We start from the raw sequence: 72089 nt of genomic DNA on the forward strand, positions 1-72089 counted from the left end.
ATCCAAAATATACAAAGAACTCATAAAACTCAACAACAAACAAACAAACAATCCAATAAAAAAATGGGAAGAGGACATGAACAGACACTTCTCCCAGGAAGAAATACAAATGGCCAACAGATATATGAAAAGATGCTCATCTTCGTTAGTTATTAGAGAAATGCAAATCAAAACTGCAATGAGATACCACCTCACACCTGTTAGATTAGCTATTATTAACAAGACAGGTAATAACAAATGTTGGAGAGGCTGTAGAGAAAAAGGAACCCTCATACACTGTTGGTGGGAATGTAAAGTAGTACAACCATTATGGAAGAAAGTATGGTGGTTCCTCAAAAAACTGAAAATAGAATTACCTTATGACCCAGCAATCCCTCTACTGAGTATATACCCCCAAAACTCAGAAACATTGATACGTAAAGACACATGCAGCCCCATGTTCATTGCAGCATTGTTCACAGTGGCCAGGACATGGAAACAACCAAAAAGCCCATCAATAGTTGACTGGATAAAGAAGATGTGGCACATATACACTATGGAATACTACTCAGCCATAAGAAATGATGACATCGTATCATTTACAGCAAAATGGTGGGATCTTGATAACATTATACGAAGTGAAATAAGTAAATCAGAAAAAACCAGGAACTGCATTATTCCATACGTAGGTGGGACATAAAAGTGCAACTAAGAGACATTGATAAGAGTGTGGTGGGTACGGGGGGAAGGGGGAGAGGGAGAGGGAAAGGGGGAGGGGGAGGGGCACAAAGAAAACTAGATAGAAGGTGACAGAGGACAATCTGACTTTGGGTGATGGGTATGCAACATAAGTGAATGACAAGATAACCTGGAGTTGTTATCTTTGAATATATGTATCCTGATTTATTGATGTCGCCCCATTAAAAATAAAATTATTAAAAAAAAAACAGATAGGTTTTTAAGGTGTGGTGAACACGTTCAATATAGGCCTGTCCTATTGGATTATAAAGGATACCTATAAGATTTTTAATATTCCAGTTTTGTAAAGCTATTTGGAATGACTTAGAAGTATAGTAAGAGTTGTTGTCTTTTTTAATTAATTCAGGGCATCCAGGAATGGAGATGGACTCTAAGAGGTGAGAAATAGCATGACATACTGCTTCCTTGGTAGCAGGAGTAGCGTGGATCATGCCTGAATGGGAATCCATACAATAAAGAAAAGAGTCCTTAACTATTTCTTCTGCTTGTTTACATTACATTGCTATAGTAGAGATAGTCCTTGTCCAGGGAAGGAGCCCTTTTGCTATACTGAAATCAAGTTGTTGACTATAACATTGTATAAGTCTATGATGATCTCCATGTTATTTATATAAACTTGATTTTAGTAATAAAAACTTAGAACCTAATTGAGACAATATCTAATCAAACCCAGAAATCCTTTAAGCTGCTTTGTTTTTGAAAGATGGAATTTCTCTGAATTTTCAGGGTGTATTAGTATCTAATTTTTAAATGGAGATATCTCTACTAAAGGTAGAGAATAAGAGCTTGTCCTAGAGCATCAAGTATCTTATCTATGAATTGGACTAGAGTGAAATTTCTGGAAATATCAGCACTATTCAAATCAGCTTTTAGTATCTAAGACAATAGGTGAGACTGTCCGTATAATCCTGGTATGTTACTGTCTAACTAAACTTGTAACCTTCCCTGGTAAAAGCAAAGAGGTAACTGTCCTTTTATAGACATGCTCAATCAGGCATTACACGACTTTATTATTATTGAAAAATATTGGCAATCCATAGGAATAGCTGGTAATAGATTATGTGGATTTGGAACCACAGGATGTCTGGTAATAACTATTTTATTTATAGTTCTGAGATTTTGTATAAATATATTCTATTGGAAAGCTAGAATTACAGGGCTTGTACATAGAATTGTAAATGCCTTTTTAAGTAATTTAGTATAATGGTCTTAATTCCAGCTAGTAGTGCATCAGATCTTAAATAACATGGGCAAATCTTGCCAATATCTGTACTGAGAAAGGCTCAAAGTTTTATTGGAATGTTCTGCAACAAACCTTCAGTCTCAATATTATTTGCCTTTCATGGAAATTTCTTTAAAATTATTATTTTCCCAATTGGTGCAGTATTTGATTTACTTTTAAATACATTTTATCCTTCTGAAAGATATGTGGGCAATCACTGGTTTTAAGAAAATTTTACCCTGTTAGGTTAACTGGGGCAAACTTGATTAACAAAATATTTATCGCCCCTTAATATTTCCTCATTGGAAAGGGACAGGTTTTGACTTAACAATCATTGGTTGATTACATATTCCTATCCTTCGTACATAAGCTTTACTCTGAAGTAGGATGCAACTTAGTTGGGTAGTGTTAAGAAAAAGTTAAGTAGCCCCAGTATTTACAAGGGTCTTAGCAATTTCCCTTTGTAATAGTAATTTTAATTTCTACTTAACTGTTAGTAAGGAAAAAGGGAAATGCCCTTCTGTGGTCCTTGGTACAACTATATGCTTAATACACACACACACACACACACACACACACACACACACACACACACACACACTGGTACCTTGAGATACAAATTTAATTCGTTCTGTAACCAAGCTCGTAAGTCAGTCAACTTGTATATCAAACTGCTGATACTGGACCCGTGCGCCAATGCGCCAACTAGCAGCAGCTTCCTGAATCACGACTCATATCTCAGAATTTCGCTCAGATCTTGAACAAAAATATAGACCAAGTTGCAGCTCACATCTTAAAAATTTGTATGTTGGTCTGTTCCTATAATTTTTTAAGGTGACCTGGTTTTTTACAGTAAAAGACTCTTACTTGGGTGCTCTACAATCCTGAGCCATATGTCCAAGGCTTCCTACAATTAAAACAGGATGACCCAGTCATCACTGTCGCAAAAGTTTGAGCTAAGTAGATTCTGCTATTTGGCTCCTAGAAACCAGTAAATATATTATTTGGAATAGGTCAGAATAGCCAGGATCAAATGTTTCAACAGTTAATTTTTAAATTTCTTTGTGAACCCACCAGGGTTCCAGATAAAATCAGGAAAATCTTTCATGTGGGTTAATTCTCTTCTAGTCTAACAAACATATACAACTGCTGGTTCCTCTCTACCTGAAACCAGCTTTTCTTCAAAGGGAGCTGCTAAAATTCCTGGATTGTTCTTGTCTGAATTCCTATTCTTATTTTCCCCTAAATCAGTAGGGAGTTGTAGTACAGGAGGCAAAGATAGAAGAGGAAGGAAGAAGGGAGGAAGAGGGGGAGGGGGAGTCTGGACAAGGAACCTCAGATAGCAGACAGTGGAGAAGCTGTAGAAGGAGAGGAATGGGACTTTAGCATTAAATTCAAAGGTTTTCATTACTTCAGAGACACTCTCTAAAAATTTTTTTTTTCCAAAGAATTTTTGGCTTCTCCCAGAAGCTTCTATTTCCAATCAATGTCTGCTTTCCATTCATTTAATATTAACTTTAGAGTTGGCATTTCCTAATTGAGTGCACAGAAAAAAATCACTTAGGAGGAATCATAAATTCCCCACTTTGGCCACTTCAAGCTGAAATTTTTCCATTTCAGCAGACACCTGCAAGTTAACCTGCAGGATTATTAATGGGGGGCTGGTGTCCTTGGGGCTTGTCTATCTTAAAGGAACAATTTTCTATGTTAATTTTAGGGTTTTTTTTTTATATCTGCAAAGTCTGGACAAATTTCTAGGGATATTGTGTAGTGGGTTAAAGTGTGCTGCTTGTGGGTTGAGCTCCAAGGGAATTTTACCTCCCAAGTCATCTCAAATCCTCTCACATGTCTCGTTTCTCTCCCCAACTGCCTAATACAGCTATGAGGACTCAGAGCACTAGGTAACCAGCCTTTATATGTGCATCCCTGGACGAGACAATTTTTTAATTATAGTTGAATTTGGAGGTCCCTATGGGGCGACCTACACATCATGAGGGATGCCCTCTCAACACTGCCACAGAGATTTTTAGTCACCTAAAAATACCTGAGATTTCGGGCTGGAGGGAGGAACTGCCCCTTTTCTTCGGAGCTGAACAAGTTCAGGGTCTCATTTACTCAGCAAAGGTTTTCTTTGTTCAGACTCACAGCTAAGTAGTTCTAATTGAAAAAGGCTAAAATTAAAAACCAGCCATCCATTTTATCTATCCCTCTGTTTCACAGACCTGAGTACAGTTTTACGCACAAACAAGACAATTAAAGTATAGAGACAGGAGCATAACACATAAATAAATCTGATTAATCTTACCAGCAGAGTTGCTGCTTGGCCCCCAACTCTGAATACAAAGAACACAGAGTACAGCAATCAGCATGGCAAGACTTCACAGAGTACAAAGCAAAGAAACAAGCTTAGGACCCAAAATTCCATTCTATTTAAATTTAAATGAACACTTCTTACATATTTCAATTTTAAAGCAACAATGCAGGAATGAAACTGTTTTATTTAGTTCAATATTAGAACCAGCATTTCCAACTTTTGCATGCAAGAACTTAATTCAGGCCTCAAAAGAGTCACATTTTTTGGCTAATTTTAGTTGTTACTATTTTATAGATTTATAATAAGGTGACCAATCATCCTCCTTTAGGAAGAACAGTCCTTCTCTTGTAAGTTTCGTTCTTCCTCAAAAGGTGTCCTTCTGCATGTCCTCCTTTTTGATATTGGAAAACTAATCTGGAAATGTTCATATTCAATCGATGCAGAGTTGATCCATTGTATGTTGTAAAGCCAGTAGCCACGGCCACCATCACAGCCACCTGGCCCATGCAGGTTTGCATTAGATTCGAACAGACGGTAATGAAACAATGGAGCCAAGAACTGGTGGGCCATTAGCTTTAATCCTAGCTTGCACCTGGCGGGCAAGTAAAAACATACACTTGGGCTCCAAAATCCACTCATTCAGTGCTCACAAAGCTACTGACTTATCTGAGTTTCCTAGAATCAAGGGTTTCTAGCTCACTAGCCTTATTCACCTCTGTTCTCCATCTCCTTCTCTCTGCACAAACTCTGCACAAACTAGCTTCTCCCTCTGCACTCCACCATCTTGGCTGCTTCTCCTGGCCTCCTCCACGTGGCCTTTCTCTGCTCCCCTACAGCATGGGCTCCTCCTAGAACGTAATCACTCCTCTCCCAGAACAACATGATCTCTCTTCCTTTTAAAACCTTTTGGCGTGAAAGCCCTCCCCCAACACACATTAACATAATCACACCCATCCCAAGCAGGAAGAGCAACTAATATCATCAGCTGGGAGACAGGCTTCCACGTGGGCAGCACCATCTTTAACAAAGTGAGCATAATATATTTTATTTGCCCAACACATGTGATGTGACATATTTGTATCTAAATGAGTACTTTTTTTACAATTATTATTAAAAATTAATAGGCATATAAGCATAATTACAATATAAAATATTACAAATGTTTTTATGCATTTGTCATATTATAGTGTATTATTGTTGCAATGAATAAAATGTTTCTTTTATTTATAATATTGTTTCTTCAATTTATTTTTGTCTTCCTTTTCATTGTAAAAAAGTTGGTCACCTTATTTATAAGCACAGGTCAACCAATTAGCCAGAATTCACCCTAGGGGAACTATCCTTAGGAATGGACAGGGTGTTACCCATTCTGTTACAATGTCAGACAAAAACTAAACAGAAATTGGAATCAGACAAACCAGTGAGGAACCCAAGATTTCAGTGTGCAACCAGACCAGAAATATGCCTGCCCAATCTCAGTTGGCGTTTCACGACAGGGGCACTGGAGGAACTAGCAGAACCTCCCTGAGTAAATACATACTTGGCAGCTGCTTGGGAAGTACTGTAGTCAGGTCTTCCAGGTTCCCCTAGTCTGGGACTAATTTCAAGGCAAAAAATAAGGAAGAAACAAAATGATAGTTTAGAGATTGTAGCGAAAACATTAAGGAAAATCAGAACAGTATCTGTGTCTCCTAACATTAATCCTTCTCAGAGACAAATTTCCATTAAAGAAGGAGTATAACTCTTTTCAGGTCCAGGGGGAAGAGGTGGAAGAGGATGGGGGGCAGCCAAAGTTCCTCAGGAGGCAAGGGCAGAGGAAGAGGTGTTTGTCTTCCTGATCAGCCTCCTCAGATTTCAGTGCTGTAACTGCTGGTTCAGGTTGACTATGCTGAGATTCCTCTTTTACTTTCTGCCATGTTGTGAGAAGAGCAACAGAAACTTTAATCCTTGTTCAAACCACCTTTTCAAAACTTTACCTACTTGCTCCTATAATTCAAAGTCTAAGGTTCCCTCATCGGGGCAGTGCTCTCATACAGCCAGTAAGAGTTGCTGTAATGTTTTAGGCTCTACAGTATACTGAGCAGCATGGCACAAGTGTTGTAAACTTCTAACGTAAATGTGCTGCTGCTTGGAGGAAACCTCTCTCTGACCTACGTGCATTGGTCCCTTCCTCAAGGCAAGTAGGGACTGTTCTTTATCAGAATTCCCCATAAGATACGGCCACCAAACTACTCTTCACGCACAGATTCCACACAATCATGTCAGGGTCACCACTTGTAGTACCCCAACCTGCTGGAAACTACCAGTGTCTTGTGAAAGAAACCTACTCAAGACACAAACTTATGTCAAGAGGAAGAGGGGGAGGCCTGCCAGGGGAGGCAAAGAAGACCTCCTGAATTTCCTTCTCCCTTAGCTTTTATTGATCAGATGCAGAACAAGGTAACAGGATTATAAGGGAGGGAGGCCAGGTGATAAGGGGAAAGAATGACTAATGGCCATTTTGCTGATTTGGAGAAAAGGCTAATTTGGGTAAGGACATTCTTTTTCTTTTGCTAATTAACAAGCACTAGGGAAGGGGCAATCTAGAACCTCTAGGCTAATTTTCTAAAGCCCATTCACATTCAGTCCTTTGTGTCTGCACAAAGGTCATTCACTCACACACCTTCTTGGTGTTTGCATCCAAGAGACATTCACTCAGGGCTCTTAACTAAAGTTCCCCAATCCAAGTCATAGAGGGTTCAAGGTTAGATGGGTAATTCCCTACACCAGTGGTCCCCAACCTTTTTTGGGCCACGGACCAGTTTAATGTCAGAAAATATTTTCATGGACCGCCCTTTAGGGTAGGACAGATAGATGTATCATGTGACTGAGACAAGCATCAAGAGTGAGTCTTAGACAGATGTAACAGAGGGAATCTGGTCATTTTTTAAAAATAAAACATCATTCAGACTTAAATATAAATGAAACGAAAATAATGTAAGTTATTTGTTCTTTCTCTGCGAACCGGTACCAAATGGCCCACAGACTGGTACTGGTCCACAGTCCAGGGGTTGGGGACCACTGCCCTACACAATTGTAAAGCCAGTAGCCACGGCCACCATCACAGCCACCTGGCCCATGCAGGTTCGCATTAGATTTGGACAAATGGTAATGAAACAATGGAGCCAAGAACTGGTGGGCCATTACCTTTAATCCTAGCTTGCACCCAGCAGGCAAGTAAAAAAACACACTGGGTTCCAAAATCCACTCATTCAGTGCTCACAAAGCTACTGACTTATCCAAATTTCCTAGAATCAAGGGTTTCTAGCTCACTAGCCTTATTCACCTCTGTTCCCCATATCCTTCTCTCTGCACAAACTGGCTTCTCTTTCAACACTCTGCCATCTTGGCTGCTTCTCCTGGCCTCCTCCACGTGACCTTTCTCTGCTCTCCTCTCTGCTCTCTCCTCTAATGCTAATCTCAGGAACCAAGAGAGAGCAAGCTCCCAGGTCTGCCCCACTTTATGGTGTAGATTCAAAACTTTTAATCCAATATACAACCAAGGAAATCTCTGATACAAAGTCACTTATCAGAGGCATAATGGGATTCCTCATGAGAGTACACCACCCTACAGCAAAACTGGTAGAAAAGGCTTAGTTTTAAAGCCTTAGACTATAAGGATCCTGCCTGCTTACAGCCTGTCCCCAACACACATTAATATAATCACGCTCATCCCAAGCAACTAGGGCAACCAATATCATCACCTGGGCAATGGGCCTCCACGTGGGCAGCGCCACCTTTAACAAAGTGAGCATAATATATTGATATTTCATCTGCCCAACAACAATCCAGCCCAAAGTTCCCAGATAATAGATCAATTACACTATGTAACTGGAAACTCAGCCTCACCAGGCCATGAGCCTTAATAACCTCAAGAAGGAAATTTCTTAAATCTCACACCATGCTAAGGATTTAAGACAATGAGTTCCTTTTCACTAATCTTTAATTCCTGGAAATGCCGATAATGGTCATGTGTATATGTAAAGCCAGCCGCCAGGGCTACCATCAGAGCAGCCCAGCCCATGCAGGTTCGCATTGGATTCGGACAGTCGGTAAGGAAACAACGGAGCCAAGAACTGATGGGCTGTCATCTTTAATTCTAGCTTGCACCCGGTGGGCAAGTAAAAACACACACCGGGCTCCAAAACCCACTCACATTCAGTGCTCACAAAGCCACTGATTTATCTGAGTGTTGGGCAGATAAAATGTATTATGCTCACTTTGTTAAAGAGGCCGTTGCCCAGGTGATATTAATGTGTGTTGGGGTGGGCTAAAGGCAGACAGAATCCTTGTAGCCTGGGGCTTGGTTTTGGGATTAAGCCTTTCCTACCCTTTTTGGTGTAAGGTGGTACAATCCTATCATGCCTCAGAGAAGTGACTTTGTATTAAGAGACTTCCCTATTATGTATATTGGATTAAGGGTTTGGATTTCTACACTATAAAATGGGAACGGAGCAGGAGTTTGCTGCTTGGTTCCTGAGGTTAGCATGAGAGAGCGGAGAGAGTAGAGCCAGCAGCTGAAGGAGGCCACGTGGAGGAGGCCAGGAGAAGCAGCCAAGATGGCGGAGTGCTGAGTGAGATGCCAGTTAGTGTAGAGTTTGTATCTGGGATAAGGATGCAGATGGGGAACTGAGGAGAGGAGAAGAAGGCTGGTGAGCTAGAAACCTTTGATTCTAGGAAACTCGGATAAGTCAGTGGCTTTGTGAGCACTGAGTGTGACTGGGTTTTGGAGCCCAGTGTGTATTTTTACTTGCCCGCCGGGTGCAAGGTAGGATTAAAGGCTATAGCCCATCAGTTTTTGGCTCTGCTGTTTCTTTACCGACTGTCCGAATCCAATACGAACCTGCATGGGCCGGGCTGCTGTAATAGTGGCCCTGGCCTTGACTGCTGGCTTTACATTTGGCGTAGTCGGCAGGATTCGATACAGATCAGCAAGGAGCCTTTGAGCAGTGGAGTAGAGGACTGGCTAGTGTTAGGGTTCCCCATGGCTGTCCTCTTGGGGATCGTAGGCTGGCTGACTTTTACAGCCATGTGTGAGGAAACTGAGAGCTCTGTGGAAGAGGCCGCCCGGGACCTGCAAACCGAGCAGCGGAAGGAGATGGAGCAAACGCAGGAGAAACCGATGCTGACCCTGGAGCTGGAGAAAATGCTGGAGGAGGCCGACCAGGTGTTCGAGATTCGCCTGGAAATGGAGCAAACGCAGGAGGATTCAGAGGTTCGTGAGTTGCAGCTTGCCCTGGATGTTGCAGAGAGCCAGCAGCGGCAGGAGGCTGGGGCTGAGGCTGAGGCTGAGGCTGAGGCTGAGGCTGAGGCTGAGGCTGAGGCTGAAGCTGAAGCTGAGGCCGGGTCCGGAGCTGCAAGGTCTGTGGAGCAGAAGGCGGCGGCAGACGGAGGCTCGAGCCCGGCAGCCGGAGCTGGTGTTTTCAGTCCCTCTTTGGAGGATGAGGAGAATCGGACTGGAGTTGCAATCCGCAGTCTCCAGAAGGTGAAAGCGCAGCTGGAAGGAGCACCTACTTCGGCCCTGGTAGGTCTGCGATTTTGGGAAATATGGCTGGACATGCTTTCCAGAGCAGAGATGGAAATGCTGACTGCCATTGCCACGTGCCCCTCTTTGGGACAGTGTAAGACCTGCCAGGACGGCAGGGATGAAGGGGGTGGCTGATGCCCCATGTGTGTGGACTGATTTCCTGGACTACGACCGGAGTGGGCATTGGCTCCTTTGTTGGATGGACTTTCGGATTACGGATTTTGGACAATGTAAAATACCCTGATGGGGGTGGGGGATGGCTTTGCTGGAAGCACTCCCCTACCCCGGGAAGCTTTTCCCGTGGCTAGAAAGAAGCCAAGGACATTTTGCGCTTTGGGCTAAGTGCTCAGAGACTGGTGAAGTGTACCTTTGTAATTGTTGAAACTGTATGATGTTTGCTGTTGTGATTTGTGTAATGTTCTAATTTCCTTGCACAGGGATGCCGGTGGTATAAATTGTGGGTAGTAAAGTGAGCATAGGGGTGGATTGTTGGGCAGATAAAATGTATTATGCTCACTTTGTTAAAGAGGCCGTTGCCCAGGTGATATTAATGTGTGTTGGGGTGGGCTAAAGGCAGGCAGAATCCTTGTAGCCTGGGGCTTGGTTTTGGGATTAAGCCTTTCCTACCCTTTTTGGTGTAAGGTGGTACAATCCTATCATGCCTCAGAGAAGTGACTTTGTATTAAGAGACTTCCCTATTATGTATATTGGATTAAGGGTTTGGATTTCTACACTATAAAATGGGAACGGAGCAGGAGTTTGCTGCTTGGTTCCTGAGGTTAGCATGAGAGAGCGGAGAGAGTAGAGCCAGCAGCTAAAGGAGGCCACGTGGAGGAGGCCAGGAGAAGCAGCCAAGATGGCGGAGTGCTGAGTGAAATGCCAGTTTGTGTAGAGTTTGTATCTGGGATGAGGATGCAGATGGGGAACTGAGGAGAAGAAGGCTGGTGAGCTAGAAACCTTTGATTCTAGGAAACTCGGATAAGTCAGTGGCTTTGTGAGCACTGAGTGTGACTGGGTTTTGGAGCCCAGTGTGTATTTTTACTTGCCCGCCGGGTGCAAGGTAGGATTAAAGGCTATGGCCCATCAGTTTTTGGCTCTGCTGTTTTTTTACCGACTGTCCGAATCCAATACGAACCTGCATGGGCCGGGCTGCTGTAATAGTGGCCCTGGCCTTGACTGCTGGCTTTACACCGAGTTTCCTAGAATCAAAGGTTTCTAGCTCACCAGACTTATTCACCACTGTTCCCTATCTCCTTCCTTCACCAGCGTCAAACTGCACAAACTGGCCTCTCACTCAACACTCCTCCATCTTGGCTGCTTCTCCTGGCCACATGGCCTCTTTCTGCTCTCCTCTCTGCTCTCTCCTCTAATGATAATCTCAGGAACCAAGAGTCCAAACTCCTGTTCTGCCCCCACTTTATATTGTAGCTTCACAACCTCTAATCCAATATACAAAATAAGGAAGTCTCTAATACAAAGTCACTTCTCTGAGGCATGATTGGATTGTACCACCCCACATCAAAACGGGCGGGAAAGGCTTAATCCCAAAACCAAGCCCCAGGCTACAAGGATTCTCAACACACATTAATATCACCTGGGCAACAGCCTCACATGGGCAACGCCATCTTTAACAAAGTGAGCATAATACATTTTATCTGCCCAACAGTATATCTCTCTAGCCCTGGAAGGGGAGAATCTGAGATAGCCAAGTGACTACAGGAAGTGATGCCAATGGTGAAGGCCACCTGCCACCAGCTTCTAGATGGCATTTGGTCCTAGTGTTATAAAGTACTGCACCCCAGATCCTGAAAGGCACTGTACTTCACTTCATCGAGTCCACGTAGAGACACCCAGTCCAGATACATTTTGAAGAGTTTTATTAAAGGAGGAACTTTTAATATGAAGGCCGCATGTGGCTGACATGGGGCATCGGCAGGCCCAAATCGTGCAGTCCCAAAAATAGTTCAGGGGCTGCTTATATACCCTTGATCACACGCGGGTGGGGGAGAACATGACTTCACGGTACAAGCTAGCAATATTTGTTTAAGGGATACACAGAAACATTAAGACTTTCAAGGAAACACAATCAAAGATATTTACAAATCTTTCAGGGTTCCTCTTCCCTCACTAGCCTAGAGGTATTTTACTCTCAAGATTCCAGGAATGGGAGGAACTACAATCAATGCAAGGAGGTATGTAAATTCTGCCTCCTATTGAAAGAGAGTAAGTTTCTCAGTTAACCTTAATCCTTTCAGAGAACTTAAAACCAAATGACCCTAGTCGTCCTTGTAAGTCAGGAGACTTACATTCCTTTTCCTCCATTTTCCAAGGAAAGGACAGGAAAGCCTGACCTTTTCTTCCCAAAATATCAATGTTAATTTGCAGCATTTTGGTACCTTACAACACTAGCTGCTGGCAGGGGGCAACAAGGTCAATCCTAGGACCTGTGGCAAAGAAATGGCATGCAGCCCCCTGGGTGATCAGAGCTTTCTCAGCACCCCAGGGCAGTGGTCGACAAACTCATTTGTCAACAGCCAAATATCCACAGTACAATGATTGAAATTTCTTTTGAGAGCCAAATTTTTTAAACTTAAACTATATAGGTAGGTATATTGTTATTAACTTAATTAGGGTACTCCTAAGCTGGCCTTTGCTAATCATTAGGTATTTTGTGGAAGAGCCACATGTGGATCGCAAGCCATGGTTTGCCAACCACTGCCCCAGGGAATAGGGAATCAAACCTGAACAAGTCAGTGGCCTCAGGGGGGATGGTGACCCAATGGGAAGCATGTAAAGTGTTAGGTGAGTGTGGCGGAAGTCCCTGAAGAGAAGTCAGCCTCTTGAGGCACCATTCTGTGGGCAACCCAGCCTTAGAACAGTGCCTAACACACAGTGAATGTTTACTCAATGCCAGTGCTCTCCAGTTTCCTGACCTGCCCCTCTAGGCACTATATTCTTGACTTCCCTATCAGTTGGGTCCTTATAGTTCAAGTACTTCTTAGAAATACTTGGGTAGAAATCTTGAACTCAGAACTCTGTAGTGAAAGAAATAGTTTAAAGATTAGCAATTAAAAATAAAAGATTGACTCTCCATTTATATAACAGTCTCAAAATAACAAAAGTATACAACCAGAGAACAGATTAGTGGTTTCCAGGGGTTAGAGATGGAGGAGGTATATATAGCAAGGTGGTAGAGACCCTTGAGACTGAAACTGATCTGCATCTTAATTGTGGTGGTGGTTACAGAAATCTACTACCAGTGTAACATGAAAAAACTGCATCAGAATCACACACACACACACACACACACACACACACACACACACACACACGCGCCTGCATATAAGATTGGTAAAACCCGAATAAGCTCTGTGGATTGTACTAACGTTCATTTCCAGGTTTTGCTATCTAGTTCTACCAGAGGTTACCATTGGGCAAAACTGAATAAAGACTATGTTGGACTTCCTTGTACTTTGTTTTGCAACTTTCTATATGTAAAGCCAGTGGCCAGGGCCACCATCATAGCAGCCGCCTCGCCCATGCAGGTTCCCATTGGATTCGAACAGTCGATAAAGAAACAAAGGAGCCAAAAACTGGTGGGCCATCATCTTTAATCCTAGCTTGCACCCGGCGGGCAAGTAAAAACACACACTGGGCTCCAAAACCCACTCACATTCAGTGCTCACAAAGCTACTGACTTATCCGAGTTTCCTAGAATCAAAGGTTTCTAGCTCACCAGACTTATTCACCTCTGTTACCCATCTCCTTCCTTCTCCCTGCACAAACTCTGCTTTAACTGGCCTCTCACTCAACACTCCACCATCTTAGCTACTTCTCCTGGTCTCTTCCACGTGGCCTTTCTCTGCTCTCTGCTGTCTCCTCTAATGATAATCTCAGGAACCAAGAGAGCAAGCTTCCGTTCTGCCCCCATTTTATAGTGTAGAAATCAAAACCTTTAATCCAATATACAAAATAAGAAAGTGTCCAATATAAAGTCGCTTATCTGAGGCATAATGGGATTGTACCACCCCACATCAAAAAGGGTGGGAAAGGCTTAGTCCCAAAACCAAACCCCAGGCTACAAGGATCCTGCCTGCCCACAGCCTGCCTCCAACACACATTAACATCACCTGGGTGATGGGCACCATCTTTAACAAAGTGAACATAATATATTTTATCTGCCCAACACTATACATCTACAATTACTTTATAATAAAAAATTTCAAGTGACTGAATCTACATGAATGAATTATACATGAAATTTGCTAAACAGTGAAGATAAGCAGAAATAGATATATACACAAACTCCTAACAATAAGCACTGTTTCACTCTGATTGGGATTGGGACAACCTTTACTCAGAGCCATCCCTTTGCAAAACACTCTGCATATTGTGGTCACTAAGAAGAGTACCTTCCAGAATTGTGCAATATTCAGCCTGTGCAGTAATTCACAGTAATCCTGCCTTTAGCTGACTACCGCAAAGGGGTGCATGTCAGTCCGTGAGTCTTTGTTTTTATCATTCTGGTTTCAAATCCATTTCTATGTCTCAAACTGCTCCACCTTTCAAGCTAGGGTAGATGAAAATAATCACTTTTTTTTTCTTTATAGACTGTCATTGCAGTCTGCTTAAATTTGAATCTCAGCTTCACATTTCTTTTTTTTTTTTTTATAAAGACAGAGAGAGAATCAGAGAGAGGGATAGACAGGTACAGACAGACAGGAATGGAGTGAGGAGAAGCATTAATCATCAATTTTTCGTTGCAACACCTTAGTTGTTCATTGATTGCTTTCTCATATGTGCCTTGACTGTGGGCCTTCAGCAGACTGAGTAACCCCTTGCTCGAGCCAACGATCTTGGGTCCAAGCTGGTGAGCTTTTGCTCAAACCAGATGAGCCCGTGCTCAAGGTGGCGACCTCGGGGTCTTGAACCTGGGTCCTCAGCATCCCAGTCCGACGCTCTATCTACTGCGTCACCGCCTGGTCAGGCAAAAATAATCACATTTTTGTATCAGCACTGATATTCTGATTGCAGAGAATTCTCAATTTTGTACTTGCACAAGCTTCAGACATAAAAACAGATATTGTCTTCATTTATTCAATAACTTTCAGTTATTGAAAGTAGTACTTAATATAAGCTACAATGATTAACTTCTGTATTATTATTCCAATCACGGTGCACCATCATTTGCATAGATATCCATGCAAATCATTAGTTTAAGGTACTTCATGCTTCTCTCCTGGTTGCTCTGCAGAATGCTGTCTACCTGGAAACGGCTTCTCTGGAGCTCTGGTATAGCTCTAATTCCCCACCGTGTTGACAGAAAGAGAGCTTCTAGTATGAAAGCCACTTGAAGCAAGACCCTGCTGATTCTGTATTTCTTTACAAGCTGGACCATCAGTTGTGGCTGATATTGGGCTTTTATTGTTCAACCATTGCAACCTATTGATGTGTGGGCCCATTCACAATTATGCTATTCACAGCAGGGCTGATCCCTGGACAAGCCCTGTGCAGGCTCAGTGAGGAGAAACAGATGCAGACAGGTGAGTAATGGACAGGGATAAGGAGGTAGTGGCAGGGGTGGCACTGGGAAGAGGGCTGGACAGGCGAGGCAGTGCCTGAGCCAGTGACTCACGGAGCGCCCCTTTGTCAAGAGGGGTGGGGCAGAAGCAGAGCTTGCCCAGACCATAGAAACCACACCCAGCACAGGTTCTTTCCTGACCTGCTCCTCCTGCCCCCAATTTCCCATAAGACACGGGTGCAAGGGATGCACAAAGGCTGCTCCTGAGACAGAGCCAACAGGTGATCTCAGGGTTTGGCTTTTACCCAGTGTGCTAAGAGACTAGGCTTAAAGGTCTGATAAAGGTTCAGGGACCAACTAAGAGGGAGTGGGGTGGGAGTGATCTTCAAGCTCTGAAATCCAAAAGTTTTCTTGGAGCAACTTTGGTCTTAACACATGCACACAAGCACTCACACACATGTGCATACACTCACATGCACACATACCTGGAATTACTAATCACTAATTCCCCCACCAGCAGCCCTACTTCCTGATTGGGTCTGAGGCAGAACCAAGGTTGCCTGACAGAGGGGCTAAAATGTTTACCTTTTCCTACCCTTTAGGGAAGAACATGAAAGAGGAAGGGAGAATGCTAACTGGAAAAGAAGGCTTTGACAGCTGGGGGCCAGCCTAGGAGGGGTGTGATGGAGCAAAAAAGAAAAAGAAGAGAAAAGACTCATAGACAAGGACAACAGTGTAGTGATGGCTGAGGGGAGGTGGCTGGTGGTGGAGGAGGAGGGGATAGGAGAAATAAATTGTGATGGACAAAGATTTGATTTGGGTGATGAACACACAATATTGTGTACAGATGATGTGTTATAGAATTGGGCAACTGAAGCCTGTACAATTTTGTTAACTGCTGTCACCCAAATAAATTCAATAAAAAGGAAAGAAGAAAAGATTCTGCCTAAACTTCACTGTCCCGGCTTTGCAGGTAAGGAAAATGCTATATAATTTTAAAAGAAGAGGGAGGAGTAGGAGGAGAAGAAAAATTCCTTTCGTCCATCAGACAACTTGAATCCTCACTACATTATCAACTAGTTGTGTGACATTGGGCAAGTGCTTTTGACCCCTCTGTACCTCACTCTTCTCATTGGAAAAATGGAGATGATGATACCAACTTCCTAGGATCTTGGGAGGCTTGAAGGGGTCAATCTGTAGAAAGCACAGAGAAATGCCTGGCACCCAGGAATGCTCCGGACAGTGAGCCAGCTTCACACACTTCAGTGGGAACCCTCTCCACACTCCCAGCTCCTACAGAGATGTGGTCTACAGTCTACGCTGCTCCTGCCTCCTCCCCCTTTGCATTCTTTAACAGCCCCCACCCCAGCACCTTCTCCCCCATTCCCTGCTTCCCCCTACATGAGCGGGCCACCTCCTGGGCTCAGGATTAAGAATAGGGCTTTGGAGACTGATGGAGTTGGATTCAAATCCTCACTCCCCCACATCGTGGTTGGGGAAAGTGCTGCCCTTCCGAGGCTTGGAATGCCTCACCAGTTACCCCTGTTGACAACCTGCCTCCTAGACTTTGTCATGACCTGGCCTCTGGTGACAGGTGGAAATTCCTAGCCCTGAGTAGGAACTAGGCATTTGCTAGCAAATGGAGGTGTTCCACTCAGGGGTCTCTCCCACTCCTCAGGATCCCCCTTCTACTCTTCCTCTACCACACGCAGGCTAAGAACAAGAGCGGAGCATTCATTGCCCTCCCAGCACTATGCTGAGAACTTTCTTCCTGTACCCTTCAAACAGCCCCAGGACTTAGGATCTGCTCTCTACCCCTGGAGCCCTTCTCTGTCTTTGCTATGAAAATGTCTTAAGTATACAGTGCACTGTTGTGAAGATCAAAATCAATGGCCTCACTGTGGGAAGGGGGGAGGAAAAGATGGAGATGCATCAGTGGAGCCGCCAACCCACCCAGTTTGCCCAAGACTCAGAGGTTTTACCAGATACAACACTATCATTGTGAAGACCAGGAGGGTCCTGAGTGGACTGAGACAGCCGGTCACCTCGACAGCCCAGTTACCCATCATGTCCAGGGTCCCCGGAAAATATCTGTTGCTGCTATAACAGTGACTCAGAAACTGAAGTGACAATTTTAGAAAAGTTCTTAACTTCTCTGAGCCTCAATTTCCTCATCTTTAAAACAGGGACAGCCATGGCTACCTTCTCACAGAGCTGTCATTGAGAAGAAGAGGGGTGTAGGACACCAGCATCTCCAGCAGGGCCTGTCGCACAGTGAGCCCCCATAGGGGTAAACATCAGAGGCCTGGAAAGCATTCCTTGTCCACCAGCTTGCTACAGACCCTGTCTGCTCACCTACTATCCCCAAGTCTCAACTCCCTCGCCTGTCGAGTTGGCTCTGGGGCAAGGTTAAATCAATGACAGGAAGCTTGTCTTCCAGATGCAGGCTCTCTGGAACATAGGTCCCTGCCCTCTGCCGCGTTCACTTTTTCTCAGTTTGGAGGGAAGAAGAAAAAGAGGAAGGGAGAGAGACTCCTAAAAAAAAGATGCCCAGACTCCCCTGCAGAGTCCTGTGGGTAAAGAAAAGGCTGCAATTGTTTTTTTAAGGAAGAGATCGAAACCTAAGACTCAGACTGGATGGAAAACCCCAGGCCATCCCATCCTTCACCACCAAACACCAGACAAGGAAGTCTCCCTGGCCGAATAATGGTGAAAGGGACGTTGTGAGGGAGAGGCAGGCAAAAAAGAGAAGTGTCTGGAATGCCCTACCTTCAGCCCAGTCTGGGGTCTGAAGGCTGGTTCTCCAGCACATGTGACACCTGCTGTCCTGAGAAGCACAGAAAGGTCTGGAGGGTTGGGCTAGGTGGGGCAAGGCCATCGCCCTTGGTGTGCAGAGGCCACACAGCTGGCTCTGGCATCTCTGGTAAAGTGTCTGGCCCCATTCCATTTAATTTGACCTCTGACCCCTGCTGGGTTTGGGGCAGACTCCACCCCACTCCCAGAGCCCCAGTGTCCAAGGCCCCAACGCTGCTAGCCCATTTCTTATTTTTTCCTTCCAGGCAGGCCTTGTTTGTTGGCCCGAAGAAGGAACTGCTCTGGCTCTGGTCTCTAAGGCATTTATGTGAAGGTCAGTGGCTCAGATGTTGCTATTTTCTCACACTTATTAGATGTCAATGGCATGCTGAGCCTGGAGGAAGCAGAGGTAGACTGAGTGGAAGGGTACGTACCCTGCCTGACATAAACAAATGCATGACATTCCAGAGCTCTGAGAGAAGGTGCCCGCGAATCCCGGAAGCCCAAGCCACAGAAACTTTGTCCGTGTTGTCACCTTTCAGGGCATCCTCTGAAACATCCATTTTAGCATTGAGCGATAGAATAGCGCAGAGGTTGAGGACATCTTGGCTGCCACTGTGACACTCTGCCACGGACACTAGCATTGCCAGCCACTCCCGAAATGACATGCTTTGCTCCCAGGACCCTTTGGCTCTCCTCACTTCAGGCGCTCAATAATAAAAAAAAACAGCTGAAGGCAGGGAACAGTCACCATAAGCTGGCACCCTGCCTATCCCTCCCCCAAGAATAAGGAGTTGAAGATTTAATCTGACCCAGAAGGAAAAGCCAACACTTTGGAAGGGGTCAAGGGGTGTGACAGAAGGGGCCAGCCAGCAGTGTGCAGGGACCCGCTGGAGGGATGGAATCCACGTTTTCCATAGCCTTTCATCTCCAGGCTGACACTTAGCACCTAACCCAGAGTGTGCTGGGCTTCCGGTGAAACCTGCAAATGCATAGGGAGGGACACAGGGACACAGGGACCGGGCTGGGGTAAGCGGAGCAAGGTGTATGGAATAATGGCTCTGAGAGGAGGCTGGGGTAAAAGCCCAGTTTTACCCTGACTTGGGACAAGTTATATCACCTCTGGACTTTGTTTCTTCATCTGTAAAGTAAAGGGCTGGGGTGTGATGGACTTTGTTTCTTCATCTGTAAAGTAAAGGGCTGGAGTTTACAAATGTCCTGTGAACTTTCCAGTTCTACAATGTGTCTGTGCATATCCAGCAGTTTAGCCACACATGCAGCCTGAATGAGCAGTTGGCCCCCTTCTGGGGGGGGCATGGAGACGATAGATGAAGATGTGGTGAGAGGGCCCCCCCTGGAGGGGTCTCCATGAGAGACGCTTTGAACATCTCTTGTCACATGGGCTTGCCAGGTCTTCTGGGTTTGGCACTGAAGGTCCCCACCCTACAGCACACTTGCTCACCTTCCAGTGACTCATGGCAGCTAAGACAGGGTGCCCCAGAGCATGCCTGCAAGTCAGTGCCCATCACCCCTTCACCAGGTGCCACGGCCGGGATCCGGCTGGGGTGTCAGCTGTTCTTCAGAGAGGAGCTCCTTGAGTTACAAAATGGAGAGGGCATGGAAATTGAAATGGGAGAAGCAACCGTGGGGCCAGAGGGCCCCCAGAGCAGCTATGGAAAGACAGCTCAGCCAGAGTGACCACGTCATTCATTGGTTCTCTTGGGAAGACATGTATGGCTAGGCAAAGGACCTCTTCAGACCACAAGACACAGCCCTGCTTTCTCGTGACTCACCAAATCACCAGAAAACTTCCTCTAAGACCACTGCCAGGCATGGAAGGACCTAACAATCGCATGCAGGCATCATAGTTATTTTTCCAGATGCCTCTCAGTGTGTGGGGCTCAGAGAAATAGCATTTCACCTCACTTCAGGGAAGGTGGCATCCTCTGAAGGGGAGGGTCTGCCTCAGGGCCGCCCAGTCCGGCCACCCCAGCTGAGCCAGCTAAGCCATATCCCAGAGGCCTGAGCCATGTCCCAGGGAGGTAGTTTGAACAACCAGGGCATGAGATATTTTGAGAAATTAGCACCCTCAAAAAGCCCAAAACATTCCCATCATTCCACAAAACAACACCCCAGACTGCAGAGAAGAGAAAGGCTGGAGGTGGGGAGGCCACGTGGCAGAGGAGGAGGAAGACTGGCCAGTTGGAAATGATGTCATGTGGTCACAGCTAAGAAAACACTCTGCTCCTAAGTGCTAGGGCGTCGATGCCATGTCAGTCATCCGGCTGGGGAGTGGATTGCAACAGTTTGATTCAAGTGGCTGCCTTCCTGGAAACTGGGCTTCTGGTTGCTAGGGCTGATAAGGAGGGGAAACATTACCCCTGGGGTTCATGGGAAAATATCTGACATTAAAGAGGAGCTGGGACAAGTTAACCGTTGAGAAAAAACAGAGCAGCCCAGCTTCATGGCTGCAGCTACCGGCCCTGCTGGGACTCTGATGACAGACTCCAGGGTGCAGCAGCCAAGGAATCAGATGCTGCATGCCCCTGAGACTGCAGGGTGGAAATCCCAAAGGACATACCTGAAGTGACCGTGGGACACCTTGTTTTCTCCCAGTGTCCCCAAGAACCCAGCCTCCGCTCTAGATGGCTGTGAGCCCTTGCACCACATGTGTGCCAATGGCTGTCCTAGGGAGTGACTCAAGGCACTGAACACATGCTGATGGGGCACTGAAGGCCAGGGTGGAGAAGGGTTACCCAGGGCGATTAGAAATTATCTGCTGTGGGGCACAGGAGGGCCCTAGGAGGCCTCAAACTGGGACACGATTGTGCTGGCAAGTGTGGCCAGAAAGATAGTGGCCTTGGAGCCACTCTGTGCTGTAGATTGGGACTATGGGGCAGCCTGAGCAAAATGCTTTGAGTAATTCAGGAAATAGAATCCTTTGGCAGAAGGCCAGGGCTGGCCTAACTTACACTGATTTCTGCCCTGTAACAAATAGTATTGTAACTGCATGCCTCTACATCTCCGTTTGCATCCACTTAGCGTCCAGCTCCCCTGTGACAGGCAAAGCTCAGGCCCCCTCTATTGGTAGATCCAAATGCCCACTATTTTCTGCCCATCCAAGATGGCTCTAGAACGCTTAACAATTTTAGTTTTCCTCTAATATTACCTGTAAGCATTCACAAGCTCTTAGTAGAGGATGAGGGGAGCATTGAGCTCCCACCTCACAGTCTTGCCCTATAAGTTCTCCTGGCGACCTGGGAGCCAGTTCATTTTTCTCAGTGTCTGTTTCTGCTCTAACAGTGGAAGTGAAGGCTAATGGCCCCCTACCTCTCTGTGGTTCTCTAATCACCTCTGATACTCCCTAGATAACTGCTTGTGTTCAAGAAAGGTATGGGAATCATAGGGGAAGAGAGAGAAGAGAAAAGCTATAAGAAAAGAAGAGAGTCTGAACCCAGCAACCAGTGAGATGAGATAAGAAAGTGGGGGCATGGCGGTCTTGCAGAGAGGCACACCTCTAGACGGAGACCCATTGGCTCAGGTTTAGAAAACAGTGCAAAACACAAAGGCAAACAAATCCAATTTTTAAAAAATTAAAAGTGAAAAAAAAAAAATTTAAAAGGTGAAGGGAAAAAAATTTGGCCAGTTAGAAACAAGACCATATAAACAGCTACATGCATGCATGCATACACACACACACACACACACAGAGATATAAATATAGAGATAGAGATAGAGATATACATAGAGGTGTAAAAGTAAGCAAAAGAAAGAACAAGAAGTAAACAATTAATTCAAGCATAATTTGTATTCCAGAAAGCTAGTAGGAATAAGCACTTTGCAAATTTAAAGCATTCTAAGTGGCAGGTAATAACTGTAAATATAGTAGTATTCATAGTATTGAGCAGTAATACTATTATGATTGAATAATCTCTATTTTTGAAAACTTGGTTTAGCATTTTATGATACTATGTTTTAAATGTCATATTTTGATACAAATCCTACCTGGGCCATTATTGCTGTGTGACCCTGGACAAGTCTCATATGTACTCTGTGCCTTGGTTCCCCTATCTACAAAAGGGGCATCATAAAATTACATATTCAGCAGGTGGCTGTCACAATTAAATGAACTAATTAATTCATGGAAAGCTCTTAGAACATTTCCCAGCTAACAGTAGAAACTCAAAAATGTTATTTGTTGTTAACATGTGAGATAATTATATTTCCTTCTTTAATTTGGAATTACCTGGGCTAAGAAGCTAGTCAGAGGACTGTTACAATCATCCAAGAAAGGGATGATGGTGGTCAAAACCAAGAAAGTGACAATGAGATTAGAGAAAAGAAGAAGCATTTAAGAATTTGAAAAGTTGCCTGACTGGGGGTGGCACAATGAATAAAGTGTAGACCTGGGACATTGAGGTCCCCGGTTTGAAACTCTAAGGTTGCCAGTTTGAGCACAGGCTCATCCGAGTCAAACGAAGAGTCACCGGCTTGAGCATGGGATCATAGACATAATCCCATGGTCGCAGGTTTAAGCCCAAAGATCACTGGCTTGAACCCAAGATCGCTGGCTTGAGCAAGGGGTCACTGGCTCAGCTGGAGTCCCCCCCGGTCAAGACACGTATGAGAGCCTGACCAGGCAGTGGCGCAGTGGATAGAGCGTCGGACTGGGATGCGGAAGAACCCAGGTTCGAGACTCCGAGGTCGCCAGCTTGAGCACGGACTCATCTGGCTTGAGCAAAAAGCTCACCAGCTTGGATCCAAGGTCGCTGGCTCGAGCAAGGGGTTACTCGGTCTGCTGAAGGCCCGCGGTCAAGGCACATATAAGAAAGCAATCAATGAACAACTAAGGTGTCGCAACAAAAAACTGATGATTGATGCTTCTCATCTCTCTCTGTTCCTTTCTGTCTGTTCCAATCTATCCCTCTCTCTGACTCTCTCTGTCCCTGTTAAAAAAAAAAAAAAAAAAAAAAAAAAAGACACGTATGAGAAGCAACTAGTGAACAACTACAGTGCTGCAACTATGAGTTGATGCTTCTCATCTCTCTCCCTTTCTATCTCACTGTCTCTGTTTCTCTATCTCTAAAAAAAATCAACAGACTTTGAAAGTGATAAATATGGGCATTGAAGAGAAAAGAAAAAGAAGTCAAGTGAGACCTAGAAGTTGTTAGCCTGTATGATGAAGGAATATTAACTGAGAAAAGAAAATAAGGGAGGTCCAAGAGTAATGGAAAATAGAACTGCACTTCCTGTGTGTCAGGCAATAGTCTAGGTGTTGTTCATGTATTGAAGTATCATCAATTATGAAATAGATTTTAATACCATTTTACAGAGGATAAGAGCAAACCACAAGTCTGCAACTTTTCAAGGTTACATAGCTAATGGTGGAGTAGAGCAATGGCCCCCAACCTTTTTTGGGCCACAGACCAGTTTAATGTCAGAAAATATTTTCATGGACCGGCCGTTAGGGTGAGACAGATAAATGCACAAAATAAAATTATACAACGGGTGTAAAAACTGTGGTATTTTTAAATATAATTGTCGAACTTACGAGACAAGCATCAAGAGTGAGTCTTAGATGGATGTAACAGAGGGAATCTGGTGACTTTTTAAAAATAAAACATCATTCAGACTTAAATATAAATAAAATGGAGGCCCTGGCCGGTTGGCTCAGCGGTAGAGCATCGACCTGGCGTGCGGGGGACCCGGGTTCGATTCCCGGCCAGGGCACATAGGAGAAGCGCTCATTTGCTTCTCCACCCCCCCCTCCTTCCTCTCTGTCTCTCTCTTCCCCTCCCGCAGCCGGGGCTCCATTGGAGCAAAGATGGCCCGGGCGCTGGGGATGGCTCCTCGGCCTCTGCCCCAGGCGCTAGAGTGGCTCTGGTCACAACAGAGCAACGCCCCGGAGGGGCAGAGCATCGCCCCCTGGTGGGCAGAGCGTAGCCCCTGGTGGGCGTGCCGGGTGGATCCCGGTCGGGCGCATGCGGGAGTCTGTCTGACTGTCTCACCCCGTTTCCAGCTTCAGAAAAAAAAATACAATAAATAAATAAATAAATAAATAAATAAATAAATAAATAAATAAAATGGAAATAATGTAAGTTATTTATTCTTTCTCTGCAATCCAGTACCAAATGACCCACGGACTGGTACCGGTCTGCGGCCCAGGGGTTAGGGACCACTGGAGTAGAAAATTTGAACTCAGGCTATCTGGTTCCAGGGTTCATAACATTAACCACTTCCCATACGGACTTTCTAAAACATAAGGAGTTCAGTTGAGTTTGCGGGACATCTAAGATGCTGTGTGGAGTAGTCAGTTGAATATAGTAGTCTGAAACTCAGGAGAGAGGTGAGAGAGAGTAACTAAGCTAGCAACTTCAGATTTAGGGGCATAGCAGTGAGATTACTGCCATGGAAGTGGACAGGATAAGGCAGAGAGACTGTGCCACATGAGAAGACAGAAGCAGCCACCAACCCACCCATGGGGCCTTAAGTGTAGGGTGTTTTGCACTGTGGACACTTACATATTACAGTGACTTTAAGTGAGAGGTTTTTCAGCTACCACGTTTGGGGAAGCCCCTGTCCTGGTGGGAATCACACCTTCTACCATGGCAGCCAGAAAGCCAGATGCTCATTGTCCCTGCGCCTTGGAGGCTGAATCTGAGAAAACAGCACGTGCCTGGCCAACCTGAGTCTCCCCACAGGACTCTGAGCCTATAACAAAATGACGCAAAAGCAAGGACAGCATAAGGTAGAGTCCACCCACGACAATGCTATCAGTGTACTGTGGTGGCAGGGGTGGCCATGGCTGGTATCTGGCATCAGAGTCCCTGTAACCTGAAGCATGATCAAGCCACTTAGCCTTGTTCTTCAGTCTTTCTGTCTGTCCAGTCACTTCCTGACATACTCCCCTTCCTTGGAGTCAGTTCCCCTGTTTAATCTACCTCTCTTACAGGTCCAACCTCAATCTACCATTTCTTAGATAACCCTATTTTCTTTGCACTCCTGTCTAACCTTTATAATAGGTGAAGGAAGAGATTACATATTTTCACCTAAAAGCATCCCCAAGAAGCAATCACTTCTGAAATTTTATTGTGGGCAAAATACAGCCATAAATAATGATTACCCTTTATTGTAACAAGTACCCAAATGTACAAATGTTAACAGTATGAATTCTCCCACCACACCTGTAGTATTATGAGAAGTGTTTATTTGAATTTCTTAATTAAATTACATCTCAGTTGCAGCCCCCATGCTCTGTTCTGAATATTTGCATCTCACTCTGAAAATGTATATTTTGAAGCCCTAATCACCCCGTGTGATGGTATTTGGAGGTGGCGTCTTTGAGAGGTGATTAAGTCGTGAGGGTGGAGCTTTTGTTAGGATAGTGCTCTTATAAGAAGGTTCAAAGCTCTCTCCCTCACTCTCTCTCTTCTTCTCCTTCATCCCCCACAGGTGAGGATACAGCAGAATGGTGGAACCAGACATCAGATCTGCCGCTGCCATGATCTTAGACTTAGACCTTCCAGAACTGTGAGAATAAATGTCTGCTATATAAACCACCAGTCTATGATATTTCTCTTTTAGCAACCCAGACTGACTGAGACGCCCCACTTGACAAGGTCAGTTAGAATGGCCAATGATAAATGACACTCATGCCGCCACCACCCTGCAGCACATAGTAACAACCCCAGAGCTCACTTGCTCCACTCAGAGAAATGAGGAAGAACTTCTTCTTCAGTCCTAAACAGCCACTATTTCTTCTTTGCTGCCTAGTACCAGGGCTAGAAGTTGCTTCTCTCCATCCATCACGACCTGCCACCCTGGGCAAGCTGCAAAGATATCCCCTCACAGCTTTCCTCTCCTTTATCAATGTTCCCAAGGACATGGAGCTTGGTGGTCAATCTCCCTGTCACATTTACACCAGGTCTTCAGAAGTGCTGTCAAGGAGTGCCCCGGTCAGTGACCTATCGATCTCACAGTCTTCTTCCTCAGGTGGTACCACAGCCTCCTGACCTCAGTGCCCACCCACCTCCCATACACAAAGCCCACACTTCTAGGGATCCAGCTTCCTCCCTCTGCAACTTCCAGCACACGAAAGGACACTGTCTTCAGGCACCAAGAGAGCAGAGGACACAAGAGCTCCACACACAGTGAAAGGATTGGAGCCACAAACTGGAAGGTTGCCAAACCACAGCAGTATTTTCGTGTCCCTTACCTTTGCTTTCCACTACACACTCGCTTCATATTCTCCCTGCAGACTACTGGAGCTGCCTACGCTCCCTGGGATCTCCTGCAGAGTATACTTCTAGCTCCCAAGAGTGCATGCTTCAGTCCCCACCTGGGGAAAGATTCACTCAGTCAGTCTTTGTCTCTTATTTGTTCTTTGTCTCACTATCTCTCTCTCTTCTCCCCTACCTCCTAACTCCCACTCATCCTTACCATGCTTCATATTCTAGTCCAGCTGTTCTCTCTCCCTGATCCAATCAACTCTGGCCAGGAAAAAAGGCTCATATTGCACAGACATGGCTATCAATAGCCCAATTTTAGAATTTCAAAGGGTGATGAATGACAAGAAGTGTAGAGAGGGAGGCAAAGCTGAGTGTGGCATCTTGCCTGCTTGGATCCTCTAGAAGCTGCTTCAGAGACAAGGATCTCAGCACAAGTGGGTAATTTGGAAGGTAGAAGCAGCACTGATCAGGGAGTGGGGGCGGGGGGCGATGCAGGGAGAGAAAGGACACCAATAAGAATGACTCATCAAAACAGCTGCCACAGTGGATGGTTCTGTAAGGGAGATCTGGGAAACAAGGCAAACCATGCACCTCAAAATTATCCTGCCTGAGAGTCAAGGATGCTAGGCTCACATCAACTACCAAAAGTCCTCAGTTGAGGGCTGTTCCTAAGTGATGTTGATTCTATAACACTTCCAACTTGTGTCAAGTATGAGAGGCCCTGGCCGGTTGGCTCAGTGGTAGAGCATCGGCCTGGCATGCAAGGGGTCCCGAGTTCGATTCCCGGCCAGGGCACACAGGAGAAGCGCCCATCTGCTTCTCCACCCGTCCCCCTCTCCTTCCTCTCTGTCTCTCTCTTCCCCTCCCGCAGTGAGGCTCCATTGGAGCAAAGATGGCCCGGGTGCTGGGGATGGCTCCTTGGCCTCTGCCCCAGGCGCTAGAGTGGCTCTGGTCGCAACAGAGCAACGCCCCGGAGGGGCAGAGCATCACCCCCTGGTGGGCAGAGCGTTGCCCCCTGGTGGGCATGCCGGGTGGATGCCAGTCGGGCGCATGCGGGAGTCTGTCTGACTGTCTCTCCCTGTTTCCAGCTTCGGAAAAATACAAAAAAAAAAGTATGAGAGCAGAGTGGTATGCTCCAGTTCCAGAAAAAGCCTTAGGTAAGGGATGTAGACATTGGACATCACCAGATCACAATGATGTAGTTGAAGTACAAAGACTGGGCCCTAACAATTACTTCTACCAAGGCTGTCGTTGAATGAGGCAGGCACATTGTGGAGACTAACTCCACCTACCCACACAACCACGTGGCTCATTCCTAACGCCTTTGCCTTTGTAATCTGAAACAATGAAAACAGAGCTCCTGACAAGTCATCAGAGGAGACCCCAGGACTACATCATGTGAAGAGCAAGAGGTGCTATCAAATCAGGAAAGGGATAGAAGCCTTCAAGCAATTGCTTGATGGCATTAAACAAGGAAAGAAAGCCTGACCAGGCAGTGGCGCAGTGGATAGAGCGTCAGACTGGGATGCGGAAGAACCCAGGTTTGAGACCCTGGGGTTGCCAGCTTGAGCGCCGGCTCATCTGGCTTGAGCAAAAAGCTCACCAGCTTGAACCCAAGGTCACTGGCTCGAGCGGGGGTTACTCAGTCTGCTGAAGGCTCACGGTCATGGCACATATGAGAAAGCAATCGATGAACAACTACGGTGTCACAACGAAAAACTGATGATTGATGCTTCTCATCTCTCTCCGTTCCTGACTGTCTCTATCTATCCCTCTATCTGACTCTCTGTCCCTGTAAAAAAATTAAAATTAAAAAAAAAAAAAAAAACAAGGAAAGAAAGCTCTCTAGGCTGCCTCTGTTGAATTACAGTAACTCAACGGTACAAAGAATCAACACGGCACCATAATACTTTATAAGGTTCATGTCATATGTATGTATGCATGTATGCATGTGTGTATCTCATAATGAGTCCACCATTTTTTTTCCTAATTGGCTGCCTTGTGCTATAAAAGTCTTCCAATTAGGTTGCAACATTCTGCATATTTCATGGCAAGGTTCTGATCCATTCTACAGTTCTGTGTAAAGTTTTGAGTGCAACAAATGATGGAGTGGGCTGCTTAGAGCTGCCATTTTTTTTTTTTTTTTTTGTATTTTTCTGAAGCTAGAAATGGGGAGAGACAGTCAGACAGACTCCTGCATGCGCCCGACCAGGATCCACCCGGCACGCCCACCAGGGGGCGATGCTCTGCCCCTCTGGGGCATCGCTCTGTTGCGACCAGAGCCACTCTAGCACCTGGGGCAGAGGCCAAGGAGCCATCCCCAGCACCCAGGCCATCTTTGCTCCAATGGAGCCTTGGCTGTGGGAGGGGAAGAGAGAGACAGAGAGGAAGGAGAGGGGGAGGGGTGGAGAAGCAGATGGGCGCTTCTCCTGTGTGCCCTGGCCGGGAATCGAACCCGGGACTTCCGCACACCAGGCCGACGCTCTACCACTGAGCCAACTGGCCAGGGCCTACCTGCCATTTTTTAAGGGGAAAAAAAGAAGAAACCAAGATATCCTATGAAAGTCTACAGCTCAAAGCTCTTTTTTATTTTTAGGAATAAGTCCATCGGGACTGTACAGCTTTTCACGAGTGGTTAAAAAAACAGTAATGTTGGAGATGACGTCAGAGTAATGGCGGGGTAGGAAGCGATACCGATAAATCTCCCCCAAAACTCAACAAGATCTTCAACCAGAAACAGAAAAACCTAAACTTGGAGCTTCCAGATGCTTCTCAATACACCCAAAGGTATGATTGAGTGAAAAATTGGCTAAATATATAACCAAACCCTGAAGGAAATAGGGAGTAAGAAATGCTCCGCCTTCCTCACTTACCTAAACAGGGCGGCTTTCTCTGGTAACTGTGAATATAGAAACTGAGGCGGGCAAAGGGGGTGAATACATCCAGGCCGCGACACAAACGGCCGAACCAGGCTGTGGCACGGAGATCCAAGCCGAGGAAAATCTGATCCTGTGGCAACCCGGGCAATACAAGCTAACACTCGCGCCAAACCCAAACAAAAAAAGACAAGCGGCGCGGCCATTTTACCCGGTCTCCTGGTTGGTGCGCAGTTAGTGGGCGAGAGATTTCTTCCTAAGCCCCTGAAGTGGGTGCCCGTGTTGCCCCACGGAGAGGCAGGGTCAGAGGCCTTTCTGTGGGCCGAGGGCAGAGTCTCTGGGCAGCCCCAGCGCCCTGGGAAAGCCACGCACGGGAGGGAGTGAGAACTAATTCCAACGGTGGAGATTTTCCGTGCTGGAGGGTGTTTCACTCAGAGGGAAACGTGGCCGGCCTCATATCCTGGTTTGCGCGCGCAGATAAGGAGTGAGCGATTCCTCCGAGTGCCTCGGCAGTGCGCGCCCGTGTTATCGCACAGAGGGGCAGAGTCAGGGGCCTTTGTGTGGGCCAAAGCGGAATCTCGGGCAGCCCCAGCGCCTTGCAAAAGCCGCGCACGGGGACGGAGCAAGACTCAATTCCAACGCTGCAACTTTTCCCTGCAGTTGGGGGTTTCACTCAGAGCGTGAGACTGCTGGCCGTATATCCTGGTCTGCGTGCGCAGCCAGTGAGTGAGAGTTTCCTCCAAGCGCCGCGGAAGTGGGCGCCTGCTTGTGTTACCGGACAGAGTGGCAGAGCCAGAGGTCTTTGAATGGCCGGAAAGCCCGCCTGATTATGCTAGCAGCTCTGACTGACTGAGCCTTACCCAGAGCCCTGTGCTGAGTGGAATTAGAGTGGGGAGTTGCCAGCTCTTTGAGCCTCTTACTATCCAGGCAGAGGCACCAGCAACCCCATAGCTGGATTATCAGGCTACTAATTGAGGAAGGAAAGACTAGGAGAAAGGCTCCAGGAACACGAACTCTCTCACTGTCGGAGCCTATAAATGCTAATGAGCTTCGACTGCCAACGAGACTAAAGCACAATACATGACATTGCCATAGAGACTTATCAACTGCAAACCTCCACCTGAGCGTGGCAAAGGGGCAAAACCCGGGGTACAGAGTCACCGACCAGGAAGAGGGAGAGAAAAGAAAAAGCAAGAAGATAACCTCTCAAAATCAAGAATAATCTGCAGACTTTATAACCTATCCCATTTTATTATATTTGTTCGTTTGTTTCTCTTATCTTCATTCTTGATACTTTTTTTTTCCTCCTCCAATTTGGCCGATTAACTCTCTACCGGTCTTACTCTCTCCTCTCCTTGAACTACACTACCCATAAGTGTTACATCTCCCATTATCTTTTCTCTTCTCTTCCTTTCTCTCTATGAGGGTTGCACTCCAAAACCCTTAACTCTCTCTCTCTCTCTCTCCTTTTTTTTCTTTTTTCTTCTTTTAGTGGTTCCCTCTTTTTTTCTCTCTCTCTCTTTCTTTTCTCCCTCTATATTAGTTTCTTCCTTTCTCCTTTACATCTCCTCTCATTCAAACCTCAATAACAAACAAATTATCTTATCTGGGACTCAAACTTATGTTTGTGGCATTTTGGCGGGTTTTTACTTCACCTTTTTAACTCACTAGCAGTGCTCCCATCCCTGGCTCTCCATATTATCTAGTTCTTGTTCCACTAAATACAATAGTAATTTTTTAATTTGTCCCCCCATTTTTCCGTTTTCCTCTTAATCCTCTCATCATAACTCTTAGACAACCAACACCTAAAAGCAAATCATTTTATTCTTGACCCAAATTTTTTCCTTATTTGCTTTTTGTGGGTCCATACGCTCTTTTTTTTTTCTTTTTTCTTTTTTTTTTTCTTTTTTTTTTTTTTTTTGGCCCCTTTATTACTTTTCCCCAATTCAGGCCCTCCATCACAGGCATTGTTTCTTATAATTCACAGTCCACCACAAGATTTTATCAAGAAAGAGGGGAGAGGAGAGGAGAGGAGAAAAGGAGGGGGGGAATAGTTTCCTTTTTTTTTTTTTTAATTTTTATTTTATTTTATTTTTCTTTATTTCATTATTAATTTTTTTTAAAAAAACAACTCTTTTCGATTTTTTATTTTTTTTATTATTTTTTTAAACTTTTTATTCTTTATTAAATCTCATTAATACTATCAACAAAACCACCCTCAGATGCCATTAAGGAAGAGAAAATCGAATATCATGGATACAAAAGAAAGAGAAGTAACACAGCTAGATGAGGAAAAATCTATGGAGAAAAAATTTAATATATTGGAAACCTTGGAGCTAAATGACAGAGAATTCAAGATAGAAATCCTAAAAATCCTCCGAGATATACAAGAAAACACAGAAAGGCAATTTAGGGAGCTCAGAAAACAACTCAATGAACACAAAGAATATATGTCCAAGGAAATTGAAACTATAAAAACAAATCAGACAGAGATGAAAAACTCAATTCACGAGCTGAAAAACGAAGTAACAAGCTTAGCTAATAGAACAGGTCAGATAGAAGAGAGGATTAGTGAAATAGAAGACAAGCAACTTGAGGCACAACAGAGAGAAGAAGAAAGACTCAAAAATTAAAAAAAATGAGATAGCCCTACAAGATTTATCTGACTCCATCAAAAAGAATAACATAAGAATAATAGGTATATCAGAGGGAGAAGAGAGAGAAAATGGAATGGAGAACATACTCAAACAAATAATAGATGAGAACTTCCCAAGCCCGTGGAAAGAACTAAAGCCTCAAGTTCAAGAAGCAAACAGAACTCCAAGTTTTCTTAACCCCAACAATCCTACTCCAAGGCATATCATAATGAAATTGACACAAACCAACAGCAAAGAAAAAATTCTCAAGGCAGCCAGGGAAAAGAAGAATACAACATATAAAGGAAGGCCCATTAGATTATCATCAGATTTCTCAGCAGAAACTCTACAAGCTAGAAGAGAGTGGACCCCAATATTTAAAGTCCTGAAAGAAAGGAACTTTCAGCCACGAATACTATACCCATCAAAGCTATCCTTCAAATATGAAGGAGAAATAAAAACATTCACAGATACAGAAAAGATGAGGGAATTTATCATCAGAAAACCCCCACTCCAGGAATTACTAAAGGGGCTTCTCCAATCAGATACAAAGAACAAAAAAAAACAAAGCCACAAGTAAAAGCTCCAAGAAGAACACAATAAAGCCAAATTTAAACTGTGACAACAACAAAAAGAAAGAGGGGGAGAAGATGGAGATTAACAGTAGCAAAGGACGATGGAGTGCAAAAGTACTCACAAAATAGTTCGCTACAATGAACAGGGTAGGGACCCTTTTCATTATTCAAAGGTAACCACCATTGAAAAAACCACCACAGAAGCACATGAGATAAAAAAGATAGCAACAGAGGAAAGATGTATGGAATACAACCAAATAAAAACAAAAGATAGAAAAACAAAAGAGAAGGATCAAACAAGACACAAAACTAACAGAAAGCAAGATATAAAATGGCAATAGGGAACTCACAAGTATCAATAATTACACTAAATGTAAACGGATTAAACTCACCAATAAAAAGGCACAGAGTAGCAGAATGGATTAAAAAAGAAAATCCAACTGTATGCTGCCTACAGGAAACTCATCTAAGTAACAAGGATAAAAACAAATTCAAAGTGAAAGGCTGGAAAACAATACTCCAAGCAAATAACATCCAAAAAAAAGCAGGTGTAGCAATACTCATATCGGATAATGCTGACTACAAGACAGGAAAAGTACTCAGAGACAAAAATGGCCATTTCATAATGGCTAAGGGGACACTGAATCAAGAAGACATAACAATTCTTAATATATATGCACCAAACCAAGGAGCACCAAAATATATAAAACAGCTACTTATTGATCTTAAAACAAAAACTGACAAAAATACAATCATACTTGGAGACCTCAATACACCGCTGACGGCTCTAGATCGGTCATCCAAACAGAGAATCAACAAAGACATAGTGGCCTTAAACAAAACACTAGAGCACCTGGATATGATAGACATCTACAGGACATTTCATCCCAAAGTGACTGAGTATACATTTTTCTCCAGTGTACATGGATCATTCTCAAGAATTGACCATATGTTGGGCCACAAAAACAACATCAGCAAATTCAGAAAAATCGAAGTTGTACCAAGCATATTTTCTGATCATAAAGCCTTGAAACTAGAATTCAACTGCAAAAAAGAGGGAAAAAATCCCACAAAAATGTGGAAACTAAACAACATACTTTTAAAAAATGAATGGGTCAAAGAAGAAATAAGTGCAGAGATCAAAAGATATATACAGACTAATGAAAATGACAATACGACATATCAGAATCTATGGGATGCAGCAAAAGCAGTGATAAGAGGGAAGTTCATATCACTTCAGGCATATATGAACAAACAAGAGAGAGCCCAAGTGAACCACTTAACTTCCCACCTTAAGGAACTAGAAAAAGAAGAACAAAGACAACCCAAAACCAGCCGAAGAAAGGAGATAATAAAAATCAGAGCAGAAATAAATGAATTAGAGAACAGAAAAACTATAGAAAAAATTAATAGAACAAGGAGCTGGTTCTTTGAAAAGATCAACAAAATTGACAAACCCTTGGCAAGACTTACCAAGGAAAAAAGAGAAAGAACTCATATAAACAAAATCCAAAATGAAAGAGGAGAAATCACCACGGACACCGTAGATATACAAAGAATTATTGTAGAATACTATGAAAAACTTTATGCCACTAAATTCAACAACCTGGAAGAAATGGATAAATTCCTAGAAAAATACAACCTTCCTAGACTGAGTCAAGAAGAAGCAGAAAGCCTAAACAGACCTATCAGTAGAAAAGAAATAGAAAAAACCATTAAAAACCTCCCCAAAAATAAAAGTCCAGGCCCTGACGGCTATACCAGCGAATTTTATCAAACATTCAAAGAAGACTTGGTTCCTATTCTACTCAAAGTCTTCCAAAAAATTGAAGAAGAAGCAATACTTCCAAACACATTTTACGAAGCCAACATAACCCTCATACCAAAACCAGGCAAGGATGGCACAAAAAAAGAAAACTACAGACCAATATCTCTAATGAATACAGATGCTAAAATACTAAACAAAATACTAGCAAATCGAATACAACAACATATTAAAAAAATAATACATCATGATCAAGTGGGATTCATCCCAGAATCTCAAGGATGGTTCAACATACGTAAAACGGTTAATGTAATACACCATATCAACAAAACAAAGAACAAAAACCACATGATCTTATCAATAGACGCAGAAAAGACTTTCGATAAAATACAACACAATTTTATGTTTAAGACTCTCAACAAAATGGGTATAGAAGGAAAATATCTCAACATGATAAAGGCCATATATGATAAACCATCAGCTAACATCATATTAAATGGCACTAAACTGAAGGCTTTCCCCCTTAAATCAGGAACAAGACAGGGTTGTCCACTCTCTCCACTCTTATTTAATGTGGTACTAGAGGTTCTAGCCAGAGCAATCAGACAAGACAAAGAAATAAAAGGCATCCATATCGGAAAAGAAGAAGTAAAGGTATCACTTTTTGCAGATGATATGATACTATACATCGAAAACCCCAAAGAATCCACAAAAAGACTACTAGAAACAATAAGCCAATACAGTAAGGTCGCAGGATACAAAATTAACATACAGTGGTCAATAGCCTTTCTATATGCCAACAATGAAACAACTGAGAAGGAACTCAAAAGAATAATCCCCTTCACGATTGTAACAAAAAAAATAAAATACTTAGGAATAAACATAACAAAGAATGTAAAGGACTTATATAATGAAAACTATAAACCATTGTTAAGGGAAATCGAAAAAGATATAATGAGATGGAAGAATATTCCTTGTTCTTGGCTAGGAAGAATAAATATAATCAAGATGGCTATATTACCCAAAGCAATATACAAATTTAATGCAATTCCCATCAAACTTCCAATGACATTTTTTAAAGAAATAGAGCAAAAAATCAGCAGATTTATATGGAACTATAAAAAACCCCGAATAGCCAAAGCAATCCTAAAGAAAAAGAATGAAGCTGGGGGCATTTCAATACCTGACTTCAAACTCTATTATAGGGCCACGACAATCAAAACAGCATGGTATTGGCAGAAAAATAGACACTCAGACCAATGGAACAGAATAGAAAGTCCAGAAATAAAACCACATATATATAGTCAAATAATTTTTGATAAAGAGGCCAACAACACACAATGGAGAAAAGAAAGCCTCTTCAATAAATGGTGCTGGGAAAACTGGAAAGCCACATGCAAAAGAATGAAACTGGACTACAGTCTCTCCCCCTGTACAAAAATTAACTCAAAATGGATCAAAGATCTAAACATAAGACCTGAAACAATTAAGTACATAGAAGAAGACATAGGTACTCAACTCAGGGACCTGGGTTTTAAAGAGCATTTTATGAATTTGACTCCAATGGCAAGAGAAGTGAAGGCAAAAATTAATGAATGGGACTACATCAGACTAAGAAGTTTTTGCTCAGCAAGAGAAACTGATAACAAAATAAACAGAAAGCCAACTAAATGGGAAATGATTTTTTCAAACAACTGCTCAGATAAGGGCCTAATATCCAAAATATACAAAGAACTCATAAAACTCAACAACAAACAAACAAACAATCCAATAAAAAAATGGGAAGAGGATATGAATAGACACTTCTCCCAGGAAGAAATACAAATGGCCAACAGATATATGAAAAGATGCTCATCTTCTTTAGCTATTAGAGAAATGCAAATCAAAACTGCAATGAGATACCACCTCACACCTGTTCGATTAGCTGTTATTAGCAAGTCAGGTAACAGCAAATATTGGAGAGGCTGTGGAGAAAAAGGAACCCTCATACACTGTTGGTGGGAATGTAAAGTAGTACAACCATTATGGAAGAAAGTATGGTGGTTCCTCAAAAAACTGAAAATAGAACTACCTTATGACCCAGCAATCCCTCTACTGGGTATATATCCCAAAAACTCAGAAACATTGATACGTAAAGACACATGCAGCCCCATGTTTATTGCAGCATTGTTCACAGTGGCCAGGACATGGAAACAACCAAAAAGCCCATCAATAGATGACTGGATAAAGAAGATGTGGCACATATACACTATGGAATACTACTCAGCCATAAGAAATGATGACATGGGAACATTTACAGCAAAATGGTGGGATCTTGATAACATGATACGAAGCGAAATAGTAAATCAGAAAAAAACAGGAACTGTATTATTCCATACGTAGGTGGGACATAATAGTGAAACTAAGAGACATTGATAAGAGTGTGGTGGTTACGGGGGGGAGGGGGAATGGGAGAGGGATAGGGGGTGGGGAGGGGCACAAAGAAAACAAGATAGAAGGTGACAGAGGACAATCTGACTTTGGGTGGTGGGTATGCAACATAATTGAACGACAAGATAACCTGGACTTGTTATCTTTGAATATATGTATCCTGATTTATTGATGTCACCCCATTAAAAAAATAAAATTATAAAAACAAACAAACAAACAAAAAAAAACAAAAAAAAAAAACAGTAATGTTGACATTTTTAAGATAATGACAACAGAAAAAACAACTTCAAGTTTCTTTTTATTTCTAGTTGTATAATGGGTATATCAAATACTAATAATATAACCATGATTAATACTCTACATGCATCAGTGATTCAGTACTCTAAATTTGTGATTTAATATAAAATTCAGAGCACAGAGAGGCCAAGTAACTTGCCCAGGGTAACACAGACAATGCATGCTGGTGGAGCCTTGACTTGCACACCCAGAACTGATACTACTAAGGAAGTGTTATCTGGACATGTGCAATAATGCCTTTGGAAATCAGCTTTTCATAAACTTAAGAAAGGTCAGGTAAAGCAAAGATCACCACCAAACAAGGGTTTTAAAGGGCTGATGAGCTTTCAGCATTGGATTAATATCAAGCACCAACTATTCAGAGTGCTCTCACTGTTCCAGAAAGATTTACTTTCATTAGACTGTAGTACAAGCACAGCGAAGTGGCCTTAGGAATTAAATTATTGATTTGAAGTTCTCCTAATTAGCTGCACAAAACCTTCTCTAACTTTCCCTGTTAAAGGGCAAATGTGTAGATTGTGGGAATATCTTTGCATTACCTAGTTCCCCCCACCCCAATGATTGCATTAGCCTTGCTATGATGGTCAGTCACAGTGTCCTTCCTGCCCTGGCTAAGGGGCCCTTACCTGGCCCAGGTGAGGCCAATGAGACCCTCTTGCCTATGAATACTGTACAGAGAAAATTAGCTTGGAAAATGACTGAAGCTGGAAAAAGGAGCACAGTAATATGGCTGCTGCTTTCTCTCTGGAGCCCTGTCCTGAAGATAAGATCGGGAACTTGAAAAATCTGAGAAGTGGGTGTGAAACCTGTGAGATATTCATGGTGGCATCCTGAACCAGGGGCAAGAGGTGGGTAGACAACACCACAAGCAGAAGAGAGCTGGGTGCCTGGGTGGGAAACAGTCATCTATGCTTCCTCTCATTCCTCACCTGCCCTAGGTTTGTCACTGCCCTGGCTGCCACCATCACTGGAGAGGGAAAAAAAATCCATCTAATCTAGGACTGGCTGCAGCAACAGAGAGACCAAGCACAGTGACCATCACCAAGGAAATGGATCTTTAAATATGGTGGTAACTCTATGAAACAACAAGCAGCTTAGAGCCATTGAACTAAGAGTACACACAGCAACATGGGGAAGCCCTTAGAAACATTTTTATTGAGCGAAAAGGTAAGCATCAGAACAATATTTACAGTATAAGCCTATTATGTACATTTTAAACACACATGCACACACACATATATTAAAGACGCTTATATTTTATATATATGTATATACATGTAAATCAAGAACTGGGATCCAGTACATTTAAAGTACTAGCTGTCATTAAAGCAGAGGGAAACTCAGGGATCAAATAAGGAAATAAATAAAATAAAAGAAGACAGGGTCCCCACCCAGATCCATGAAGGCAAGTTGCCATGAACTGAGAATAGGCTTAATTCTAACCTCTGTGTCTATCTGAGCTGTTTATAATATATATAATATATATTTATATATATATTATATATATATATATATTTTTTTTTTAAGCATCATTCAAATGGGACTATTACTTCCTTCTACTGAGACTAAGTTTCTGTCCCTCCTGAGGCTTGGTGTTTTCCCCATTTCCTTCAATTCAGTGAGCTCCCCATATCTTTCCAATGAATATCTTTTTTCCCATTTTCCCCTATTTTCCCCCCAAATTAATATCTTTATTCCCCCTCTGGGGAATGCAGAGAACCTTCTCAGTGAACAGATTTCTGGGACAAGAGCTTAAGCAAGCATTCCTTTCTGTGTCTAGTGTCCAACCTGCTGTGTCTGCAGGGCCACAGCCACTTCTGGAAGAGGCGGGATCCTACAGATCATGTTTCAGAGTGGAGTGTGTTCATGCTCCCAACACCTAGCACATTGCCCTGCACACAGTAAGGGGTCAACAAATGCCTTTTAAATTAATGCCTTCAGGAACGAAAGGACAAATAAGTGAGTTTATGATAGGTGCTGTCTCACCTTGTTTCTTAACAAAATTTCATCTCCAGGTCCCCCAACATTTTTGTGTTATTAACCTAGCCATGCAGCACAAAGGACAGCAGGCTTTCAGTGAATGTATTTGTTGGACCAAATCCCTAGAAGTTAGCTCCAGGATCGGCTTCATGGGTGCGTGTCCTGCGCAGTCACACAGGACCCCTACACTCAGAAATCTCTGCTCTTCTCTTTGATACTGTCCCTTTGCCATCTTGAAATTCTTAGTAATATCTTAGAAAGGAGCTCCACATTTTATTTTTCACTAGGCCCTGCAAATTATATAGCTGGCTCTGGTTAGCCCCAACCTAAATCTTACAGCACACACCAACACTAAAGGAAAGAAACTAAAACACCACCACTGAACTACAAGACTGCATGGCTTTTGCAATGATCGTAGACAAGGAAATTGCTCTTGCAAGGGCAGTGCCCTTCAAGCACAGGCTTCCCTTCTCTCCTCTCCTGCAAAGCTGCAACTCAATAAAATTCTGTTCCAGGAACATATAACCAGCCAAATAAATGTGATGAAAATTTGGGACACAGACCACATGCATGAAGATGACTATCAGCACAGTGTCACTATGCTGTGAAATATAGCTTGGAAGAGCAGTTGGATTTCCAGAGACATTTTCCACTCTATTTTCTGAAAGAGGGGTAGTGCAACATCTTAGAAAGAATATAGGTTTGGGAGTTAGGGGCAGTTCAATTTGAATCTTCCTTCTTCATTTAGTTGTATAAATGTGGGCAGGCTACTTAATTTCTTGGAAACATGAAATTTCATCTATAAAGTAATCATCACATTGCTGGAAAAAATCAAGTGAGTTTATTTTAAGGAAGGAAAGAAAGAGGGAAGGAATGGAGGGAGAGAGGCAGGAAGGGAGGGAAGGAGAGAGAGAGGGAGAAAGGAAGGGAGGGAGGGAGAAATGAAGGGAAGGAGATAATCAAGGGACGGAAGGAAAGAAAGAAGGAAGGAAGGAAGGAAGGAAGGAAGGAAGGAAGGAAGGAAGGAAGGAAGGAAGGAAGGAAGGAAGGAAGGAAGGAAGGAAGGAAGGAAGGCCTTATTATACCCTTTCTCAGACAGTCCCTAAAATTACCCAGGGCCCAGGATATTCTGATCAAACTTATTGATCAGAACCTCCCTTTCCTGGCCCATATTATAATCTCACAAAAATACTCAGAAGTTTTCTGACTTCTTGAATTACTCTTCAGCCTTCCTAAATGCATTTTTCTCAATGCTTCCAGTTATTTTTACATATCTAATTACACCTCCCTGCCCCCCAAATAATCCCTATCCTATTCCCCATCACTCCCCAATCCACACCTTCCTCAATAATCTTCAATTCTCCTGGATGGTGAAAGAAGTTCTCATTCCCTGGCCTCCTTGCTGCGAAGGGACAAACACCAGCACAGAAAAGCACAGGTGCACCTTGATAAGCCTGAGCCTTCTGATAGTGGCTCTCTGTTCACCTGGGCTATGGGTGGGGGCAGGCAGAAACACTGTTCTCTGTAGAGTAAATATGGCTAGGTTTTGAATTCCTACTTGGCCTTGACCTGGATCCTATCATACATCCTTTGCTATAAAGAGAACCATCACAACATTCACCCACTTCCCAGGGAGCTCAGAGAACAACCAGTAAATTGTTAGGAGTGAATGGTGCTCTTTTTATTATGTGTTTGCTATTTCAGGAAAACCAGTTATTCTATCGTGGACTGCCTCTTACAAGCAATTAAATAAGGGGGGAGTACAGGGAAGGAGAGATAAGGAGGAACTTTTAAACCAAAAAAATAAATAAAGTGATTAAGTTTTTACCCCATTTAAATTTCCATTTACCCTCAAAAAAAATAAAATTTAACCCATTTCCAAAGACACTAGAATTCTTGAAATAATGTAGTCTGTGAGGAAAGAGCTCGAGGTGAGTTTTCGGTTAGTAAAATTTCCAAGCCTGCAGTTTTCTTTCAGTTCCCAGATGTTGGTGATGAGGGTACCCAAGGAACCTGCTGTTTGAATGGGAATATCATTCAATCTGGAAGTGTGACATCTTAGGACAAGCGGTGCAGGCCACCAGCCATGAAAACTGAGTACATCCAGTACATGGCTGGAAGAAAAAAAAAAAAAAAAAAGATAAACAACCGTTAGAAATGTAGACCCAACATCCTGCATTCTATGAGTCAGAGACCCTTATCAGAAGTTTATGTTTGAAATTCTCCACTGAGCTATACCCCCCCCCCCGTTGCTATGCTGCGCACGACCTCTCTAGTGAATAGCTAACTGCCACCTCTGCTTCTGTATAATGCTTGCTCAGCCTAGATAGCCACCCTATAAAAAGGAGCCATTTTAGAAGCTCTGGGCTGCAGTGCTCCCTTGCGTGGGTTGCCTGCAGTCCCTGCGCAGGTTTGCAATAAAACTTATAAAATTCACTTTGGGTTTGCTGTGGTCTGTCTCCTGGGATGTAACACATGGAGGCCCCAGCAAGATAGGCCGTGTAAGGCCCCTCCTCACGGAGTGGGCTGCAGCAGACGTTGGTAGCTGGCCAGCCTCCAGCAGTTGCCGTTTGGAAACTGAATTTGGCTGATTCGAAACATTTGGAGTCTCGAGACTGTTTGGTAAGGAAGTTTCCTCTTTGAATATTTGGAAACAGAGCTCTAGTTAGAAAAGGGTGTAGTGGAGCAGGCGGGACGCCACCTGATTTTTCCCCACCCAGTTGGTCGGGGAATGCAGGACACTGCCTTCTCCCTTTGGTTTTGGTTTAGAAGTTTTGTTTGTTTTGTGTGCATATTTGGTTTGTTTGTCTGCTTTGCCCATTGCTTCCTCACAGGATTCCTTCGAGAGTCAAGGGCCATGGGTCAGGGGCAATCTGCTGCCCTAACGCCTCTTCAGTGCTTGCTTGATAACTTTTCTGATTTCTCTCGCAGGGCATGAGACTATGGGACTCCTGTTGATTCTGCCATGTTGCGGACTCTTTGTGAACTAGAATGGCCAACTTAAGAGCAGACTGGCCAAACCAAGGATTGCTAGACCCATAGAAAACAGAGAGAGTTTAGCGTACTATCACCAGCACCCACCTGCAGGCAGGTGGCACGGTCAGTATGCAGCCCAGTATAGCAGCAGAGGTAGAGAAAGAAAAGGCAGTCAGGCTGCAGCTGGCTGCAGGAGAAACAGCAGGCTCCCCTCACAGTTTCAGGCACTTGCCCCTCCCCCTTGGGCACCGGCTCAAGGGCTGAGCCACTGCTTAGTCAGGCAAAAGATAACAGTGCAGTAAGCTAGAGGTTATCATCACCTTGCTACAGCCCCTGCCCTCCTCTGCTTTGGCTCCGGGAAATCTCCGCCTCCATGTGGAGCCAGACCAGAGGAGAAGATTTAGGGAATTATAGGATTACTATGTCCCTGAAGAAATTGAGGACCTTATGTAAACTAGAATACCCCACTGTTGAGAAAATAAGTCTGTAGAACTTGTATTCTTTGAGTTTGCTACCCCGGCTTTTATAATGACTTAATGTTGTAAAGCTCTATAGGTCAAAAAGAGGGTTAGCATCTCTTTGCCAGCTGAAAAGCCACAAAATAGTAACTACATTTTGACCATTCCTTATTTTTCTCTAAAAATCAGTAGTTCATTAGGAATAGTAGTTTATAATCTCTTATTGTAAATCGTACTAAATTTGTACTAATAGTAAAGCATATGAAATTGTATAATCTGTCAAATACAAAGACTTCCTTTTTGTACCAAGGATCTGTTGTTGTAAAAAAAACATTTTCTATGTTAGAAATGTATATGTTATTTCAACAGTCTTTTGTTAATTCTCCTATTCATTTGCTATTTCATAGCCTGTGATGTTAAAATTTTAGTTTAAATATTAGGGGATATATATAATAATTCAGTAATTGTTAATTGTTCAATGTTAGGTCATAAAACCCAGAGTAACAAATATTACTATTGATTGGCTTAATAGAAGAATTCTTAACATAATAAGTAGAAAGGAGAACTTTAGAGACATAATCCTGAACCTCCACCTGATTTACCACCACAGATCAAATCTTTTCTTTCCTCGGTCTAATAGGCTTCTTTAAATACAGGATTCCCAATTTTGCTCTCTTAGTCAAGCCCTTCAGTGAGATCTTCTGAGCATGGCTTTTAAGGTCTATAATGACCAAGGAAGTAACAGAAAAGGCAAATAAGGCCCAAAAGAAGTCGGGAAATACAAACTTTTGGCTCCAGCACCCTAAGGGGCTTCATAGCATTTCATCACGGCCCTACTCCAGAGTGGAAAGAAAGGTCATTGAACTGAAGCCTGCCAGGCTTCCCAGTCCCACCGGTTGACACACCTGTGCTATGGAAAGAGGGACATGAGAAGGTAAGCTGCCCCCTTGCTCCATGGAGGGAGGGTTCAGTCTCTTCTAGCCCTGCTCCAGCTACCTGTGACCTGACCTTGCCCAGCATGCTGGGAATTGCCACTGAAGGCCCAAGTACATCGTTCATGAGCCTAAGGTATTTCTTCCAAGTAGCAAATAAGCTAATCTCATTTCTTGTAAACACAAGGGCCATCTACTATGCCTTGCTTGAATATTTAAGTTTGTTTATCCCTCAAAGATCTCTACTGTGGGTATTGACAGTCTGATTTTATTGCTTTATTTAATGTTTAATATCTCCTTTATTTCTCTTATCTCAATGTCCCATGCCTATTATAGGCTGGAACCTGCTGCTAATTCCAGCTAGAAGCAGTGGTCACTAGGACTTAAACTCTAACTGCAAAGTGTAGAAATGTAACACCCTTTCCCTAAGTACTTGCAGGTTTTATAGGTTACTCAGCAAACTGTTCAAAGACTGTCCAAGAGGCACTTCTAGCAGTACACCACCCAAGGACTGACTCCCACGTGGACGGTTCCACACACCATGATCCTGACTACTCCCACTACTGCCAAGGTAGAAAGCATACCCGCCTGGGTCCACTGCAGCCGGCTGAAGCTTGCAGTCCCAGCAGAGACACCTTTGTGGACAGCGAAGACTGACCCCACTAACCCTTGTAAGCTGACCCTGAGAAGGACAGCATGCCCTGCTTCAGCCACAAACTGGAAGTTGACTGGTCCATGCATGGCTAATGCCTAGAGAAACTCACTAAGGACCTCCTTTTAATTAGACTTTGGGAGGGAGGGAAACTAAGGTAAAGGAAAGCCAAGTAAGTCATCTTAAGGTTTGATGCATGTACTGCTATGAGTCATACAGAAAGAGGGTGTAGGTCCCTTGGCTGAGAGAGAAGCTACAAGGTAAATGAAAATTATATATGTGCTCATAGCTACCACTATAGAATAACCTATGAATATTGGTCATGTGTCCAATAGGCTACTTATGAAAAGGACATCTCCAAAAAGCAATATATTTTAAAAGATTTTAAAATATACTTATTACTGATTTAGTCCTCACTGAAGATTGAGGTTTTTAGAAATTAAGAATTCTGATAAATTGGAAAAGAATTGTATGGTTTTAATGATATAAGGTATAGAGGTACTTTTGAAAGGAAAAGAAAAAGTAAGTTGTTGTGAAAGCTGATTAAAAAAAAGGCCAGTTGGCTCAGTGGTAGAGTGTCAGCCTGGAGTGCAGAAGTCCCGGTTTCGATTCCCGGCCAAGGCACACAGGAGAAGCGCCCATCTGCTTCTCCACCCCTCCCCCTCTCCTTCTTCTCTGTCTCTCTCTTCCCCTCCCGCAGCGAGGCTCCATTGGAGCAAAGATGGCCCAGGCGCTGGGGATGGCTCCTTGGCCTCTGCCCCAGGCACTAGAGTGGCTCTGGTTGCAACAGAGCGACGCCCCGGAGGGGCAAAGCATCGCCTCCTGGTGGGCAGAGCGTCGCCCCCTGGTGGGCATGCGGGTGGATCCTGGTCGGGCGCATGCGGGAGTCTGTCTGACTGTCTTTCCCCGTTTCCAGCTTCAGAAAAATAAATTAAAAAAAAAAAACAAAACAAAGAAAGTTCATAAAAATTAAAAGTTTATGTAAGTTGCAGAAGGTTTGTGCAAGTTGTAAGAAGTTAGTACAGAGAAGAAAAATACAAGACAGGACACGTTCTTTGTGTATCATCCCTGCAGATATTGCAGGAAAGTAGTTTATTATCTTAGAACAGTGTGTGTTTGTGTACTTTTGCAAAGATATTGTACAAACGTGCTGAAAACATTGTAACCTTCTAGGTTTTACCTATAAATACCCCTCTCCCCCTGAGCTCATCGCTGACAGTTGTGAGAAGCATAGTAGGCTAATCACTGGCCAGTGTATAAAACCCAAATTGATTGCATCAGTATAGGGTCCAGTTCCAGTTTGTTGCGGTTGCACCACAGCATTTATTATTATACTTGGTTCGGATGAGCAATACCAAAGTTCAATGATTTGAACTAGTAAGAAGAAAACAGGGGAATGTGACATCTTAGGACAAGCGGTGCAGGCCACCAGCCATGAAAACTGAGTACATCCAGTACATGGCTGGAAGAAAAAAAAAAAAAAAAAGATAAACAACCGTTAGAAATGTAGACCCAACATCCTGCATTCTATGAGTCAGAGACCCTTATCAGAAGTTTATGTTTGAAATTCTCCACTGAGCTATACCCCCCCGTTGCTATGCTGCGCGCAACCTCTCTAGCGAATAGCTAACTGCCACCTCTGCTTCTGTATAATGCTTGCTCAGCCTGGATAGCCACCCTATAAAAAGGAGCCATTTTAGAAGCTCTGGGCTGCAGTGCTCCCTTGCGTGGGTTGCCTGCAGTCCCTGCGCAGGTTTGCAATAAAACTTATAAAATTCACTTTGGGTTTGCTGTGGTCTGTCTCCTGGGATGTAACAGAAGTAGACTCTGTTATTATGAGTAAAGGCATTCATGTATCTTTTAAAAGCTATTTCATATGTCATTCAACTTCTTTCCCCCACAACTGACTACGAGCCGGCATTTTGCTGACTAAGCATGTCAGAAAAGTTAGGCTGGGCCTTAAAGAAGTCAACATCAAGGATAGTGTTTGTTTCCCCTCCCCCTTTAACATACTGATCCCCATTTTCTTTTCCCATTATTTCCATTTTGTGGATATCCATGAACATGGGGGAATTCTGAATGTACTTGCCACAGAAGACAAGTGGTATCTTAGCACCACAGATGTTGAGTAGAGATGGCATACGAGCCTCAGGAATAGCAAATGTGCTATTAATTCATAATGTTTGCTTTGCGCTTTATAATTTACAAAGTGCATAAATCATTTCATCAATTCTTTATTCCGTGGTTTTCAAAACTTTTTGACCTTCATACATCATGACCCAGTATGTGTAGCACACACACGCACACCCACGCATGTTCAAATATTACTCTATGCAATGCATTGTGTTCTTTTCTATTTTACCCATTTGACTTTTTAAATGCTGGTCACAACCTTCTAAATTAACTTCACAACTCACTAATGGTTTGCAACCCACAACTTTCAATGACCCTTTTACTGTCTGTTGGCATTTATTCTCATTTCTACTCCATTCTAGGCCATGTCCTGGATTCTCAGGATTAGGGACCTGGAAACTGCACTTTCCCAGCTACCCTGCCTCTAGGGTTCCAGTTTTGTTTCTGCCACTATAATGCCCCTGTTAGATTTGGAAGGCAGAAGGGAGACAGACAGCGTTCTCCCTCTAGCAGGAGCAGCAGCCACACGGACTTGGGTAAATGTGATCCTTTGCTGCAGCCTGAGGACCCTCACCGCCCTGCCAGCATTGGCCCTGTTTCTTGACCTCAGGGTAGAAGTAGCAGCCTCCTGACTCTCACAGCTACACCAGCAAATTGGAAACCTTTGCTCTCCCAATCTGTCCTATGGTTTTTTAAGCACTTAATTTCCACTTTAAATGCTGTATTTGCTTCAGATATTAGTGTCTGTTTTTTCTGACTGAAGCTCAGCTGATACAGATATATACTGGAAATCTCCATTTTATTTTTTGCAGAAATCAAGAGATCAAATGACTGGCACCAGGTCGCACTGTATAAAGTGACAAATCTACAACCCACTCCATTTCTGATGGCGAACTCATCTCTCCTTTTTACTGTGCACAGCTGTTGGCATGTCAAATGATTGTTGGCGTTTTTCACTTGGACAGAGGCATACTAACTTCTACATCTAAATGATGGTGAAACTTCAAAATGTTCTCAACTTTTTCCTCTTCTTTATCTATCAAATTTAAATCCATTATTTTGTGCCTAAATTAACTACTCTGATCTTTCCTTTTTGTGAACTGCTATTAGAATCTTGGGCTCTGCTAAAGGACATAATTATTTTCTCACTGCTTTATAGGTATATCTTTCTCTCCAAACTAGGAAGTAAGTGGCTTGAAGACAGGAATACTATTTCAGCCTGTGTGTCCTCTTATAGTTTTGAGATTTCTTTTCTATGACAAGCAGGTAAGAGATAGCCAACAAATACAGTTGCTCAGTTAATACACAACTGCTATTTTGCCAGTTTTTAACAGGTTATAAAAAAATAAAGATCAATCAGCTTGTACCTTCTAAACTGTCTAAATAAGGAGACATTCACTGCAAGGCTGTTTGGGAAAAGGAGAATTTTATTCAAGGGATAAAATTCAAGGGTCCTCTTCCCAAAATGGAACTAGGCACAGACAACTAAGAATATAAAGTGAAGCTCATGTAGCACTGCCAACAAAGGGAAAACTATTCTTATTGGATTCTAGCCATTTGTGCTCAACTCCTATCTTTGTTTTCCCTCCATTTAACTTTAGTGCTTTATCATTTTTATATTCCAAGTAGTTTTATAAGGTGATCTCAAGTCCTTAATGAACTAGGTAAGTAGTTCCCTCCACTTACATCAGAGTCTAGAGAATATTTCCTGCCACCAGGGACTGAGTTCTGACTAGCCACTTGACTCTCAAGCCAATGCCTTTTAGACCAGTGGTTCTCAAAGTGAGATTGCCAGGTCAGCGACAGCACCTGGGAAACCTGTGAAGAATGCACAATCTTGGGCCCTGCCCCAACTCTGAATTGAAACTAGCTATGGTACATGCAAAAGTTGGAGAATGCTGCTTTAAACGTTTGAATTGAAACACAAAACACTCTCCACCCCCACCAACATTTGTGGCCACTTAATCCACTGTCTGAAAGGCTGTAAAAAGCAAGGAAAACTTTAGAATTAGAGTTGAGTTCAACTCTACATTTAGTCTTTCTGTGCAAGACTGCTGTCTGAGGTCCATCTCCCAGTCTGGAGAGCAAAGACCCTGGTGCTGCTCGCTGGGCCGTTAGGAAGATAGAGAGCAGCACTGAGTCAGCGTAGCCCCCAATAAGACCCTGTGCTCTGTCCAGTGGCCTCTCCACAGCTCGATGACAGCAGACTTTTTAAATGGCACAGCTTGCATTTGTCTCTGTGGGAACTGAAATCTATTGTGCTGAAAAATGAGTCAGGAAAAATTAATTGTGCTTGAACTGTGGTGGCACAGTGGATAAAACATCGGCCTGGAATGCTGAGGTTGCAGGTTCGAAACCCCAGGCATGCACACTCAAGGCAGAAACAAGAAGCAACTACTAATAGTTAATGCTTCCTGCTCTCCCCCTTCTCTCTCTCTCTCTCTCAAAAAGAAAGAAAGGAAGAAAGAAAGAAACAGAAAGAGAAAGAAAGAAAGAGAAAAAGAAAAAGAAAGGAGGGAGGGAGGGAGGAAGGGAGGGAGAGAGGGAGGGAGGGAGGGAGGGAGGGAAGGAAGATGAAGAAAGAAAAGAAAAAAGGAAGGAAGGAAGGAAGGAAGGAAGGAAGGAAGGAAGGAAGGAAGGAAGGAAGGAAGGAAGGAAGGAAGGAAGGAAGGAAAGGAGGGAGAGAGGGAAGGAGGGAAGAAGGAAAGAAGGAAAGAAAAAGAAAGAAGGAAAGAAAGAAAGAAAGAAAGAAAGAAAGAAAGAAAGAAAGAAAGAAAGAAAGAAAGAAAGAAAGAAAGAAATTGCAATTAACACAAAGAAGAATGAAGGGTATCATGAAGCAAGTAAAAGAAAGTAAGGAGAAAAAAAAAGATGAGAGGAAAGTAAAAAGTAGAACAAACAGGAAAAAGGAACAAGAAAAAGAAGTGGAGGACAAATAAATAAGGAAAACAGTAAATAAGCAATAGAGGGAGAAAAGGGAAAGAAGAGTGGGAAAAACAGCAGAGGATGGAGGAGAAGAGGGGAAGCAGCAGAGGACAAAGGCGATTACAGCACTCAGGTTCAGTGAGCCTAAGCTCCCCTCCCTCCCAGCGAGACACTATCTAATTACCCAGCTTCCTCCAAGCTGCTCTCAGGCTGGAGAGTGGCCTTGTGTCTGGAAAAAGCAGTAAGCATCTTACATGCATATGTTCTACCTAATCCCAAACAGTGTGAGCCTGTGCTCCTGAGGAGGGAGCGCTGGCTCGTGCCAGCTGCCATGTGGCAAGACAGCTCAGTGACTTGTCCAGGCCACCCAAGAGCCAGAGGGGCGAATGGCACTCCCTTGGGCCCAGATAGGAGCCCGGAGCAGGAAAACAGCTCTTCCTCTCCCAAATTAAGAGCTGGAAACCCAAGTATGTCAGATTCCTGCTATTTCCAGTTTTCTCAAACTGCTTCCTCCCTGAACTTTTCTTCTCTAAGCCAGCTTTGTCTGGATGGGCAAACACCCAATTATTTCAAATGAAGAGAAAAGAGGAGAGAGAGAGGAGAGAAAGAAGAGGGGAACTGTCCTGTCCTTGCTTGCCCTCAAACGTTTTGATCTAACTTCATGTGGAAACAAAGCATTTCCACGGATGAGTACCATCTCCACACGCAGATATTTTTTTCACAAGCTTCTGTTTTTCCTCTTTCTTTCTTGTCAAATTCCTTTTTTAAGCCTGAAAACAGAATCAACTCCAGAATATCATGTGGGAAGATAACTTATAAGCCTGCCAGGAGAAGGACCATCATGTCTGGAAATCACACAAGGAATGAGGGGAAACCATAACTTTGCCTAACTCATAGTGCCCTGTAAAACATGTTCGCACTTGGGGAAAGACAGGTGAGAGAGAAAGAAAAGCCCTTGCAACCAACTCGTTCATCCCTCGTTGTTGGCTCAGGTTTGCCTTGCCACCCACCCTGCTATCCCTGTCACCACAAACCCAGAGGGTTCTATGCACGCATCCTCTGAGATCCTGACCATGCCCTGACCACCCTCCACCAGACAGCCCCACAACATAATAGGTCTGACTTACCCACCACCTACTTGAATTTAGAAATGTATTAAAGAATCGGGATGAGAGAGAGGAACAATACAAACATTGAATGTACAGTCTATGCAAAAGCAGTTTAACAAGGGAAATCTTAAGTGAAAAATGAGAAACCAAAATAAGGCTACGTAGCTCCATTTGGGGCATTTACAGTTACAGTATTCACGCACATTTTTCACAAATGCAGTGAAAGAGGCTCCAGAAGTATCCTCGGCTTTACAACTGCCCAAGCATTATGGGATAGTGCAAAGGGGAATGTTAAGATCAAGGAAGGAGTTCCACACCAGGGAAGTGACCTTCCTGGAACAGGAAGAAGCTCTTCCTTTGTAATTCATGGAGGTTAAGCAGGGCCCTTCTCAGAATTCCACTTTGGTGCCTCCTTCTTGGGCCACTTGAAAGGTTTGGGGTAGCACTGCCAAGGAGATTGAAAATTGGTACATCTTTCGCTTTTCCTCAGAAGCAGAATTCAAACAGCAGTGCAATGTGTTGGGGAAACAGACTTTCCAGGCTTCCTGTTTAAACCTCTCCAAGGAAAGATATTTACAAATACACCAGGCTGGTATGAGTCACTCAAAATGTTCTGAGCATTTTCAGTTCCTTTTTAAAGGCCAAAAAGCACAGTTAAAAAAAATAAATAAATAAAATTTCATTGTGGGGGTGAAGACTCCTCCTGCCCCATAGTTGTCAGAGGTTTCTATCCTCACTTTACCTGGTGTTTCTATGAAAGCAACAATTCCTGGGAGGAGGGAGAACTCCAGCATCTTGGCCCTCCAGGTCAGCTCTCCCCCATAGCCCTCCACCTAATGTCTACGTAATCCTCAAGAAGGTGCCTTCCTGAGCCCAGCCAGGCCACATCTACCACCCCCAACCAAGAGCAGCAGTGATTTTTGTTTCCTAAAAAAAAAACCACTTGTCTACTCTCATTCCTTAGAGCAGAAAATCCAGAGTTATTAGATAACTCAAAGCTGTATAGTGTAAATTATTGACAGTTTTTCCTGGGAGATAGAAAATAAAATTACCCAAAGTCAATGGAATTCTTTAATGTTCAAAGGCCAGCTCTAAAATAACAAACTTGGGATGGAACTTTACAATGTTCCCAGGTAACAGTCAGTACACAAACGTGGGGCAGTCCAGGCCTGACTATAAAACATCCACTTCCAGAGGGCCTGGATGAGACTTTCCTTGACAGAAAGTTCTCAGCTTTTTTTTTTTTTTTTGTTAAGCTAGAGAGAGAGATAGAGACAGACAGGAAGGGAGATAGATGAGAAGTATCAACTCATAGTTGAGGCACTTTAGTTGTTCATTGATTGCTTTCTCATATGTGCCTTGACTGAGGGGATCCAGCCAAGCCAGTGATCCCTTGCTCAAGCAGTGACCTTGGGCTTCAAGCTAGTGATCTTTAGGCTCAAGCCAGCAGCCACGGGGTCATGTCTATGATCCTACGCTCAAGCCGATGAGTCCACTCTCAAGCTGGTGACCTCAGGGTTTCAAACCTGGGTCCTCAGCATCTCCAGTTGACACTCTATCCACAGCATTTCATCTGGTCAGACAATTTTCAGCTTCTTGAAAGCAAAGAAGCTCATTAAAGACAGTGGGAAATCTAAGGAGAGGTTCCCAGGGTTGTTTTGAGGTTGCTTATGTTCTGAGAGCCCCACCTTGTTCTACAGCCTCGGGAAGCCACAGAATGATCCAGCTGCCTGAGTGCTTAGGAAGAGCCAGCCCCTGACACCAGTTCACAAATACTAACAATGTCTTTCTGTTGTGCACATGTAGCTTATAGCTACATTTTCCTTGAACAAAATCAGGGTTTAAAAATAATTTTACAGGGCTTTCTATGTATGTGTTAGACTTTAATTTTTATAACAGTTTAGATTTACAAAAAGCTAGAGAAGATTATACAGAGAGTTCTCATATACTCAATACCCAGTTTGCCCTATTAGTAATAACTTATATTAGTATGGTACATTTGCTATAATGAATGAACTAATATTGATACATTATTAGTGAACAAGACAAGGATGCCCACTTTTACCACTTTCATTCAGCAGAGTATTTGTAGCCCTAACCAGAGCAATTAGGCAAGAAAAAAAATAAAAGGCATTCAAATAAGAAAGGAAGAAGTTAAACTGTCACTATTTGCAGATGACATGATATTACATATAGAAAACCCTAAAGACTCTACCAAAAAAAAACTGTTGAAACTAATAAATGAATTCAGTAAAGATGCAAGATACAAAATCAATATACAGCAATCTACCTGTATTGCATTTCCATATAATAGTAATAAGTTATAAAAAAGAGAAATTAAGAAAAACAATTCTATGTATAATTGTATCAAATAAAATAAAGTACCTAGAAATAAATTTAATCAGAGAGGTAAAAGACCTGTACACTGACAACATAAGACACTGATGAAAGAACTTGAAAAAGACACAAGTAAATGGAAAGATAGTCCATACTCATGGACTGAAATAAATAATATTGTGTAAAGTGTCTATACTACCCAAAGTAATCTCCAGGTTCAATGCAATCTCTATCACAATTCCAATGGCATTTTTCATAGAATTAGAAGAACAGTTCTAAAATTTGTATGGAATCACAAAACAGCCTGAATAGCCAAGAACACAGTCCTCAGGGGAAAAAAAGAACAAATCCAGGGGCATAATGGACCCTGGTTTTAACCTATATTACAAAGTTACAGTAATCAAAATAGCATGATATTGGCATAAAAACAAACACATAGATCAATAAATCAGAATAGAGAGCCTAGATATAAACCCACATAAATATAGTCAGTTAATTTACAACAAAGAACTCAAAAATATACATGGGAAAGGGCAGTTTTTAATAAATAATGTTGGAAAAACTGGACCACTACATGCAAAGAATGAAACTGAACCACTCACTATCTCACACCATATACAAAAAAATTAATTCAAAATGGATGAGTTGATTTTAAGACCCTAAATCATAAAACTCCTAGAAGAAATCATAGATGATAAGCTTTCAGACATAAGTTTAGGCAGTGATTTTTTTTTTTTATTTAACAACAAAAGCAAAAATCAACAAAGAGAACTAAAAAGCTAAAAGGTTTCTGTGTATGATAAGAGGTCAGTATCCAAAATATATAAAGAACTTATATATCTCAATAGTGCAAAAAAAAAATTTGCAATTTAAAAATGGGTAGAAGATCTGAATAGACATTTTTTCCAGAGAAGACATATAGATGGTTAATAAGTACATGAATGATGCTCAACATCACTAATTATCAAGGAAATGCAAATCAAAACTACAATGAGATATTAGCTGGTACCTGTTAGAATAGCTATCATTAAAAAGACAATAGATAACAGAAGCTGGTGAGGAGAAAAGGTAATGCTTATGCACTGTTGGTGGGAATATACACTGGTGCAACCACTGTGGAAAACAGCATGGAGAGTCCTCAGAAACTTAAAAAGTGAATTACCATATGATCCAGCAATCCCACTCCTGGGTTTTTATCCAAAAAAAGAAAAAGAAAATGAAAAGAAAACACTAACTCAAAAGACATAGGCTTCCCCACATTCGTTGCAGCATTATTTATAATAACCAAGATATGGAGATAATCTAAATATCCATTAATGGATAAATGAATAAAGAAAATGTGGTATATATGTATAATCAAATATTATTCAGTCATAAAAAAGGAAGAAAATCTTGCCCTTTGTGACAACATAACAACATAGATGGACTTTGAGGGCATTGTGCTAAGTGAAATATATCACACAGAGAAAGACAAGCACCATATAATCCCTCTTATTGGTAGAATCTAATTTTAAAATCTCAAGAAAATTTAAAAAAAATAAAAAGGCTCACAGATACAGAGGGCAGATTGGTGGTTGCCAAAGGCAGGCGGGGATGGGTAGGCAAAATGGGTTGAGGAAGTAAAAAGGTGCAAAATTCTAGATATAAAATAAGTAAGTCATGAGGATCTAGTTAATAATATTGCATTGAGTATTTGAAAGTTTCTAAGAGTAAATCTTAAAAGTTTTCATCACAAGAAAAAAATTATAACTGTATGTGATGATGAATGTTAACTAGACTTATTTTGGTGATCATTTCACAATAAATGCAAATATTAAACCATCAGGTTGTAAACTATATAATGTAAGCCAATTACACCTCAATTTAAAAATAATAATTAAAAAAAAGATGTGGTACTAAATGTGCTACTGATACTAGGATATCTGTTCTTTTAGGCCCTGTCAACTGATAGAGCAAAGAAACACTTGTGGGCATAGCAACCTATATACAGGATGGGGCAAATGTAGGTTTACAGTTGTAAGTACATGAAACACAGTTTATTCTTGTATTATTACTTGTCAATTATTATATTCTTTTCCATATGAACAACTGTAAATGTACTTTTGCCCCAATCTATATATACATATCTAAACATATTTCTATAACTATCTGTATCTACATTAACTAAACAATTTTTTAACTGGTGTCTCCAGCTGTGATCTATTACCACAGGAGATTTCTCAGCAGTGAAAACCTGACTCCCACCCTCCACCACCCATGTACTTAATATCAATTTCAGTACACGTGTACAGTGATGTCAGAACTGGAAGCCCACAACACTGTGCTGAACAACTTTATCAACTCAAGTGCGGTGCTTTTGTACTATTTCTTTTGCCTTTAGTCTTACAGCCTCTGTTCATTTGCAGTACTATGGAGGTCAGCCCCTATTCCTCTATCCCCTTCAGTGAGGTTGTCTCATACATGTTTAATACGGTTAGAATCTGTTCCTGGGACCCTCTGACCTAAATAAACTTTCTTTTTAACTTTCCATATATTAGGGTTCAATCTTTGTGCTATAAAGTTTTGTGGGTTCCCACAAATGCATTACCAAGTGGTGCAGAAAATTCCACCATTCTCAAGTTCCTGTGCTCCACCAATTCTTTCTCCTCCTTCTCCCCTCCAACCACTGATCTTTTTACTGTCTCTATAGTTTTGCCTTTTACACAATGTCATATAATTAAAATTACATAGGATGCAGCCTCTTCAGACTGGTTTCTTTCACCTAGAAATAAGCATATAAGTTTTCTCCATGTCTGTTCATGTCTGGTGTGCTGTTTAATCAATTCCAGAGGGGGAAAACGTGAGCTGCACAAATCTGTCACTCCGACTACTTTTCTTCCCAGGCCCAAGACTGGTTCTTCATTTCTTCTGGATCTGGAGTCATATCTCATTCCAGGTAAGATCTTCCTGGCCATTTCATGTAAGACTGGAGTCCCCCACACTCATTCTTTCCTGGCTTTACTTTTAGCACTTTCTTACACACCTTGATTTTTACATATTTATCTTGTTTAACGTCTGTCTCCATGAGGGCAGGAATTTTTGCTGTTTTGTTCTTTGCTGCTTTCTTTGCACCAGAAACAGTGCCCGACATATAGGAGCCCCAGTAAATATTTGACAGATGAATAAACCAAATGGACACCCTCGTCCAAAATCATGCACATGTGTTTGTGTGATTGCCCCATGCCCTGTATGCCCCTTGGCTTTACCGGAAATTATCAAATTAGGATGGCAAGATGGAGTCAGGACATTTGAGAAAGGGGTCGCTGCTCACAGCTCTCTCTCCTACCTTCATGTTTGCTGTGGTGCTGGCATTTCTCCATTAGAGATTAATTCAACAGGGTGTCTTTTCCCCTATTTGATTTTTGGTTCTCAGTTTTAAATATTTAAGGGTATATTTTAAAGAGCTTTTTAAATGCCAGAGTGTTTATTGTAATGAGTCAAATAATTTAGAGGTAAATAAATGAGCATTTAATCATCTTTGCCATTCTCCGATTACTATCCTTAGGCCTGGGCCTCTGGGACCCCTGCTCTGAGTCCTGTGCTTTCCAAGGCTGATCCTCACCAAAGCAACAAGAAGTTTCCAGGACTCAGGACCAGGGATACATGTCAACCTAGAGTTTGTGACCCCACTTCTAGAACATACTCCAGGTACCAAGGATACTAGAATTCCCTGTCAAATGAACTCAAGCCCTCTTCCAGGGCAGACTGGCCCAAGAAGAGTGCAGTCCTAGAGTGCAAGAGCATGTGTGGGGAGTGGGTGGGCTGGGTGCCAATGCATATGTGCACAGTTGCCACCAGGTGCACAGGGAGCTAGCGTGAACAGCAGGGGAGCAGACAAGGACAAGCTTCCATTGGTCCTCTCTCCAAGAGCCTACCACCTCACAATGTTAAGGTCCCCCAGCGGTAACAATGGTAACAGTTTGGCATGGAACATTCACACCTTTCTCTATGGCCTCATAAATACATAGACATATAAATACATATGGTTTTCTTTCTCTATCACTTTATATAAAAGTGGTATTTCAGTATATAACATGATATGCTTAAAATAACCTCCACATCTATATCTAATGCATCCTTTTTATTGGCTTCATGATATGCCATAGAACAGGGGTCTGGAACTTATGGCTCGCAAGCCAATTATGGCTCTTTTGATGGCTGCATCTGGCATGCAGACAAATCTTTAATAAAAAAAATAATAACGTTAAAAATATAAAACATTCTCATGTATTACAATCCATTCATTTCCTACCACTTATGTTCATGGTTGCAGGTGGCTGGAGCCAATCACAGCTGTCCTCCAGGACAACACCAAATTTTTATTGGATAATGCTTAACGTACATGGGTTGCTGTATGGCTCTCATGGAATTACATTTTAAAATATGTGGCATTCATGGCTCTTTCAGCCAAAAAGTTTCCCAACCCCTGCTGTAGAATGAATGTGTATCCTTTGTGATGGGATAGTCAGTGTTGCTTTTTTATCCCCACCCCAGACAAAGCTGAAATATTTTATGCTTGCAGTCTTACCTGGTTCATTCATCTTATAAACTTTAAGTTTGGATTCCTAGAGCTTGGATTAGTAGTTCAATCAAAGGCTATAGCCATCATTTATTTCATAGGTGTTTCCAAACAACGTCAGTAAAAATAGGATTCCTAACCCCACCAGCAACAGGCAAGACACCATGTCACCAACTCTCTCAGTTCCAGGAGTTGCAGATTGTTTCAAATTCTGCACACTGTTGTTCATGCATGGTGCCTTTTCACACATTGAGGCCATTTTTGTTTATTTCCTCTGTTATAAATTGCCTATTTATAGCCTTTGCCCATTTTTTTATTAGCATGTTAGCTTTCTCATAACTTTTTCAGTAAGAGGAGTAGAGGCAGAGAGACAGACTCCTGCATGCGCCCCATCAGGATCCACCTGGCAAGTCCACTGGGGGACGAATGCTCTGCCCATCTGGGGTATTGCTCAGTTGCTCAGCAACTGAGCTCTTCTTAGTGTTTAAGGCTGAAGCCATGGAGCCATCCTCAGCACCCAGGACCAACTCGCTCAAATCAAGCCATAGCTGCAGGGAAGAAAGAGAGAGAATGAGAGAAGTGAGAGGGGGAGGGGTGGAGAAGCAGATGGGCGCTTCTCCTGTGTGCCCTGACCAGGAGTCAAACCCAGGACATCCACACCCTGGGCTGATGCTCTACCACTGAGCCTATTGGCCAGGGCCTCATATCAAATTTTAAACATTTATCAAATAGCATACTTCTGTGGTTATAAGTATTATCGGATATTTCTCCTATCAACTTTAAGGTATATTTTTTCATCCAGATATTTCTAACTTTTTTATAATCAAATCTATACATCTTTTTTCTCTTTGAATGATTTCTGGGTTTCCTATCTTACTTATAAAAGGAATCTTACTTATCCTCTTAAATTTTATCCTACTGCTTTTACTGTCACATGCTTCTTTCTTCGTGTACAGCAGGGCTAGCTCAGGGAAAAGAAGGGCCCTCAGAAAGGAGAGACTCTTGAACTTCTCAGGTTGTTTTTTCTGGTTCTGTTCACCATTTGACTTTAAAATTCCCAGTCTCCCAACAACCTCCCCTTAAAATGCAGGCGACCCTGCAGTACTGCTTCAACATGCCCTGTCACTTCAAGGCCTGTCAGCAAACCAAGCAAAGCTCAGTAGAGCTTCCCAAGGACAGACATATGGGATTATAAGACACCAAAAGAAAGAGAAGGAGAAAGAAATCAGAAGTGTGAGGGTTCCGTTCACTCACACTTTGATCCAAACAACAGAAATAAATTGAGAGCCTCCTATGTATACATAAGACATGAGAGTAGGGCCTGCAAAGGTTCAAGACTCAGGGAACATCATGGTCCCTGCACCACCACCCCTCGCCCAGGAGGTTTATTGTTTTGAAAGGGGAAGTGAAGCCCACAGAGAAATACTGCAATACAAAGCAGAATATACAAGGTATGGACCACGGGTATAGAAGGAAAGTCAATCCTGACTTGGGTGATCAGGGAAGATGTCAAAAAGGGTAAATTTTCAATAATGATTAGTATTTCAATAGATAGAAGATGAAAACTTTTAGAAGAAAATGACACAATCAAGAATAGGAAAGTGAGAACACAATAGAGGATTTAAGGGTAATTGACTTTCTACTCTGAAAAATACAAAGTTTGTGTAGAAGAACAGTAAGAACTAAACTGGAAAAGGGATAGGAGTCCAGACCTCAGGAGGTTGAGAGGGCTGGGCTTGACCCTGTACAGGTTCAGACACTGCCAAACTGTCCTGCATCACCCCTTTGTTGGAGCTCACCCTGCTGAGAACGGGGTGTGTTTGGTTTGAGGAAGGGGAATATCCAACTCCAATTGCTCTCCTAAACCACCTGGTATCATCTTTAATGGTCAAATTTATTAGATTTATCATACTCACTTATCGAATCCAAATCCCCCAGTGAATCTGATAATATGCCAATTGGGAATTTCTACTTCTGACTAAATCTGCTCTAAAAGAATAATCATATTTGAGGATTCCATAGAAATTATATATGTTTCACCACTTCCTCTTTCTATGTCTTGTCTATGTAAATGCAACTAGATGGTAGCAAAGATCTGCTGTTTTGACTGTCCAGTTTCTCTTTCTTTCCTCCTGGTAACTGTCTCCAGATGCCCCGTGAATCATCCAGTCCCCCATTCTCAACCCATAGGCTTTTGGTGGGGTCATATGACTTAGGTCTAAGCCTATTAGTATATCATAGAACCCTAGCCAAATGATTGGTTCAGGGGCAGGCTTTCAGTCCAGTCAGAGAACATGAAATGCAATGGACTTTTCCCAGGAGTGCCAAGCCAAAGATCTCTTTTTCCTTCTGTATTTGAACACAAGAGTCCCTCACCTTGAGAGCTGTTGGCAACCATATTGAAAGGGGAGAGGGTACTCACTGTATACAAGGCAGACCTGAGAAAAAAAAAGGAGACAGCTGGGCCAGGGTTGCATCATTTAAGGCTTGAATGTAGGCTTACCTGAAGCCACTTCCAATTTTCACTGGATTGCTTAGTTATACCAGCCAGCATGTTCCCTTTTGCCTAAGCCTGTTCAGATCAGGTTTCTTGTCACTTGCAACTGAAAGAATTATCACTGATAGAAGATACAAAGTCTTTCTCAATATTAAGCTTCTTCAAATGCAATGAAAGCAGAGACCCATGGTCTTCTCCAAAGGAAGATGTCCTCATGAGACACACAGGCCACTGGCAACTTGAGTTAATTTAGAGAATTATTTCAGAAGCTTCAAGAAATGGCAAATAAAATGGTTGCTTTGCTGGGCCAAAGAAACACTCTCTTGATGATCTAGTAACTCCACCTCCTGGCTTCCTTAGGTGTGTTATGACTTGACAATGTGTTAAAATGGTACATATAAAAATCTTCTTTATATTATCCAGGCATAAAAAGTTATTCAAAAATCAGGAAGAATTGTGCTGGTTTGGAAAGTAGGAAGTCAATTCCTCGTTGGCTCCTCCTAAGGGAACGTCCTGAAGGTCTGTTAACATATCTAGTTGTTTAACTGAACTCTGCCAGAACAGAATCTGCTAATAGGATTGAAGTTTGTTTATTTTTCCTTTGAGATCTCAAGGAAACAAGCTGAGTACTAACTTTTGAAATGTCCACATCACGGGTAAAGAAAAGAAGAAGAAAAAAAAAGAGGAAAAAGTAAAGAGAGGAGAACACCGACTTGAGTCTTAGGAACCATTTTCTTTGTTCGAACAGAGACCTTTCCACTCTCTGCAGACCATACTCAAGAGGAGTTAACATAACATGTAGGTGCAATAGACATTTTACTCTATGAGAAAGTCTTTTATCAAAGACTTTCATATTTGCATTTTAATTTTAGGATTAAGATAGTTGATGCTTTATTATTCTGGAAAACGCGCCTGCCCAGACTTGGTATTTTCTGACAAATATCCTGAGACAAACCCATGTTGTGTTTCTGTCTGGACTCTAAAGATTTCAAAACATCTTAAAGTAGTATCTGTACTAAAAGAAAAAAGTGCCAGTGAATGTTTATTATTCTCAGGTGAATAGTCAATAGCTGATTTCCCTTAAATTTATTTGTAATGATGATCATTTCTGGACATCCTGAATGACTTCTAAGAGGGCCAGCAAGTATCATCACGGTTCAGTCATTGACAGCCTAGTGGACCTTCAGGCTGAGAATCACTTTTGCAGCCTGCTGAACATTTCAGAAGCCTCTACCTCTTCCAAAGGAGCAGGTGGGGTGAGGGGAGAATTGACACCAGAAACAGAATCTAATGATTCTATTAACTACAAATCCAATCATTTGTTCATTAGTTCAATCAACAATATTCATTGAGATCCTCCTACCTAGGTGCCAGCCACAGGCTAGGCATGGAGATAGAACGGTGAACAAGCCGATTAAGTTTCTACCTCCAGGGAATTTCTAGAGGAGACTGATAGACACAAGTAAAAACTGCATATGTACTATAATAAGAATAGAATAAGCTATGGTAAATGCTATGAAGGAAACTAAACCAGGATGGGAGAGTGTGATGATAAGGTGGGTGGGGTCACATGCATGAGAAGGAAGGAGTAAGACTCAGGAGTCCTGGGAAGGACAATGCAGGAAGAGGAAGGGGCAGAAGCCTGCAGAGAGAACAGGGAGCTGGTGAGGGCTCTGTGGGTGAATATACAGAACCTTACAGGCCTGCAAACGAGTGCGGCTTCTACTCAAAATGTGACTGGAAGCCATTGGGGAGTTTTAAGCATAGAAGGAATATGATCTGTATTTTTAAATGCTGTCTGGAGGACATGTGAGAAACAGGTAGCCACAAGGAAACTAGTGGGGAGCCTGTCAGATGTGGCGCCAGGCCTGGGGATGCTGGCTCTGGTCCTTCTTCTCAGCTGTGTCCCTAGCTCCCAGAAAGAGCCTGGAAAATAGTGATTGAGAGGTAAATAAAATCCTGGCCTGAGGGAGTTTGCAACTTTCCAAGTGAGGCAAATATGTAATAAGAACTAGGACACAAAATGGGTAGCAGTAAGGGCCAGGGTTTGCAGGAATATCTGTCTTGCAGGTAGCTGTGAAAGGAACCAAGCACAGCTGCTGGACACGCAGAGCACTCTCCCACAGGGTGAGGGGAGAGGGGTGGGAGGAGAGTGCAGGGGAACTGCCACTCTGGCAGACAGGGCCTCCAGTGGCACCCCAGCTGGCAAATTTGCATCAGAGAGCTGACTTGGCTTCCCTCTCTAAAGAAATGGGTGCTCTCCCCTGCAGGTCTGCTTAATTCTCCCAGCTTCCTGTGGGGCATACTCAGAAATTTCTTTCAGTTCCCCTCTCTGCTGGCTATTCTTGTAGCAGGGATGGGCTAATACCCTCCACACCCTTTGCCTATCCATCCGGAAGTACTGAGTCAACATCCTTTCCCAGAACCCACCTCAGTTCCTTCCCACACCTGCAATGTGGACTGCTCCCAGGAATGAGGTGGGAGAGAGCGACGTGTCAGGGTACGGAATCACACCCAAGGATCTCCAGACCGATGCCTCACAGGGTGACCAGGCATGCAAACCTCCCAGGGACTGTCTGCAAGGATGGCCAGGTCTGGTCTGATTAGGAAGGGCTGAGGCAAGGCAGGAAATGTGCATTTCTCACAGACTCGCAGGAGCCGGGTGCTGAGGCTTCCTGTGGGAGAGCACCCTCTGAGTGTGCACTGTTCTGCATGAAGCCAGGTTGGGGTTGGCAGGGGAGAGAGAATAAATATAGAGAAGACTTACAAAGTGCCAGACTCTGGGCTGAGGGCATCATGTGAATAATCTCTCTAATTTTCACCCAGCCCTGTGAGCTGGCACCATCATTTTGCTTATTGAACAGGCAAGGCTAAGAAAGACTGGAGAATTGGACCGACTCAGGGCTTAGCAGTGAAGCTTCCACTCAACCATCTGACTCAGGTGCCTAAACTGTTAAGAGAAATCTCAGGGGAAGAAATGTTGATAGGCTGATTAGAACCTGGCAGGAGTTGACAACTAGAGGAAAGGTCAAGAAATAAATACCCCCACACATCCAAATGTTCACCTCAAAGGAAAGGGTGGATATGCAGCTATAACTGGACCCAATAGGATCTCAGTAGTTCCTCAATTTCTGGACGCATCAAGATTAAAAGTAGCTGTGACAAAAGGAAAAAGAAAGTGTGACATGTTTCATTCTCTGCTTTGTATTTATCAAAAATGTCTACATTTAGGATTAAAATTGCCTCAGAGTAGAAAATTCCTTTTTTTTATTCCTGGTGTTGTTCTACTCCACTGCTCCTCTGGGCTCTTAACTATGTTCTCAAATTATACAGGACATAATGTCTAGACCCTTTGTCTTTGTTTTTTTATTTATGAAGTGTAATAGGCAAGCACCTATTATGAATGAACTCACATTACTCCACTACTGCACAACCTAAACAGGACATGTGTGGAAATGAGATTAGGGAGATAGAGAATGGTTTAGTATAAGCAGTATTAAACAGGAAAAATGGTGAACAAAATCTCCCTCACTGAATATTAGGAACATTGAAAATTAAATTACTATTTGAAACGAAATGAAAATGTAAATGATGTATAACCCATACCACTCAAGAAAAAAAGCAACAATCTAGCTTAAGTCCTTCACCCACAAAGAAATTCAACGTTGGAGGAGATACTCATACTCTTTTCTAGGGAGAAAGGCCCTTGAATGATACACAGGGTTAAAGCACTAGCTTGCGTTCCCATCCCTAGTGTTGACGTCCTCATTTTTATAGATCTCAAATCAGACCCAAAAGATCACCTAATGCAGTTAAATAATACAGCAGATTAATGCCTCCAAGCTGAGGCCTGAGAGAAGAATGATTTTCCCCCCTAGGTTGCCCTAACACTCTGTTTAGGAATTCTTCAGACACCCATAAACACAGTCCTGTGTGCTTCTGCTAATCACACCTTGCTTAAGTGCACCGAAGGTTTATTTAACTCTCCAGCTCCTGGAGGTAAACAGCCTGGAAACCGATAGGCAGTAAATTCATGTTGCAGGGTTCTTAGCTACAATAACGAGGCTTTCTTATGTGTTTGTCTTAACTTATACTTTTTAACACATTTCCTAAAGAAGAACACTCTACTCAGGGAATTCTATTTTTCTTATAAAATCTGAGTAAAAATGCTCTCATCCAGCCTGCTCTCCCAGTAGCCTGAAGCCCCGTCTGGTCCCCAGGACTCCTTGTTGCACAGACACTCTGTTTGTACAAGAGGTGCTTTTGCTCAGCTCTTCCTCGAAGTGGCAGAAGGAATACTACAACTCAGATTTCCTGCTCTAAGCACAGGGCCTTCCTCCACACACTCACTACCCTTCCCTTTTCACTTGGGCCCCCTGACCTTCCTCACACTGTGGCCAGCCCCGCCATTGCCTCAACACCCTTACATATGTGCCCCTCACTCTAGTCTAAAGTATGGCAGAATGCCCCAGATGGACAGACTCTTTAAGGCTCCCTTGTATCTCTACATTAAATATATAAAGAGCTTATATCTTCAAGTATCCACAGAAAGTAGGGGAAGGAAAAAAGCTCTGAAGGGATAATGCAGCCCTGTCCAATAGAAATATAATATAAAAAACTCATATATGTGACTGTAAAGTTTCTAGTAGCCACACTAAAATGAAGTAAAAGGAAACAGATGAAATTCATTTTAGTAATAGAATTTATTTAGCCCAATATAACCAAAATATTATCATGTGAACATATAATCATATTTGAAATTATTAATGAGATAGTTTGCACTCTTTTATGCTGAACCATCAGAATCCAGTATGTTTGTTACAATCACAGCATGTCTCAGTTTGGACTGAGCACGTTTCAAGTGCAGCCGGTGGCTGCTGTATTGGGCAGAGTATAACTAACCAAACAGGTAACAGCTCTAGAGATCTTTGAGAGGAACTTTCATTTGGTTGATCTTTTAATATTTTCTTCCTTGAAGGCAGACCACTGGCTTTACATCTCTCTGGATACCCTATCAAATAGGCACTCAATATAAGGAAGGAAGGAAGGAAGGAAGGAAGGAAGGAAGGAAGGAAGGAAGGAAGGAAGGAAGGAAGGAAGGAAGGAAGGAAGGGAGGGAGGGAGGGAGGGAGGAAAGGAAGGAATTTCTAATTTACTTTCATGCCACTTAAATGCTCCTATCTAAAAATATCGTTTAAACATTAACAGCTGCCAAACATAACACGTATTTTTATTTTTGAAAAGCTGAAAATAAGCTTTTTTAAGTGTTGGAGAAGGTATATGGTTTAATTTGGCAGAAATTTCCATATAACCTTGGTTCTGCTTGAGCTCACTGAAAGCCAGTGATGCAAACTTGTCATCCTTTGATTTCAAAAGTAAATGTGTCACTAAGCACCCACATCCAGACAGAGCCAAGCTCAGCAACATTTGGGACAGAGGCCCAAACTCCACCAGGAGATGACCCAGCCCCAGTCCTTTAAGTGAGAGAAGGAGGGGGATGCATGGAGGAACAGTAATGGATTCCCACGCAGCCCAGCCTGGGCTGTCACTCGCACCCACAATTAAGGGCGCTTGGTCTACTTTATGGCACCCACCTGCAATAAGCAGAGGGGGTCCAGCCCCAGTCAGTGTTCTCCTCTGCCCCCACCCCTTCACCAATGTCATCTTCAGCTGAGGCTCTCCTTCCTCTCTCAAGGAACACTGTTCCTTGGGAAGCCTGACAGCTCCCTGAGGGTGGACTGGCCTGCCTCACTCCCAGCTTTGCTCAGCTCCCAGGTCCAGCCTCCAGGGTTGCTCTGTCCATGCAAGGCCCTGCTGTTTTAATCATCAGCTCTTGGCTTCGTGTGTTGTGTGTCTGGGCACGACCATGCTGGTGTGGCCTTCCTGGACCTTTCTCTCTCTCTCTCTCTCTCTCTCTCTCTCTCTCTCTCTCTCCTTCACTGTAATGACATCCTCATCTTGTTCAAATGGTTATGCTGCATGACTGCCCCACTACAGACATTTCCTACCTCTATTCTGACTCACACTCACTACATGGTACTTTGAACTCAGCCTTAGTTATTTGCTGCCCCATCACTAAAAGCAATACAAATCTCTTTCCATTGGAACAGCTGCTACCACCTCTCTGAAATTAGCTACTAGTAGTGGAGGACTTTCCTAGGCCCACCTACGCACCCAAACACAGCAGGATAAATGGAGAAGTCCAGTTCACTCACAGCTCTCTCATTCTAAACCGCCTTCGTGGGGCTTTCAATGTAGAAGATTATGGGCAAGTTCACAAGCACTTAACGATGCAGCAAGATACATGCCAAATTAAGAGAAATGTTCACCGACCTCTGCTGTCCAACTTTGGGAGTAATGGGGATGGTAAATTTGGAGGTCATTCACTTATTCATGCAGTCATTGTGTGTCAGACAGTAAACAAGAGAAATAAGCAAAATATTATAAGAAGTTAGATAGCAACAAGTGACCAGGGGAGAATAAAGCAGAGGAGAGGGGATATGAATGTCTTTTCTAAAAGTTAATTCTCAAAGCAAAAGTTAAAAGATATCTTTATCACAATATGAATTACGAAATACAGTTTGATGAACAGAACCTACCGGCAAATGTGCTGCTTATCTCTGCAGGTACAAATGGGCCAAAATAGGTGGCTCAGATACAGTTCCCAAAAGTGGGCCTCAATTTCCTCATCTGTGAAATGGGGAGAGAGAGGGAGCTCAAACGTAATAATTCAGGTCTTTTAAGAAGCAGACACTAAGAGGAGATTGGGTGTACAAGAGCAGTTTCTAGGGTACACATTTGGGAGAGAAAAATGAAGTGGGAACCAGTGAAGTCTGAGAACCAGACAGCAGACCACAAGGCAGGCCTGACCCTGTTCGGGTAAGAAGCTTGGGGAGGGGAGTATGACACTGCAGTGGACATCTGGCCAAGCTGTCAGAAACATTCAAGCCAAAGTCACCGTCCTATGTGTGGAGAACAGGCCTCCCAGAGCTCCGTGGTGGATCTCAGAGCTAGGCAGCAGGGGACAGGCAGTGACACCCTGTGCAGTCGGAGATGTAACAGTCACATTTCCTTGAGCACCACAGTCCACCCTTTCTGCCATGTATTGGTTTGTTCAGGCTGCTATTACAAATCCCATAGAGTAAACGGTTTAAACAACAGAAATGTATTATCTCCCAGTTTTGGTGGCTGTAGGTCAGGGATCAAGGCGCTGGAAGGCGTGGGTTTTCTGGGCGTCTCTGCTTGCCTTACAGGTGCCCGTCTTCTAACTGTGTCTCACATGGTCTTTCCTCCATATCTGTCAGTGTCCTAATCTCATCTTCTTTTTTGGGATACCAGCCATATTAGATTAGGGCCCACCCTAATGACCTCATCTTAATTACCTCTGTAAAGACTCTATCTCCAAATACAGTCACATTCCAAGGTAGTGAGGGCTAGGCTTCAGCATATGAGTTTTGGGAAACACAATTTGATTCATAAAGTGCCACATATTTGTTTCTCCTACAGCTTCAGGTGTCAGTCCTGAACCCCTCCTCTCTCTGTCTCAGGGGAATTTCAAAGGGAAGTTAGTGAGGCAAAGCCCCCACAGCTATAGTTGAACTCAAGGTCGAACTCAGATTCATCCTCTCCATCCTCCACTGTCCCATCTGATTCCCCCTCACTTTTGTCTTTCAACTTAGCAGATCCTGATGGCTTATCTGGTGATGAGGCTCCACCCTCATTCCTGGAGGGCACTGAACCCCTTCTCAGTCCAGGGGGTTACGAGGGGGTCTACTCCTGGTTACTGTGGAGCAGGAGGTACCAAGAGGCACCCAGTGACATTCCTGGGTTTCACTCAAATGTGTAAAAGGAGTCCTTCTTCCTGCTGCTAGTCAGGACAGTGGCTCCTCTTCTCTCACCCACTGGACCCAGAACACAAGTCCAAGGTGCCCTGGTGGCAGCCACAACTTAGAGTTCAGTGGTTCTCTTACCATCACCGGGACCTCCAACCCTGTAGGGAACCTACAATTGCAGGGACAGGAAGAATAAAATCTCCTACTGAGTCTCTGGAGGGATGATGAGGCCATTCCTGCTCCCTTCCCCCACCCCTTGTTTCCTGGATCCATGGTTCAGGGTCCTAGGTTTTGCCCACCAGGGCCCTGAAGTCCATATGTGCTGAGCACTTTGGTGGATCTCAGTGACTGATGATGAGACCTCATCGCGGGCCCTCAGCTGGCTCTGCTCCTCTGCAGCGGGTGGTCCTCAATCAGGAACCCTGAGGAAGCATGGCCTCACCCCAACATGGTGGATTACAAGCACTGCCAAGGCCCTTTAGCCAGGCCCTCTCCCTCTCCACCCAGGTCAGAAGTCCGCAGTCCTGGTGGCCACACAGAACTCTTCAGCATGCCCTCACTATTATTGTTCCCGCAGTGTTTACGCGTGTGTGAAGGCATGCTCTGAGTCTAATGACTTGCTCACTGTCCCTGATCTTCTGTCCCACACTGTCCTGTAGGGTGCTGTGCTGCTCCTGGCTTTTCTGGCATCAGTGTCCTGGTCTGTGGCACATACCTCAGCAGGCTGGTGTGAGGATTAAAGGAGATAATACATTACTTTTATACAGTTTATTTAGATGATAGTGGAACTGGTCAGAATGATCCTAAAATACACAGGAAGGTATAAATTTTCAATAATTGCTAAGAAGTTTTTGAAAAACTTGGTATATGATGCAATCTTGGCCTGCTCTGTATTAAAGCTTGTGATAGAGTTGTTACAATCAAAACAACATGGCTAGCCAGGCCCCACCCAGATCTGCAGCAGGGCACAAGGTGAGCAGCCCTTGGCACAGTGGGATGGTTCAGGTCGAGGACATCGGTGAGCTGGAGCCCGTCACTTCTGGGTGGGGATTGGCCCTAAGGGCTGGGTCAGTGGGCTAGGATTCAAAGTGGGGCTGTATTAAAACAAAATGAGAAATAATTATGCCAAGTGAAATAAATCCAGCAGAGAAATACAAAGACTATATGATCTTACTTATACGGTATATGTGGAATCTAATGAACACAATAAACTGAGGAACAAAATGGAAACAGAGGCAGGGTCACAGGGAGCAGATGGGCAGCTGTCAGAGGGAAGGGGGAAGAGGGGCTGGGATCAAAGAAGGTGAAAGGATTAGCCAAATTATATATATATATAACACATAGGTACAGACAACAGGGTAGTAATTCCCAGAGGGAAGGAGAGATGGAGGTAGGGAACAGGATGGGGGAAAGAGAGAAAACAGGCATCTGCAAGAAAAAGACTTTGCATTGGGCATGGCATGACACAAATGTGGTGTGCAGAGAGTGTTACATTGAGTGGGACACTTGAAACCATGTCAACACAATAAATTAAAAATAAAAATAAATGAATAAACAAACAATATGACCCTAACAGAATTTTTTAAAATGAAACAAAATAGAAAAAAAAGAAATAAACCCAAATATATAGATAGATAGATATATAAGATTTCAATATAGAATAAGGTTCCATTTCAATTCACCAAGGAAATGATATATGACTCAATAAATAAGGATAATTGAAGGGGTGATTCGAACACTACTTTATTCCCTATACTTCCAAGAGAAATGGAAGTCGAGTGGGTGATAGGGCTGGGACTGAGGGGAGAGAAGGGAGGGAAGTCGAGTGGGTGATAGGGCTGGGACTGAGGGAGGGAAGGAAGTCCTCTGTGAATGCACACTTGAAGGAAGCTCCTTCTCAGTCTTGCAGATGCCTTGGGTGTGGCTGAGACCCTCCCAGGCCCAGGCCCAGCCCTGGTGAAAGTACCTCAAAGAGTTCACCACAGTGTTGCTGGTAACAGGAGCTGGTTGGGAACAAGCTAAATGTTCATTAGAGAAACGAGTGAGTAAACTGTGGTAAATTCATACCATGGGCCACCATGGCTACTAAAAGGGAAGAAGCAAACATGGAAATATGCCCCCAATATATTGTTAACTGAGAAAGTCAAGTTGCAGACCCATGTCTAGCATGATTTACACTATGCACATGTGTGCATGTCTATATAAGTCCTAGAAAACACCCACTGGATGGTGACACATGGCTTCTCTTAGGGAGGGAGCTCTGGTGAAGTGAGAGAGAGATTTTTTTTTCTTCATCCTAAAACTTAATTGGTGATGGAATTTCAGTCAGTTGTGGGGTTTTTTTGTTTGTTTGTTTATTTGTTGTATATTTTGGTGTGTTTTTTTTACTTTGTTTTAATCACGTAGAATTTTTCAAGGGGGTAAAAGCTGGTGACAATTCTCTCTCAAAGAGACTACCCAGGTTAGCTATACATGGGATAACTTAGTTGTGGTACGATTGCTCCAGGGCTGGGCCGGTGTAGGTGAGGGTGAGGGTGGGGAGCTAAATTGTTCTGTGTGATAGAATGAGAAGCATTTTAAGTCCCAGAGTGCTGTGAAGGGCTCAGAAATAAATGGCAATGGAGGGAAAGAGAAGATCAGCATAGGGAAGAAGGCAAGAGCTCGTAAAGAAGAAATTTGGCTGGTGAGAAAGTCCTCTCTTCTGCAGTGGCTGAGGAACTCTAAAGAAACTGACACTCATAAGTTGTTTCGTGTGCTGAGCAGCGATGTCTCTCCTCACTCACCCCCACTGTCAGCCCCAGATCACCTGTTACACTCTTCTAACTTAACTATCTTTGAGGCAAGAATAAGGACTCTGTGAGGTTTATTAAATCAGAACGAAGAAAAAAGACACAGGAGGTGAGATGTGAGATGAAAAACTGAGCAGACTTTTTTTAATGGAAACAAGAAGTAACCAGAAGTACTAGGGTGACTATTATAAAAAAGACATAATAATCAGTGTTGGTGAAGATATAGAGAAATCACAGCCCTCCTGTGCAATTGGGGGCAATGTTCAATGGTACAGCTGCCTTAGAAATCAGTCTGGTTATTCCTCAAAACATACAGGATCCAACAATTTCACTCCTATGTCTACCCAAAATAAATGGAAACTTAAGTCAACACAAAAATTTGTGCACAAATGTTCATAGCAGCTTTATTCACAATAGCCAAAAAGTGGAAACATTCCAATGTCCATCTACTGATGAGTGGATAAATAAAATGTGCTATACTCACCTAATGGATTATTTGGGGGGAAGGAATGAAATACTTATAGTACATACTACAACATGGATGAACCTTGAAAACATTGTTAAATGGAAGAAACCAGCCGCATATTGTATGACTAGACTTAGAGCACATTTTATATGATTGTATGATTTCATTTATACATAATGTCCAGAACAGGCAACTCTATAGAAACATAAAGTAGTTAATAGTTAAGAAAGTAATTAAGGGGATGGGAGTAATTGCTAATGGATACAGAGTTTAGGGGGGAGTGATAAAAATCTTTAAAAATTAATTGTGGTGATGACGGTATAACTATGTGAATGTTAAAAACCATTGAATTGTATGCTTTAGATGACTGAATTATATGTTGTGTGAATTATATCTCAATAAATCTGTCAAAAAAGTAACCAAAAATAAATGTAGTCTTCTCCTCCTCCCCAATATTCTAAGAGAATGGTGGAGCAGTGCACCCAGGAACACAGAGAAGTTCCCACTAAAGGAAGAGCCAAGATAAAGTAACCGAGATGTAAATAATAAAATGTGACTTGTGGGGATAGAGAACTTGGGCCACCAGGTGGGGAAACATGTGAAATGTGCAATGTTCAGCTCAGGGTCTGACATGCAGGAAGGATGCAGTAAATATTAACTCTTATTAAACATAGTATTACTATCTCAATCCTTCTCATCCTTAATCATACTCCTTCCATTTTTCTAGCTCTCTTTGACTATAATGTATGTAAGTAAAGGCTCACATTATGAAAATTTATGAATAGACTTTTAGTTCTATTTATGGTATAAAAAAATTGTATCTTATTAAGGAATTTTGAAACCATAAGGAAACACCTCATTTGATTGGGATGAGGATAGTCAGGGAGATTTTCTTTCCCCCAGAAAAAAATCACAATAGCCCTAAAGCAGGTCTTGATGTTTGGGGCTCAGGGGCTGTCCTGTGAATCATAAGATGTTTGGCAGCACCCCTGGTCTGTATCCACTAGGTGCTAGTAACGTTGGTAGCATCCTCTCTCCAGTTGTGGCAATCAAAAATGTCTTTAGACATTGCCAAATGGCCCTTGAGAGGCAAAACATCTCTATTCTCTCTCTCACACACACAAACACATATACACCCTCCTATCACAAACCATAGCCCTAAAAAAATGTATATGTGATGGTAAATTTTAAACTTTCTTTAACATCAAAGGAAGTACAAGTTATTTGGGCAAGTCCCAGGCTTAACAGAGAGCCCCAGTCTAATTGCCTTGTCTGTCACACAGTTCACACCCTGTTCTTAAATGCTATCTTTTCCCCTGTACCACCTCAATATCTGTCCCATTCCCAAATACCCCCAAACAAGCCTACAGTCTCTAGCTTTGGTACTTAGATTTTTGTCATCCATTGGACACATGAGACCTCAACAAAGTTTCAAGTATGTATGTGCTTGGGAAGCAGAGGAGAGATTACACATGATAGGAACC

The 72089-nt window shown here is 42.9% G+C and overlaps 1 non-coding gene across 1 annotated transcript; it reads right to left on the reverse strand.

Annotated features, from left to right (window-relative positions):
* Positions 1 to 28816: 28816 nt before the first annotated feature.
* TRNAT-GGU (transfer RNA threonine (anticodon GGU)) lies at positions 28817 to 28892 on the reverse strand. The gene has a single exon. It is a non-coding gene; the product is annotated as a tRNA-Thr (tRNA).
* Positions 28893 to 72089: the final 43197 nt, after the last annotated feature.

Source organism: Saccopteryx leptura, chromosome 3 (genome assembly GCF_036850995.1).
Source record: "Saccopteryx leptura isolate mSacLep1 chromosome 3, mSacLep1_pri_phased_curated, whole genome shotgun sequence".
In the NCBI taxonomy this organism is placed as follows: domain Eukaryota; kingdom Metazoa; phylum Chordata; class Mammalia; order Chiroptera; family Emballonuridae; genus Saccopteryx; species Saccopteryx leptura.